This window comes from Varanus komodoensis, unplaced genomic scaffold (genome assembly GCF_004798865.1).
Source record: "Varanus komodoensis strain SLA01 unplaced genomic scaffold, ASM479886v1 scaffold9, whole genome shotgun sequence".
NCBI classification, from domain to species: domain Eukaryota; kingdom Metazoa; phylum Chordata; class Lepidosauria; order Squamata; family Varanidae; genus Varanus; species Varanus komodoensis.
The window spans coordinates 19,268,090-19,340,178 of record NW_025336598.1 but is presented as its reverse complement, the minus strand read 5'-3'; the positions used below and the strand labels follow the sequence as shown (position 1 = coordinate 19,340,178).

The following is a 72,089-nucleotide window of genomic DNA, read 5'->3' as shown; positions in this document are numbered from 1 at the left end:
TAAGGAAACACACAGGAAAAATAAAATTTCTGTGTATTTCTCTGCCAAAAGAAATTTTGTAGCCCCTTCTAAATCCCTTTTTACAAATAGGGTTCAGCAAATGTGGTGGCATTTCAAACATCTAGGGAATATTTCACGTACCTGCACTCTTTGTCAGAATTTGGCATGCACTCTGTGAGAGCCAGCTTTCACCACTGGAATAAAGACATTCTTTAAAAGGGAAGCATGAACAGCAGCAAGGCTGAAGTAATTTCTGGTCACGCTGTGGTGGGGGGAACTCCAGCGATCTTGGAGTGGACTGAGAAGAAAGGAGTGGGAAAAGGGTGTTCGCTACTCACAATGTGCCTGGTTGGATGCTTCAGGGTTAAGGTGACTTATTATGCAGTGTGACTTTTTGTGTCATGTGAATGTAAGTTGTTAAAACACCCAAAAGAAAAATTAAATACATTATAAAAAATGAGAATGGGGAAGAGAATGAGAGAAGAAAACTTTCAGAAAATTGGGAAACAGATTTTGGCACAGCCCTAGCTTCCCCTTTTTTCCAAAGCTAAACATTGCAAAACTGTTGCACACTTTTTAGGGGAATCAGTGGTAGTAAAAGAATCTGAACTAGAGACAAGATACAAACACAAATGCAGTGGAAATGTAGCATTTGGAATGGTATGGGGAAGGTGCTGAACCCTGAAAAATGACAACCAAAAGTGTTGAGCCAAATTTCTCAGAAGACCTTTTTCTCGGAAAAGTGTTGAGTCCCTGCCATACCCTAGAAATAAAAGGCCATTTGGCAGAATTTTTCTACACCATTTCTTGTGTGTGCAGTGGCAGCTGCCTTTGTCTGCCAATAGTGAATGGCTTGCAAGTTTCTCAATTTGGTGAAAGGTGCATTCAAATTACAAATTTGAAAATATACAAATTACAAAATATGGAATGAATTGTCTGTACTCTCTCAATTCTACAAAGGCACAGATGTATGTTAACTGAGTTCCTATTACATTACTCACTTAATAATGTAGAGGCTAACATATTGAAATGAGTGAACATAGATATTTCCCCATATTTGGAAAATTATATGCCTATACAAAGCACTAAGAAAGCCATATTTTTAAAGATTCTTTAGTAGTAGTAAGCAGAGGGATATAATAAGTGCAGCTCTCAAATACTATAGGTTTAGATCTACTATGTTTTGTATAAGAAGGAACTAGGTCTTCTTTAAACTGTGATTGCCCAAACCCAACAGAAAATCCCAGCCTTAAGATCCTTCTCTCTCTCATTCTCTCATTCCCCAACTAATAAAAGAGCATGAGGGCAATTAATATAACTGGATGTAGCTGTAGAAAAGGGCCTATGTTGCCTCCTCAAGAGACACTCATGTGAGTGAGTCAATGGGTTAGGCACAAATTAGTTATTTAGAACATTCTAGAGCAGAACAAAGCTTTAGGCAGGAGTCCCACCTGCATCTTCTGTGCACACTCCAGGCCTAGTTCCTGCTTGTCTCTCAGTATTGGTTTCCTGGCAGCAGTTAGGGGACTTTGAAACATCATTCCTGTTATAGGTAATATTTAAAAAAAAATCACCCCTTCTGTGATGTTGCACAGAGTTCTCCTCCTCTCTTTTCCTTCCTTCCTGCCTATCTGCCTCCCTCCTTTTCTTTCTTACTCTCTTTGAGTTCCTGTCTTCTACTTCGTCCCCACAGAGCACATACCCTTATAGGCCTTTTTCAAAATTTTGGCAGACAGTCCATTGACTGATGGATGAATGGGCTTCCATTTCTGCCTCAGAGAGGAACACAGGATAGACTCCTATACCTACTTGACAGGTATTTACCAAACAGGCCAGAAGAAACATGGCATCCCAATCTAAAATGAAGCAAACCCCCCACTCTGCTCCTGTTGACTCCAAAGGAAGAAAAGTAGACTTGATGGGTCCTGAATTCTGATCCTCTGTAGCTCTAGGCCTTTGGGTGGTAGGCATGGCACCTTAGAGACAATTTCTGTGGAAAGTGGTTGCAACCTTTTTGGCTCATCTCCTGAAAGACATCAAAAACCTAGCAATGATATTCGAGGCTGAAGCACACAGGCTAGCTGGCTAGTAAATGTACCCACCATAGGGCCGACAGCACCTCCAAGGCCATGGCAGCTGCCATCTCTCTGAGGCATCACATGTGCCTCAATCCTGTAAGTCTTCACCAGGAAGCTAGATCAAGCCCACAGGATTCAGCAGTGAAGATCTACTGAGCATGTCCATAGATAATGCTCTGGATCTACAAAATGAGGACAATTAGCTGCGAATAAGATTCTAGTCCTCATAGGCCTAGGCTAATGTATTATATCCCTACAGGAAATGCCAGTGGCCACCTTGGGACCAATTTACCTTGGAACCAGATTAACCTTTAAACTAAAATCACAGTCCTTCCTTTATCCCAGGAAATCATTCTGACGTAAACACAACCATCCCACAAGAGGCAAAAATTCCTGACCAATCCAAAAGGCATATTTGACTCCTACATCAGGATCCAACCACTTGCTTTCTCTCAGACTTGGACTATTTCCTGCTACTTGGAAGTCGGTTACCATGCACAAGTGCATACTTTCTGTCATGGCTCAAAGTTACACCTTTGAGGATAATAATCCATCTGCACCACTCGGTCCACTCATGTTCTACTGGAAGAAGTCACCACCCTGTTAATCAAGAGAGTGGTAGAAAAAATTCTCCTGCTGAAAGAAACACCAGCTTCTTCTTCAGGTATTTCAGATTCTTTGATTCCTCTGAGGAAGAGGACCAAGAAGAGCCTGGGACTAAGAGGGAGAACCTGACATGTCCATCCTGGGTTGAGGCTGAGCAGTCCCCAAACAGCAGGTCAGTAGTTTCCATGAGATAATACATGGTGGTAGAATTGTGCCATGCATGGATTTTGGTGGCGGAAGACCTGTATTCCAGGTCACCGTACTCATGTTTAAGTCCTACTGAAATGGGTGGAATAAATTATTTTCCCCTGTATTTCACAGATGTGTAAAGCTTGATGTTCAGCATGCTGACTCAGAATAAACCCTACTCGGTTTAATGGCCCTTGCTCTTTAGTTACTGGGCTGGATCCAGAATTATTTATACTTTGAATGGGTCTATTGAAATCCATAGGGTTTAAGCTTGCCACGCCAAGCTTAATTTCAGTGGGGCTTCTAAATCGGGATACAACCCATAGGATTGCAATTTTGGTCGTGATTACAAGCTTTTTTTTTTTTGCGATATCTGAATTGTGTGGTCAAAGTGAAACGACAAACTAGTTTTGTGAATTGCTAAGAATCGTACAGAGAAGTAGTTGTAGCCTATCAGAGCTACCTTTTCCAGGTGCCTTTTCGTTGCCTTGCCCAATTCGTCAAGTCAGTAATCCTAAAATGCCAATTAAACAGAAAGTCTCAGAGGCAGAGAGTGCAGTTTGCAGGAAAAAGTAGGCGTCGCTAATCGCAACAAATGCAGCCGTCTCGGAGGCGGGTTAGCGGCGCGAGGAAGTACTTTTTGAGTTTAGCTTTTCTTTTTATTCGAGCCGGAAAGGCTGCCTAGAATAGCTTTTTACACAGTTCTGACGGCGGGGCTTGTTTTCTCCGGCTGCTCAAGTCAGAGACACGCGATCCAGGTAAAAAAAAAAAAAAAAAAAAAGCAAGACAAAAACGCGGCAAATTGGTAGACGCTTCTGCATTGCTAACTTTTCGCATGCTGGCGCCTTGTGGCTAAGCTTTCATCCCCCGCCCCTTCCCCTCTCCATCTTCTTATTAACTGTGGCATGAGAATAACTTTCTAAATAATTGGGCATTTGGGGCACAATCCTATGCGTGTTTAGGCAGCTCGGGAATGCTGGGAATTGTAGAATTTTCTTTGGCCTAAATATGAATAGGGTTGTGCTTTTGAGGCGCAGGAATTCTCAGGCTTTGCAGCTGCTTCTCAAGAAGCAGCTGCATAGTGGTCGTAACAGCCCCTCTTAAGCAGGCGCAATATTAGTACTCATCTCGCCTCAAGCATACTGACTGGCGTTCATCTGGTAACAGGGCACTTGTGGATCTCCAGGATAGCAAAATTTTCCATCCATTGGCCAGAGTACTGATGTGGGACTGATGGGAATTAGAGTCCAACAATATCTGAAGGGCCACGGATTCTCCACGCCTGCATTGATTTATAAATAGACAGCGAAAGTCGTTTATTGTCAATAAACAGCTCTTTTAGCATAGTGTGCTATTGTGGAGAACGTTCCTGAGACGATGTAGTGCCAGCAGGCACAGGACGTTTCTTACCACGTGGTTACAAAAAAGTCCCATTATTTAATGAAAGTGGCTGGACTTTCTTCACATATAATCTTTCCATTTTTTCCCCAACTGTTTTCTCCATAGAAACTAGAGTTGCTTTAGCAAATGATGAAACACACACAAACATATGTAAGCACAGTGACCACATCAGTAACCTGAAGCAACAGTAAGAAAAGAATGTTAAAGATCACTGAATTTAAATCAGAATCCAGGCAAGAAAAGACTTGGCTGGGTAGTCTCTTGCTTTCTTGGTCCGTAGGGTAATGTGTAGCAGCTCTAAGGTGTAACCTGGCTTTTTAAAAACAAAGCTCTCAGAGGTGCTAGTGCCAATCACCCGAGTAGCTGTAGGAATCTACTTGGTGTTTACATGGCAGTTTTTTTTAAGGATCTTAGGTTGTATAAAGAAAACACTGGCCAATCAAAGGAAGGAAGACAGAATACTTTTGCTAGAAGTCGCAACTCACTCCAAATGTCTCCCTAAAGCAAGGGTGTCGCATGTTTCTCCAGTTGCTTTGTTTTTTGACTGCCAGCATTCCTGGACATGGCCAGGGGTTCTGTGAGCTGGAAGGTTAAAGCTTCTGGAAAATGTCTTCTGCCCATCTAGCCTTAAAGTACTGGTCTCTGGACAAAATCAGAATGGCAAGAAGTCCTCTAAGCATAGCAGAAAATAAGCCAGCTTAACAAAAAGTAGACTGAGACAAAAAGGGTCCATCTGAAAATTGACAACAACATTGTCTTAATAGGATTGATCAAAAGTATATTCTTGATGTGAGATGAAGATGACCCCCTTAGAGGTTTTCAAGATACATCTCTCAAAATCATAAAGCATAAAACTTGAATTCTACTGGTTAGGTTATAACCAGAGCCATGTGATTGCTGCAATTCTATAGAAACAAAGACACACAAACACATACAGCACAAAAATAGATGCAGACTTCGGTTCCTGAGCATCTTAGCTTTCATTTAAAAATCTGTCAATGAGTAAGTGTGTGATCCTATACGTGTTTTAGAGAATGACCTACAACCACATTCTCCTGGCGATGTGGTTGACTGGGGCTTGCTGGGAGTTGCAGAACATTGGGTTATCCAAACATGTGGAAGATTTCGTGCTAGTTAAAGTTAGTAGTCCTTATGGATGAAGATATAACAATGTGTGCATCATGTCTGTTGAAATCTTAGAAACTGGGGTAGGGGGCTTAGTTCATCACAGAGCATCTTGCTTCTCTGCATGACCAGGAAACCCAAAACCATCTACGCAGAATAAGAGAAAGGAAACCAGTCTTCTCAATTGCAAGGCCATCTAACTCAGATTTCTTAGTGCAGAATTTGAATTGCCACAATGCAGGTTTTGTGTTTTCCCCCACTTTGGTTTCCTTTGGAGCAATTTTGTAACACCAGGCTTGTTTACCGCACGTAGAGCACAAGTGGAGGTGGACAGTAAATATTTTTTATCAGACATCAGAGCTGTTAGGCTGCATCCAGTCTGAAGGGAGAGCTTCTGCTTCATGGTCTGCCTTTTTTCTATTTCAAACTGCCAAATTGCATCTCCACAAACACTGTTCAGTGTGTCGGAAAGTGAAGTGTCTGCTTCTCCAAGTTCTGCTGGACATCTGTTCAGGATATACTGAAACAGTGTGCTAATCATTTTTTGTTAGGAACACTTAAGCCAGACTTCCTCAACCATCTTGCACACCAAGCCAGACTTGCACACCATCCTGCAGTCCTTACAAAAGAACAGATGCATGAGAGCTAATAAACTGATAAGACTGAGGTAGTGATAAAGTTTACAAAGAAACTGGGATTCAACCTGCTCCAGCCTGTGGGTGCGCTTCCACTAAGAACCAGCTTGGGGCTGCTACTGGAATTGGATGCTCAAGTATCCTCTCTGTCCATAGCACTTCTTACCAGTCTAGGCTGACTTGCCAGCCAGTTCCATTCCTGGGCAATGTGACCTGCCCATAGGATTATTAGCTTAATATGAGGAATTAAGTTGCTTAGGAACTGTATTCGTGTTACTAAGATGACATGATGCCACCCAAAACACAATCTGTTTGGTTCAGTCCACATTGCCTTAGAAACAATCAGAGCTAACCCTGTACATTTCTTATCAGTAGTGAAGGTAGTACTGTATGATTCCAACAGCTGAATGCAATGCAATTGTATAAACACAAATAGCTGATATGAACAGTAGCAGGATCATCTTTTTTTACAAGAAAAGCTTGTGTTTCATTCTCCATTTTACCCTGATGGCTACTTTTCTTTGTTTTGATCCAAAGTTATAGCTGCAAGTTTAAATTTAGATATATGTGCTTAGATATATGAGCAAGTATTGGCAGCATGTAGGTCCAGATAAGTCTCATTATGAAGGTTGCAACTGTTTTTTTAAACAAAGTTGAAAAAGAAGAAGTGTTCTCAACAGCATTGATTTCCTGTAAGTTACACTTATTTTTAGATCATGAAAGAGTGGTAGAAGTTTTGCTTCATCTTAATTTGGTCAGGATGAATTTTTGTAATGTTTCAGGAAATACTGCAGGCATTACTACTTTATTTTGTGCTTGCTCTCTTTTAAGTCTAACAGTAAAAATTTACTCAAAATACTAAGTTAGTTTTACTTAGAGTAGACCCAATGAAATGAATAGCTCTTAAGGTAGCTTTCTTTTTGGCATAATCATCAAAGACACTCTTCTTTCTTGTTGCTTTCAGAGTTATAAGGCAGCTGAAATATGCTGTACATGCGGATTAGCTGTGAAATGAGTGTTGTGAGTACTTTTTCCCAAGAGCAGATCTTATGCATATACATCTGCCATAGCTGATTGAGAAAACACTGTACATGCTTTTGCTTCCCTGAGGGCTGAACTGGACAGTTGGACAGAGGCATGTTCCTGGGATTCTGGCACATACTTAGAGTAGGTGCTTACTGTGAAAGTACCAGTATGATCTATTATCCTAACAATTGTGTATGAAAGGCTGACCCTGAGTAGAAGCCTTAGAGCTAAATCAACATACGCTGCAGGCCATTTCCATATTTTATTTTATTTTGTTTGCTATTGCTGAATTGTAATCATAATGCATGCTAATGCAGTCATTGAAGATAAATGGAGGTTACACGGCAAAAAGTTCATAAAAAGTTGAGTTAAGAAAACTTAAAATATAGCAGAAGCAGCTTTTTACATGGTCCTTTTTTCTTATGAGGAGAGAGTACTGGAAACTTATAGAGATCCTGCAAAGGCTGCTCATTAACAAATTGAGATCAGGGGAACAGGCAATTACTTAAAGCAATGATGCCAATCTTTTATGCAGCAAGAATTTTGCAAAGCAAACATTTCCCAACCAGTCAAATGCAAACATTAAAAACCCCCACAGCAAAGATGCACACACATGCATTTCATGTTGTGGACCATCGCCTAGTTCAAAACACTTATGCTACTTACCTTTATTTAAGCAAGTTCTAAGCTGTCTTTTGTTGTGTATCAGTGCCAAATGAAGTGGGCCAGATGCCAAAGAGGGTAGGCCTTGTGTACCTTTAATGGTTTTGTAAAAGAGGCAATTTCAGGAACTGTCCTTTTATGATACCTGTTGAAATTCCCTCTTCACAAGTATGAAAGGTGAATCAGTCTTTTCATCTTTTGCAGCTGACTAAACCAAATGTGATGCAATGACATCTGTAACTGAATCATGTGCACTATTTTAAAGGTGAAAACAGATTTGTTTGTGGGAGTCAATCATACTGAGAAAGGTTCTGCTAATGATCAGGGTTTTCGTATAGTAGTCTGGAATTCATTTGACTGTCAAATACATGCTTATCCATGGTGGAATGCACATACAGTGGTACCTCGGCTCACGAACACCTCAGTTCATGACCAAATCAGGTTGCTAAAAGAAATTTCAGAAAATTTTTGCCTCAGGTTGCAAACTCTGCATTAGGTGACAATCGCGATCGCACCCGTCTTTCCTGCATGATCATGACCGTGCTGGGTGGGGGAGGGAGATGACTGCAGTCGCACCCATCTTCCCTGCCTGAGCATGACTGCGATTGTGCCCATCTATGGCTGCGGTCACGGTTGCGCTCGTGCAGGGAAGACTGGCACAATCACAGTCATGCTTGGGGGAGAGATGGCCACGGTGGTGCTTGGGGTGGGGGAGATGGCTGCGATCGTGCCCGTCTTCCTTTGCTGAATGCGACCGTGATCATACCCGTCTATGGCTGCAGTCGTGCTCATGCATGGAAGACGGGTGCGATCACGGTCGTGCTCGGGGGATGGAGATGGCTGCAATCGTTGTTGTTCTTTGTTACTCTGTTGTTCTTTGTCACTTTGCTTCAAATTTTTGTGATTAAAAAATGGTTACCTTATTTACAACCATTTACATTGAACCTTATGGGGAAATTTGACTTGGCTCACGACCAATTTGGGTCGTGACCAGAGTCATTGAATGGATTAAGTTCATGAGCCAAGGTACCACTGTATGTACTTTATGCTACAGTTACACTTCTAAGTACTGCATGAGAAATAAATCTCCAGGGGTGGATCCCACCAGTTTTTGACCTGCTTAACAAATAAGACTTTCAGACTTCTATCAAACTTAGGACTCTTTTTACTATTGGCTAGAGAAACGGGACTTGGCATAGATTTAAATATGTTTTTTAAGTTATCATAAATGGAAAAAGAAGGGTGTGGGGGCTGACCCAGCGGGCTCGATGTTTTTGATGATGAATGTTGTTTGTAGTTTTCTTTTTGTTTTTAAGGTTTATAATTTCAAATAAAACTTATTTAAAAAACAAATAAGACTTTCAGTATCTTCAACAGCCAGTTCTGGGTGGCTAGCAGGAAATCCTTTCATAAGTATATTCTTAACAGCTGTTTAATTCTGATACACTGCAAAGTGTCTTCTATTGTTACTACAATAATAAAAATAACAGTTTATGGAAGACTAACACTTAACATTTCTATTAGTGTGCTTACCATTTTAATGTGGATTCTTCCTACAGGACAGTGGTCATTACAGAAATACAAGAATTTTGATAAGCCTGTTTAAATAATCCTGAAATATTATGGCAGAAAACAAAAGTTCAGGCACCTGCAGTTTTCTCTGTACTTGTATACTCACAACAGCATTCTGGAGCATTATCTCTACCACAGCAGAAAATGTTTTTAAAGCAAACTATTCAAAGAAACAGCTAGTTACTGTTCCTATGAACCTATCTACACAAACAACAGTGTTGGACTTGTCACACAACAATATCACTGAACTACAGATGTCTGATTTTCATTCACTTTCCAGACTACAGACACTCATTCTGTCGTACAACCGAATCAGAGAGTTTGACTTCAGTGTTTTCCAATACAATACCAATTTAGAACATCTGGACGTATCTCACAACAACTTGCAGATGCTTTCTTGTCATCCTATGCTACGTCTCAGGCATCTAGATCTCTCTTACAATAACTACACAGCCATGCCCATATGCCCCAAGACTGGAAAAACATTGAAGTTGGAATATCTTGGCCTCAGTCTTAAAAGAATTCAAAAATCAGATTTCCATGCTCTAGCTCATTTACAACTAGATACTCTCTTCTTGGGCTTAGAATACCTCTCTGAATATAGCTCTGGAAATCTTCCAGTGTTTAGTGCAAAAAACCTTCAAATTGTACTGCCCCTGAATACAGAATTCCGGATTTTATTGGATTTAGAACTCAATATTACAGAAAATTTACAACTTTCAAAAATTGAACAAAACCAAGTCTCTGATCTTTCAACATTTTTGTTAATGCTCAACAAAAATGGAAGATTGCAGAACTTAACAGTGAGTAATGGACAACTTTCATGGGAATGCTTGCTTGCTGTGTTTAAGATCGTGTGGCAATCCACTGTTGAATATTTCACTGTCGATGATACGACCATTACAGAATTCAGTTCTGAACCATTACATGACATTCCTACTTCAGTAAAAGCTTTAGTTATTAACAATGCTAAATTCAACAATTACTTATTTGATCAGAAAATTGTATACCAGTCCTTTTCAGATATGAACATTGAATTCTTGACAATTGTTAGGACAGGTTTGGTACACATGGTTTGCCCTTCAAAACCAAGTCAATTTACCTACATAAATTTTTCAGATAATGCATTGACTGACTCAGTTTTCCAAGGATGCAATCACTTGACCCTCCTAGAAACACTAGTTTTACAAAGCAATAGTTTGAAAGAGCTTAGAAAAGTGAGTGCAATGGCAGCTCTCATGCAGTCTCTGAAAGATTTGGACCTGAGCAAGAATTTATTACAGTATGAAGACAATAGGGATAAGTGCCTATGGGGAGAAATGCTAGTTAAATTGAACTTGTCATCTAATGTTTTGTCTGAGTCAGTCTTTTGGTGTTTGCCAGTCAATATTCAAATACTGGATTTGCAAGACAACCACATTTCAAGTGTTCCTAAGGAGATGATTGAGCTGAACAATTTAAAAGAACTACATTTGGCTTTTAATAAACTAAGTGCCTTGCCTGGCTGTGGTCATTTTAGAGGTCTCCAGTTACTAAATGTAGAAAGTAATTTAGTTGCCTCGAACTCTTCCGAGTTCCTCCAAAGCTGTCAGAATATCAGGACCTTAAAAGGAGGTCACAACCCATTCATGTGTTCCTGTGAGTTAAGGCCATTCATTAATCTTGAAAAACAAGGATCAGTGGAGTTTGTTGGTTGGCCTGACTTGTACACATGTGACTATCCTCAGCAATTAAAGGGAACACCTTTAACAGATTTTCATGTCTCTGAAGTTGCTTGCAATGTGACTCTTCTGATGGCTGTAGTTCTCATTGTTACAGTGGTGGCCCTGGTTGCCATTTCCGTCCTCTGTATCTGTTTGGATATCCCATGGTATTTGAAGATGACGTGGCACTGGAGTCAAGTGAAACACAGGGGTTGGAAGAGGACACCTGAGCACATCCTCAAGGGCATCGAGTTCCACGCCTTTATCTCCTACAGTGAGCGTGATTCTGACTGGGTGAAAAATGTCCTGATTCCAAATCTGGAGAAGGAGGATTCATCCATACGCATCTGCCAGCATGAGAGGAACTTTGTTGCAGGGAAGAGCATTGTTGAGAACATCATTGACTGTACTGAGAAAAGTTACAAGACCATCTTTGTGTTGTCTCCTAATTTTGTGCAGAGCGACTGGTGTCATTATGAGCTCTATTTTGCCCAGCACAAGGTATTCAGTGAAAATGCAGACAATTTGATCCTTGTTTTATTAGAGCCCATTCCTAAATACGTAATTCCATCCAGGTACCACAAACTCAAAGCCCTCATGGCCAAGAGAACATACTTGGAATGGCCAAAAGAAAAAAGCAAGCACGCACTTTTCTGGGCCAATCTTCGGGCAGCCATTCAGATTACGCTTCCACAGAATGAAGGTGAAATGCAGCAATTATAGATAAAAGTCAGTTTTCGTTGAGACCGATAAACAGGTAAGAAATTTCAGCATATTGGGGAAACAATTGTAGTACTGCTGACAAGTGTAGCATTTGTTACAAAGATTTTCAGTGCAAAGTGTTCGTTATTATTTAGGTATTTTCTAAATACCACGAGAATTCAAAGAAGCTGAAAGACAGTTATGTTAAATGGAAATCAGAATATTTATGAGGTAATTATGCAATAGTTTTTACACAGAGAAAGGACAAATTTAATGGAAACCCATCTTCCCATGCTCCTTTTACATTAGAAACAAAACAAAGATGGATTGTTTTGACTTATTTGATAATATACAAAAATTAGCTGGTGGTAATCTTCAGTCTACAATCCTAAAATGGCATTCTGGACTTTTCTCCTGAGAAAACTTGCCATGAACAGGATACAGCATCATACAGAAGGGGAATGGGGTACTGTTGAAGCCTTCTACTCCTATTTAAACAAGTACTGAGAATGTCTGCTTCAGAGCTCCTTGCTCTGAAGGTAAGGATGTCAGGCCAGGGTTGTTCTGCGTAGAAGTAGAGTGCACCCCCCTGTGCCCCAACAAGTCTTGCTTTATCCTTTTATATCCTGTTTTATCCTATTGTTCTTTCTTGGTCCTAGTGCTTCTTTCTTGAATTATATTGCTCTGTTGCAAACCAGAGCATATCTTGAGACTGTAGCTGTAGGGAAAAGACCAAGGGGAATGAGAGAGACCCCTCCATTTTTTACCCTTTTGCTTGTATGTGCCCTGCACCAGCTATTCAGTTCCTGTATGTACCAGTTTTATATGTCAATACAAACTGCAACGTTCTGGGTCCTAGCTTATGCCCTGCATACCAAGCTATGCCATGATTTCTTCATCCCAACTTTGTTGCCTTGTGCAGCCTTTTGCTTCTTTCATATGCCCTGATGCCTTCTTCTTCTTAGCCATGGAGAACTATAATGGAAAGATGTTCGCCACACTTTTTATTGTAATTTTGGTATGGACCCGAGCTAGTCCTGCATAACCAGGCACATCTTCACAGCTTATTTTATGTGCGATTCACAATCATAGGCATTTTCATTGGGAACCAGGGCCATGATGTGGCTTAACAAGTGACCTTGTGGCTGTCCCATGACCTTTTCCTTTTTTCCCCAGGTTTGGAGGCTAGGAGGAGCAGCGAATACCACCCAGCTCCAGGGCAATCCCTAGCAGTGCCATCCTCTGCAGCTTCAACGTGGCAGACTGGTTGCTCTTCGTACTTACCAGAGGGTTGTTCACTCTTCTCTGTGGTGAGCGGAGTTATGGATGCCTGCTCAAATATTCATCTTTCCTTAAAACTCCTTGGAAACTTTAGCTGTTTATAAAAGTGTAACCTTTTTGAAAATGTCCAAAGCAGAAGGAAGAAGAAAATTTGGGGGAAAATTTAAGTATATGCAATACTTAAATTCTGATCTGTTCCACAGTTACTTCACTGCTTTAAGAACATAATAATGAATTGTGTGTAACTTAGCATATAAAATTGTATTTGTTAGTATAGTGGTTGATTTGGAGAGCAGATGGGATTCCAAATGAGGCCGCTGGGTGAAAAGTAGGTATATCAACGGGACGAGGTCCACTAGGAGAACCATTCACTAGGACAGTGGTGGCGAACCTATGGCATGCGTGCCACAGTGGGCATGCAGAGCCCTCTCTTTCGGCACACAAGCCAAATCACCTCAGCATTGCTCCAGCAGCTGAGCATCGGATAACAGCGCACATAGAGGCCATGCGCATGCTCAGAAAGGAGTAGCAGCACCAGGTGATAATGCCATGAGCTGTGACTCATTAGCCACGACTTGTCCGAGCTTTTGCATGGCTGGTCAGTGCGCTGCCAAGGATATATATGCTTGGACTGGCTGTGCATTTTAATACATTCGTTTTTATTAACACAAGATTTTAGCTTTGAGTTTTCGTATGAAAAATTGAAATTTAATATCTAAGATTTAGCAAAGAGATGTTCTAATTAACGTTGTGCTCTCCCCCTGGCATATTTGAATCTGCAGCATCATATTCAGGTTTTATTGCAGTGTTGGCACTTTGCGATAAATAAGTGGGCTTTGGGTTGCAGTTTGGGCACTCGGTCTCTAAAAGGTTCGCCATCACTGCACTGGGAGATTGTATAATGCAGTTGCACCCGCACAACACAACAAATGATCCTCAGTAGTTACCATGGTTTGCAGGATTTTTTTGTTTTTTTTACCATGATCTATCTGACAGATGTTCAAATGGTTTCTCCTTTCTTGTGGTTTCCATCCTCCCCACTCAGTCTTCTCACTCTTGGTCTCTATCCCTTCAGCCACTGTACCTGAAATCGAATCCTTAGGAGCACAGCTCCCTGCCTATGTCATCTGCCTCTTCCTCATTTATCCATACATACAGGCAGGATAGCTGGAGTGGCTCCTTCAGTTGCCAGTCTTTCTAGAGGGCTCAGTGTTAATTGCATACCATGACCATGGTAACCATGATCCTCAGTTTAGACATCATGACAAGCTATGATGGTACAGAAAAATCATTCCAAAAAATTGTTTCATATGATGCTTTCTAAAGACCAAACTTACCATGGTGAAATAACACGACTGGGTTCAAACAACAAGACAGACCAGCAATTGTAAAAAGCCACCCTGGTTTGTTGTGCTGTCTGAACACATCCTATGTCAGCAACATACTAAAATTCACTGGTTAGGTCATGTCTTCAAGCACATTTTTCATGACTTGATAAGAATCTGTACACTTACCTATGCTTAATCACATGCATGGAAATCAGTTCAGAGAAATATGCATACTGTAAAACTAGGTATAAGGTATAAGGATAGGGTACATCTTCCCAGCATCCCTGTCCATGGAGCAATATGCTGGATCCTTAAATGAATCATGGGTGCCCTCTAGTGGAGCTTTGCAAGAAAGTAGAAGGTCTTTATGCTAACACAGAAATTAACTTTTCTGGGAAAGAAACAGGAAAAGCTAAAGTAACTTCAGTTTAATATAGGAATTATGTTTACTATGAACAGCTGTTTATGCAAAATGAGATGAAAGGGAAAAAAAATGTAAGGCTTGGTTCACAGCACCAGACCCCAACCAAAAGTGTGGTTTCCGGTTGCCATGCATAGTCAATAATTTCAAGAGATTTTACAGCAGTGTGGAGTTGATACACTTTGTTGCACCTGGGTTTCATCAAGGCTATTATGCTAACGATATTGGGTAGATGGGAAAGTTAATGGAAAAACAAACTTGCTGTTTAAAGTCAAAATAGTACCCCACAAAGCTCATTTTTGCTGTTCTTGATGTAAGGTGCATTCCGTCCCTGTGTTCCCTGCCTCCTCCACTGGACTACACATTGGTCCACCTTACTGTTGTGCATGTGTGCTCCGGTGAGATTCCCAGGCGTGCATGAGAGGTGGCCTCTTTTGGTAGGATTGATAGCTCAGGGTCTGAGGATGATGGGGAGTTGGCTGAACTCGATGAGGCTCAGAGCGCAAACACTGATAATGGAATTGTTGTAACGCATCTGCAGACCCAGTCGCTCAGTACCAGTCTGAGCCTGCTCTGGATGAAAGTAGCTCAAGGACACCCATGGGGCCAGTCTCCCTTTCACCTGTGGGAATGGGAATGAAGCAGATGAAGGACGGGAGGGAGGAGATTTGGAACTGGGTAGTCTCTTGGATGGAGAACAACTGTCTCCTGAAGACATGGACCCAAGGACCCACCGGCACAGACACAGGCTGGCCCGATTAGGGGCTCAGAGTGCAGAATGCAGGTGCATTCCTCCTTCCAGAGATGGGCTCTGATGTGCTCACAAGCAAAGCTTTGGGTAAAGGGGGGTAGAGAGGATTCAACTACACTTTGTGTATGCTCAGAGGATTGTGAATGCTTAGAGTCTTCTATGTAGAATAAAGATGCTTACAAGAAGTGCTAGAGAGTCTGTCCTGCTTGGGAGGGAACACTTAGCTCATGACACCTAGTAAGAAAAGCAGAACTTGGCAATGATAGAACCTCAGAAGAGCTGAGGAGCCAGAATTTTATTTTTTAAAGTCTTTTATTTCTTTTAAGACTTTTAAAATGCTGGCTATGCAAAGGAAATGCTGTTCCCGCTCACTGTTTGAGGCACAGTCAAAATATTTTGCAGTTTCCACTGCAATTTCTGCTAATAGAACTAAGTTATTGCATTCACTCATAGGCTATAGATTATTTGTAGAACTGCACCCAGGGCTGGCTGGGGGTTCCAGTGAAGAACCTGCAGTGCCCATATAGGTGTATAGCAGGAGCAATGTGGGATTGTGTTGCTTTTCCACCTGGAAGAGGACTTCTGCTGCTATGGCTGCCCTGTCTCCTCTAGGGGATGCTCTGAAGAGCCCTGCCAGCTCTCTGCAGCTGTGCTGCTTGCTGCAGAGATGAAGCTACCGCTCCGGAGTACTTGCATGATTCTGCTTCCCACACTGGGAGCTGCAGAGGTGGAAGAAACAGTTTCAGCCCTCTCATGAGAATTGTTGAGAGCTCGCGTGGGTGCCATGCATTCGGCTGTGTATTTATTTTATAGTGATACTTCTGTGCTGCTTACTATAATAAAATCCCTAAGTGGTTTCATAAACACACATTACTGACACACTCCAAATGCACAATCAAAAATGATTTTGTGCAGTTTACATAACAGCAGAAAACGATATAAACAGCACTAAGAGCATATGATTAGTTGCAGGCTCCATAAAGCTTGGCTGAACAAATGCATTTTCAGGAAGTGCTTGAAATATGCCTTATTTTCTGGCTTCCAAACGGCATCAGTGAGGGTTTTCCAGAAGGTGGACATGGTCACCAAGAAGATCTACAACAAGGTATCAATGTGCCAACATTCTCTTTGTTGTGGAATGACTGGCAAGGCCTCATCTGAAGCTCTTAAAGGTAAACTGGCTGCATAAAAGAAGGTGGCTTGCTGGAGAACCTTGTCCCAAGAGCTTTCTGTGAACATTGCTAATAAGAAGCTAGTGCAATTTATTTAGTACAGGTCTTATATGAACATAGGTGGGTGACCCAGCAAGTACCCTAGTTGTTATGCAACTTCTAAACCTGGTACAAGGGAAGTTCCACATACAGCAGTATTACTCATCAGATTACCAGTGTATGAACCAGTATAGACAGATTATTCCTATCCAGGAACATGTGCAATTAGTGTATAAACCAAAGTTGGTAATGGATGCTTTGGGACACCAAGATCACTCAGGCCTCCAGTGACATGGCTGCATCCATAGTGCTACCTCATCTAGACCAGGCAAACAGCCCAATTTCCATTGCCCATCCATAGGTTTTCTTACCAGGACTTGGCCCCAATATATTGTATTAGCTCTCATCCAAGCCAAAACTGCTGGACCCTAGCTCAAAGCATGCACAACCTCCCAATTCAGATTTCACAGAGAAATAGAACCAAGTGTTAGGGGCTTCATGTGAAAGAGCTTTAACACATATACCTAAATAGGGTCAGCATCAACACCTGCCAAGGTCCTGTATCTCAGCAACTGGTAAGAGACCTCTGGAATCATTCCTCTTTGCCAGTGCAACCTGGTTGTGGCTTTCTCTGGTCCCAATAGTAGTGGTAAGGAGGAGAAGTTGATGCCATGGTTTATCTTCTCAAAAGTTCACTGTCAAGTAATCAGTGATGAGAAAGAGGATGAGGAACTATAGCAGCTGGTGATCATGCTGGTGAGAAGTTAGACTCACTGAGGCAAGGGGCCTGTTGAGAAGGTCTTGCCAAAGGGCCCTCTAAAACCTGGGTCTGACATACCTAAATGGCACTTGGCTTTCAATACTTGGCATGGTGCTGAAGACTCTCATTTTGCATTTCCCCCACCCCCTGCCAAAAAAAAAAAAAATCCCTTTGGGAAATGGTTCTCAATTTAGAATACAGCAAAACATTACAAATGGGATGAATTAGTATCTTGATCAGAACCAGGAATTACCAAAATTGCCTTGCGACTCCACTTTTAAGTGCTCATTCATCTTACTAGAAACGGTATATTCCTTGGTCTCGAAATGTAGTTAAGTAAACCTACAAAAAGTATCTAATACCTTTATGCTCTTAAGCTAGGAAAATATCCAGACCCTACATGGGTGTGGGGCTTGGTTTACTTGTTTGTTTTGCGTAGGAAAAAATATTGGATTAAATTAAAATTTAGATAGTCTCTCTTGTGGCCTAATATAACCCTGCTGAGCACAGAGTACAGCAGCATTCTTTGGGGCTCAAATTAAGGAGATTATAGTTACCAGCACAAATAATAGTTTATTACTGGGTGATGTTGCATAACAATATTCTTCATAAGCTTTAAAAACTTTGTGCATTGATCAATGGCTTCATAGTCAGTCTACAGCCTTCTTTAGGAATGTAATCGGTCAATGCAGCAAATTTGTTTAACATCGATTGAAATTATTGATTACTATTTAAATAGTACTTAGATATACCTCTTGGATGCACACCTTAATGTGGTGAGGGGATTTGAAGCCAGATAAGCTGAGAGCAACTCTGCCAGGAGGCTAGACTCTCTCATTAGGCTGGTCTCTTAGCAGGGTCACCCAAGGTGGAATGGTCAAGATGGAGGAGCTAGACTAAGATGCATCCAACCTCTTCACCCTGACTAAAAGACACCAGCTTTGCAGAGGAAATACCTAGAGAAAAGAAGATGGGACTTTAAATCGAAGTCTTGCAAAAAGGAGTGTGGTCCAATGCTGAGGAGCGGAAAGATGCTTTTTGGAAAGCACTTAGTGCCTTCCATCATTAAAATAAATAAAATAAACAGTGGACTGCTGCATGGGCACAGTGTACATGTCATATTGCAATTTTGTGGTCCACTGCTATTTTTTAAACTTTTTAAAAATGATGAGTATGTGGAAAAGCGCCCTTTGAAGAAGAACCCTCAGGACTTCTGGGGAGGGTGTTCTTGTGGATCTGAGTTGCTCATAATTGCCTCATACCTTCAAGGACCTGTTGAAAGGTGTATTGGGGACACCTCCTCAATTCTCTCTTCCAAGCAGGATTCTCGGAGTTTTCTGGTCGATGCTAGGAAGCTCCAACAGTATCCTCAGTTTTGTAATTTACCTTGCTTGCAGAGAATGGAAGTATTTTCCAGTCATCCCAAAGTGCTGCTTTGGAATTTAAGGGTGCTTAGGAAAGGCAGTTATGCTGACTTTCAGTTGCTCTGACCAAGAGGTTCTCTGACTTTTTGACTTGACCATGGCTTATTTTGTTGTCTTGGTTTGGAGAAGTAACCTTCCACAAGCCATGGCTACTTGGGGTGGTCTATAAACCACACTGTGGGAAGAGTGCTGGGTTCAGGCAACATACTATATAACCACAGCTTATAAACCACTGTGGCTTGACATGTTGAATGAACCCAGCCACTGGCTGGGTTCAGACAGCTCAATTAACTGACACTCGGGTTGAATAGAAGTTGAACATGGGTTGTTGTTGAACCATACATTCTTATTGGAACATGGGTTATTGTGTTGCCAAAATCCTGCTAAAACCTGGGCTATTTACCTAAGATCTTGCCAGATTAAGATTATTCATATAGGCAGCAAACCCCCAGATAACTGTTTAAGCAGTGAGCAATACACTAGGAGTTTGGATGTCAGAAGACTTTACTCAGAAGCTGAATCTAGGGGCATTAGTATATGGCTGGAAACTATAAAGATGAATAAAGTCTAAACACTGATATTGTTCCCTGTAATTTTTAACCTGTTCTACCTGTTTTAATCCAACTTTAAAAATGGAAGATGTCAAAATTAACTACAGTAGTCAAAAGCAAATACTTATGTAAATGGATGACTCACACTTTTGCATGTCCCTGAACTGCAGAATCTCAGGGATACAAGTACAAACTGCAGGGATACAAGTACCTTAGGGTATAAATTACTCAGAAAAGCAAGACATAAGGATCTTGCCACCAAGGGGGTGAATAAGCCATCATCCCAGTTTTGCAAAGAAAGATCACTCATATATTTGGTTACATTTGGCAGCTTAACTTTTGACAGCTGTCAGATGCAAGCAATGGAGAAAATCAATTTACTTGCAGGTTCTGTGGGACAATTCCTGGGTGGGCAGAACCTGATGATCCTACCTAGACCAACTCTCAATGAACCTTTTCAAAAGAGCTGGTTTCTTTCTTGTGGAAAAACAGATCATGATTTCCAATCCGGAAAGCGATGAGTCATCATCTTGGTTTGTATTCAAGCACATGAGAAGGAACATACTGAATAAGATGATCTGCTCTGATATTTGCAATTAGTGATATTCCTAGGGTGAGCAATTAGATAGATAAACAGCAACCAAAGCTTCTCCTACACTGCTTTGAACAATCTAAAAAATTACTGTAGTTTCAGTCAAGGCTGTTCAGCTGACCTTACAGTCACTGACTGTTCAGCTGACCTTACCTGCAACAACTGATTTCCAGCAATGAATTTTAGTACAATATTATCTTCATTAAAAATAAAAATTGCCAATTTTAAAGTATAGTTTTAACTACATATTGGCATTTAATATTTGTTGTTTTATTAACAAGTGTAACACATATAGCATACTATATATAACATATGAGGACTGTACAGTACAAATTTATATTCACAGTTCAACATGACAAAATGTCATTACTGAATTCCCATTGGACTACCAAAAGTAGAAACAGTGAAGGTACATTAAAACATTCACATCTTTAGTGAGAAAGATTATCAAAATGTTTCAGTATCTGCAAATGATAGGAATGCATGCTAGAAACCTTTAATTACCCAATTATTAGCTTATAAAATATATTACATTTTATTAAAAATTCTGCATAGATTTATACAAGTATTAAAGTAAATGTAATATCCCTGCTACATTTGCAGGTAAAGTTTTAAGAGATGCTAAGCAGAAGATTATTTTGACCATATAACTTTTAAAATACATAAATAGCAAAAAGTGCTAATATCTGTAAAACATAATGGGAAATATTATAGCCCTTTTCAGATAATACACGTAAAATACTTTCTGCAATCGTGTTTAAAAGGAAAAGATTTGCATTTATCTCTACACTTTGCTAAGCTTGAGGGCAAAATACTAACTTTTTTTTCCATTATAAGATTTGGTTTGGTTCTCTTTTCTCTCTCTCTGGATATGTGCTAACAGAACTACAGTGCATACTTAAAATGGCATTACAGAAATACAGTTTTAACTTCAAACAATCCAAACTGCAAAGACAGATTTCCTAATAATGCTGTTTAATGGGATGTTCATTAAAACAGTAGCCTAAAAGCGGCATCCTGTACAGTGCAATATCATTAGTGCACACATTTAGAAACATGTTTTGTTTGTAATCTTTGGACTGCATACTGCTTTCCCAATCGCAAGAGGGCTTTTCTCACTTGCAAACTTCTCCCCAACACACACGTCCCATAGTCCAAGTCTCCTGTCTTACAATTACATATCCTTCTTGCATTTTAATTAATATGTAATTACAATTACATATCCTCTTCCAATTGTAAAAGACAAGAAGCAGAATGCATTATCCCAAAAGCCACACTATGGAGTCATTAAAGCTTCCTGTGTTGTGCAGTGGGTTTGTCTACATTTCCTGGTATATTCAGGACATATGCTAGAATCCATGTTAGATTTCAGGAAGACCCTGCACCTGTGAAGCTGTTTTCTATCCTTACCTAAGCAGATTTGTCTTCAGCCTTGAGATATATAGTATGTATACTATACTATAGTATAAAATGACAGCAGAACCTTACCTCATCGTTGGGAGCAGCAACTACCTACTGCCAGACCCATTTCCCAATATTTTTTCTATGGAACTCACTAGCAGGCATTATTTGGAGAGTTACACTCCAGTGTAAGGGCTTTTAGGACTGCAGCTGACCATCTTAGATACATGGAAATGTATCATTGGATCTAAAGGATTTATTTCTGATTTGGAGAAAGACCCTTTGATAAGTAGGAGGAAACCTTCAAAGTCAACCCAAAGTTCATGGTCAAGGTTCAAAGTATGTCACTAGTTTCTGGTTTTTCTAAACAGTAGCTCTTTTCTGTCTCCAACTACACAGGAATCCATTTTTTTGAAACAGGGAGGTTAGAAAAATAGCCTGGGCTTCAACAGAGCAGTTATTCCTCATTTAAATTAGTGCTAGCAAAATGATAATGTAAAATTTAAAATCTCACCACCTGTACTAGCCCTTGACCCTATTAAAGTAGCTCACCAAAATCCAGCCTCAGTTCTTTTAACATAATTATTTACAATTTACATCCACATTTTAAAGCAATTTGCTCCTTTAACACATGATGCCAAATTTATGGACACATTAAATATATAGACAGAACCACGTAACAGCATTTGACTTAATTAGCCAGCTATATAATTAACATTTGATGTGGCATTAATAGGCCACTCTAAAAGGTATTTCATTATCATAGGACAAGTATACCCTTTACCTCTTACACTGCTGAGAATAAAAAATAAATAGACTGCTTCATAGTGGAGCGTTGCTAATAATTTAGAATTTTGGAACTGAGTTTTCTTTTGGTATTTTATGGTATAAACACAAATGATGTTCTACTATTAAACCATTTAAGCTCAGATGTACTATTAAAACCCTTAAACACACTTCAAAAATATTTTAATGAATGATCAAGTGTGACAGAACTACAAATGAATTTCTCTTTAAACACGTTCAAGAACTCATAAAGTGGTTGCTCTCAGTGCATGGATTTACAATCAAGGCACTGTGAGCCAAGTGCAGCTAAACTTCTGGAATGGAATAACATTCATTCAGCTCTACTTTAGACATCGCTGATACCCAGGATTGGTGGCCTGTGTTCACGGGGCTTCATCTTCAGTCACTCAATACATGCCAGCAACTTGTATCTCAGTCAAACTCTTGTTTATTTTTAGAAAGATTCAAAACAATCAGTTTAAAGAATGGTTGTGGTTGAATAAGGTATGATTCTCTTCCCTCTCCACTTCCCAGTCCTGAGTTCCAGACACTTAGAAACCTCATCAAGTCTCCTCCATTTTTTCCATGTTAGCAACAGAGCAGTTCAAGTGTATCCACACAATATAAAATAATGTATTTTCCAGATTTGCTTGGCACTACCACAGAAACTAAAACAGACTTTTGTTCCATTTACAGAATGGGCTGCAAATGCTTCAGTAAAATTAATCCTGGTTTAAACTGCTTTTAGAAAAGCAAAATGTGGCACAATTTTGATGGAATTGTTCTTAGGAGTCTCAGGCTGGTTTTGAAAATTTCTGTTTCTGTTAATGTTTTGACTGTGAAACAAGCAAACATACATACAGACAAAACATAGGTAGCCACATTGGTCCATGAATAACATGTTCAAAATCCAAAGGTGGCCAGTACCTTTATTAGGACTAACTAAAATGCTACTCAAGACTGCATTAACAGTTCTTTATGGATTTTTTGTTGGTTCTAATGAAAGGACTGTTCAGCTGTAGATTTTTGGTTCCTCTTTGCTCCACTCCCCAGCTGGATTATATATACAGATTACAGATTTCACTGAACTAGGCAACATACTCATTTGTATACCAGTTCACTTTCTGGAGCAGAGAGAATAAATTTTATCAGAAGCACTTCCAGATAGCTAACCAGGTTAAATTTCAAGTAACTCTGGCTTTGGCTTTAAAGTTCAGTAAACTGAAAAAAAAAACACCCCTACTCATTTCTTCTCATTTTTTTCACTAGAAATACATCAAGTTATCACTACACTGCTTCATCTCTCTGCATGTTTTATAACTGCAGTGTGCAACAAAAATATTTTGGGGACTCAACAGCCTGCTCCACAAGTGCTTCATATTTGTGAAATTAAGTGGCAACAGTTCCATATCAATCTTTTGATATTTTCTGTGATTATTTTCCTTTCAGTAACAATAATGTAGGAACTTTCAAGAAGTGAAGTCATTTCAATCAACTCATATTTGTATAATAATTATGCAATGAACTTATTTTTTTCAAAATAATACAAGGCATAGACTAGGAAAAAGCAGCATTTGGCAGCAAAAACAATAGGTATGATGCAGCTAAAGTGAACAAGTTACCTTGGTTTCAGTGGGGAGAGGTAAAGAGAACCTTTGCTGTAAAATTATTTTTAAAACGCAGAAGAAAAGACAGGACTACACAAAGTGCTAGAAAATAGTTTATAGACATGAACTATTGAAGACCAACACAGTCTATGGGAAAATATAACAAACACTACTTTGTAGTCTTGAATAAGCCAAGTTGCCCCTGAAACATTATTTACCTGAAATGTATTTGATTACAGTAGTTAATTTCCATAAAGTATTTCCTAGCACATTCTGAGGTCTTGTTCCTTTCTGTTATTGCTGCTGCTGTTCTATTAACCTTCCCTTTACACTGTAGAGCTGGAAAACAGTGGAAAAGGGCAACTAAAATGATAAAGGGTCTGGAGCAATTTCCCTATGAGTAAAGACTACAATGTCTGAGGCTTTTTCACTTAGAAAAAAGGCAAGTGGAGTGGGAGGCATGATAGAGGTGCATAAAATTATGCATCTTGTGAAGAAAGTGAATATGGGTAAGTTTTTCTATTTCATAATATTAGAACCAGGAGCATGTGAACAGTGAGAGATTCAGGACAGAAAAAAGGAAGCTCTTCTTTACACAATGTTAGATTCACTACCTCAGGATGTAACGATGGCCATTGATTTAGTTGGGGACAAAATCATGAAAGATAAGGCCATCAATGGTTCCTAGCCTTGTTGGCTATTTATTACTTCAATACTAGTTGGGTAATATGGTGGGAAGTTGTTATTGCACTCATGACCCACTTGTAGACTTCTTACAGGTATCTGATCAGCCACTATCAATGGGGACAGAATGGAGAACTGAGAATTCTTTGCCTAATTCAGACCAGCTATTCCTATGCTGTTAATATGAAAGCTGAATTCTAATATGAGCCTGGAGACTACAAAGAAACACATGGGGGGCCAGTGTCAAAGCAAAGGTCTTCTTTCTTTCTTTGTACATAAATAGCACCTCTAGAGAATACTGAATGCTGGATTTTTAAAAAGCACATCTTTTATGTGTATTTAATCACTTATTCTATGAAGGTGGACTCTTACAAAATAGTTCCTGAAGAACTTCATGAAGCTCTCCCGCTGAACTTGGCTTATAAGGCCAACACGACCCATGAGAGAGAGATCAAAGTGTATCTTTTCCATTTGTGAATTTTTTTTTTGATCAATGTTGAGCTGTATAGAATTGTTTAAGATTTTTCTCTTCCATGAATATCTGTTATTCTAAATATAGTAGTGTCTGTGATGGAATTAACTTCTAATAGTGAGCTGACTGGGTTCATTTTACTAAAATACTTGATTAAATTTTTGCCAAGCAAAGGCTAGAGGCCTTCTACACAACTGGAAATACAGAGGAGTGATGAGAGAAGACTATACCTACCACACCTCCTCAGTGAGGTAGATCTTTGCATGTATCATTGAATCCCACATCATAGGAGTACCATGTGTGTTCCATTCATACAGTTGCACATAAAACATAGATAATGACATCACATGAAGGTGTTTGCTTAATGAATCTACTGAGGCACTATCTCCAGGCAAACACAAGCTAGCATTCTACACAACAACGATCAAAAGAGAGGCAATGTTGGTAAGTATGTACAACGTTATGCATTGACAAAATTTCTGATAACAGCCACTCGTCAATTTTTCATTCACTCCTAGCTTGATTTTTTTTTTTAATATCCAAAAAGTGTCTTGTGGAACATGCTTCGACAACCAACCACACTGGAAAGGATCCATTCATTGCATTGCTGAGCATAAAAAGGAGACACACATCCTTTACAGGACACACAGCGTCTCTGGCAAGGATTAGCAGGCTGGATTTCCAACAGTAACTATATGATCAACATACGCTAGCTGATTAAATGGCAAAACTAACCAGCTTGATTTTAGTCTCAAAAATTTAATCTAGTTGCTGGCAAGTAGGGTTTGCTTAGCATCCCCTGGAAAAAAAAATATTCACATTTCTTAGGACTGACCCGTGGCAAGGGCAAAGAAGGGTCAAGCAAACATCTTTTACTGACCATAGGGAAGGTTTTGAGGCTATAAATCCAGAGATTCAGGCCAGCTGAATCCAAATTAAAATGCACAGGTTAAAAATAAAAAGAAAGGAAATAATGAAGAAAATTGAATGAAAAGATTTTCAGACTAGCATGTGGCGTTTCCTGTGAAGAGCAAGATGGTCAGAGCGAGAGAAGCTACGATCACAGTCTGGGCACTGGAATGGTTTGACTCCAGTATGTTTTCGGAAATGCCGTGTCAGTTCATCAGATCGAGCAAATTTCCATGTGCAACCTTCCCAAGTGCATTTGTAAGGCTTTTCACCTGAGGACAAAGAAAGACTATTTTTAGAGCACTGCTTTTATTATATATTACAAACCCTTGTATCTTCTTTACAACACACAGGATACTTTATAAAAGAAAAGATGCTACAATGCTGAGAATTAAATAAAATATGCTCCCCTGGATTTAAAATATGCCTTAGAAAATATTGGGAGCATATTTCCTGCCAATTAGTCTGCCACACCTGTCTTCTATTTATAATCCAGAAAATAATACAAACAGTGGTCCAGTCGTGTGCAAAGATAACCTTTTGAGTTGAAGAAGCATGGGAGAGCCAAATCTTACTGGATATTTTATTTATAGCTTTCTAAAATACCACACTTCATTATATACTCCTGCAATGCTGTGGGAGCCATGTTCCCTATGGTACAATCCCACACAATGAGTACATTCACTACTAGAGCTCAGCTGGATGTATGTATCTTTTCCACCCAAAGACATGTTTTCTATTAGGAGCTGGAGATCTGGTAAGAAGTATTCATGTCCTTTCAGGTCCTCTGAAGGTTGGTGTGTTTGACACAGGTAGAAAAAGTGAATTTCTAATCTAGATAGTGGTAGAACCCTTTAGTAATTCTCTATTTTGCTAAATATCAATTTATTTAATGAAAAGAGAGCTAACCTGCCTTTCAGGGGACACCACCTTACTAAAATGGGATATGAGTTATTTAGAAATAATGCAGTTTATCTGGACAAATTCAGTGATGATGTAGAAGAGTGTGGTAGTGCAAATTCCATGGACTCACCATTTGGTAAGTAGCAAAATAAGCCAGCTACTACTTTGAGAAGCAGAAGAAAATAAATTGGCTACACTCCTATGCATCCCAACTAGGAAACAATGAACATAATGACACTTGCTCCCAAAGAAACCTAGATAGGCCTGCACTGTAAACAAAGATGGGGAGGTACCTACACCAAGATATTTTACCTACACCAAGAAACAACTCCTTGGCACAAATAAGAGTGGTAGGCTGGACTCAATCTGAGCTACCCTTGTAGCAAAAGCAAATACAACCACTGATCACATCACTGCTCATTTCCCACACCACTTCCACACTACCATTGGGACCAAGCTGTGTTGCCATGACATGCAGCCACATAAGCTGGGCAGCCACATGATAAAGTGTGTGGTGTGACAATAGTGCAGCAGCTTGTGTTCACTTTGTTTCTGCAGCACTAGCCTTACCTAGTTAAAAGGTAGACAGGGCCACAATCATGTTGCTTTGTGATCTCAATGGCTTGAACAAACCCATTTCAGCTCAATGAAATTATATAGGTTCCTCAAGTCTATTCTACAGACTGATTTAAGCTGTAGCTGCTCAAGTAGCAATTTGGACAGGCTCAGTTATCCTACAACCCAGAAGATCCTGAATCCTTTTAATTAAAGTGGCCCACACATATTTATGTTGACCTTTGCAGCATACCGTAAGCAGAGCTGGGGCACTTATTCTTTCCCTTCTCTTGCTCAGTACAAGGACCCTTGTCCAGAACTATGGTGTCATAAATTAGTATAAGGCAACATAATACCACTAGCACTCAAGTGGGGTTAGGGTGCAACATAATTCTGTTTCATTTCATACCTGTGTGTGTTCTTCTGTGAGCTTTTAGATGGGAGCTTTTAGTGTAAACCTTGTTGCAGCCTTCATAATCGCATCGGTGTATTCTACGCTTCCTTTGTGTGTCAGGAGATTCCACAGGTAAAGGCCTCTTTCCAGGCTGAACTATAACTGAAGGGTGATTCCTGCATAAAGTCAAATCACAGGTCGAAAATAAAATTTTCTGAGCTAAATCTTTCTTTATGGTATACCACAGAGCTCCTTTATTCAATACCCCTCTGTCTTTTGGCAGCACGAACAACATTACATACATGTGGAAAAATTTGAGCAAGCTTAGCAAATTTCATGGACTTTAGTGGTAATAGTTTGGCTCTTTTCCCTGTTGAGGTTTTTATTCATTCTGTGGAATGAACAAAACCAAAAAAATCATAACTTGTTAAATACATTTTTCATTATTTTTTAGAGTCAACTCTTGTTTCCGAGACAAGCAGACTCAGTTTTTCCAAAGTCTCATTTGTGCTTCCAATGAACTTCTATTGCTTTTATTTACATACTTACCTACTGTTCAGAAAATAAAAAATGAATTCAAATTATTAAATACATCACTTCTTTTGCCTTACAAAGTGGAACTCAAGAGGCTTTACTGTTCATCCACTCCTTTAGAGACCAATTAAGAATGTCCTGTTTGGGACTGGCAAAAGGGTGTGCCTTCCCTTTACACTGATGTCAATTCCTAAAAGAGGTGTTTAGACTGCATGTACATGTGTCACACCCGCAGGATGTCTGAAATTATCTCTCTGGTTTCCCTAAATAAAGTTTCCTTGCCTGGATCCTGGAAGGTACTATGCAGGTGAGATGAACAAATTAGTAAGTGCAAAGATCACACAGCCCACAGTTGTAAACACAAATTTTGGATTAGTTCCTATTAAATAAGATACTGAGAATGGATGAAAATAAGCCCATTCATGTGCAGTAATTGCAACAAAATGTAATTTGCTTTTTCAACATTTTGTATGTTATGTGAAGCTCAATGTCCCACATATAGATTCTTAAATAATACTGAGCATTTTCAAAATACCTAACACTTGTAAGTATATTTAAAATACAGAGATACAAATTTATCAGCATCCAATTTAGAAGTAGGTTAGGGCACAAGCCAGTGAGGATGCTTGTAATCACCCAAAGGTCATCTCTGAGTTGCTCCTATTCAGTGAAGCAGGTATGGTGATTTCTCTGAAATGTCCACTAAACCACTGAGGTTTGCCAGTCTCAGAGAAGTACCTGGCACAGCAGTGCTACTTTCTGTGCTAGCTGTGAGCAGGGAGAAGGAACTGAGCATGGATCCCCAGCTCTGAGGTCAGAGCAGTTTTCCGATCTTGGAACTGGGGATCTGAAAAACTCATGGCCATAGGATTGCTCTGCCTGTGTCCCACTGGCACAAGTGCTTACAACAAAAATCGCTCAACCTAATGTGTAACAACTGAAATTTGGAAACTTTCAGCCCTTGGAAAACTGGAGGAGGCAGACTCAGCTGTAAATGACAATGACCCGAAGAGTTCCAATCCTCTTTCTTCAGACCTTGTTATCACCAAGGGTCAATAACACTAAAAGTATGCTTTTTTCCATTGGTTATGTTTTTAGAGAGGTAAATGATTGCAAGTATAACTTCTCCTAACAATAATAAGACTACAGTTACTGTTTTTTGATTGATTGATTGATTTATAGACTACAGCTGTTGTTTCTGCTGTTATTAATGACATTTACTTATACTGACAACAACTATAATTAATGGTGTTACCAGTAAACTCCACCCCCCTCCCAAAGTTACCAGTAAACTCCCCCCTCCCCCCCTTTCAATGCAAACATTCCTCACGGTAGACAAAAAGCACTGGCAATGTGTATATATTTGGTTAGGTTAGAGTCATACAATACAAAATGTGTAATTAAAGGTTTACTATTTTACTATTCATAATTCCACTAAATGCAATCTGTTGTAGTTTGCTATAGTTTTCATAGGTATTTATGAATATAAGTGTTCTCTAAACAATGTATGGGTTTTCTGAAATGTGTAACATTATCTTCCATAAAATCATTTTGTTGTGGTTTGTTTAACCACACTGTCATGCTCCCACTTTCAAAGCCTATGCTGTGTCGGTTGCCTGTGTAAAACTGTGTTTCCTGTAAAGCAAGATTTTAGTCTGTGTTGCATATGACTGGATATTATTTGAAGTTGCCTTCAAATGTTTTGCAGGCTTGAAAGGAATCAAATTCAAGGTGTAAACTACACAATCAACAACAGGTCTGGTCCAGTACATTTTGTTGCTTGAGGAACAGGACAAAATGGTGTCCCTTCCATTTCATGAAGCAACTAGACTGGTAGTTGAATCTTATGTCATCATTGGCAATGAGGTAGTGTAGCACACACAGCTTTGTTTTCCAAGAAAAAGGAATGGCAGTGGGGGGCATTCAGGTGCCACTGCTGTCCCCACATCTACCACCTAAAGCAGCTGCATCACTATGTCTTATGGTAGCACTTGCCCTGCTGAACAGCTTTCAATTTTTGAGACTCCTTAAATGCAGGCAATAGCAGTGGGACAACTCTGAATAACTGTTCAGGGAAAGGCAGACAGTTGCCCCTCACTGCTCCTAAGTAGTTAGTAAGCAGAAAGTCCCACCTCTGTTTTCTGCTTTTAGAACTACAATTCTTTTTTTTAAGAGGAACTAAAGCATTGCAGGAAGTGACTGTGTAGTATCTGCAAATGGAAAAAATTTAAAACATAGGATAGCATGCGGCTGCAAGCACCAATGTGGGAAGGAAATGGGCATGACTTATCCACATGTCAAAGGTTCCACTGGTGATTGCCGTAACACTGAGCCCAATCAGCAATGGATGCTTTTGGTACTTAATAACACTAAATAGTAGAATTGAGCAGAGCATGTGAGCAGTATGGTTAATTTCATACAAACTTTAACCAGAATCAAAAGCCACCTTGGGCAAACCTCTGCTAAAAGGAGAAACCACCCATCAAAACAAGTAATGTCAGATTATCTAACAAAGATAATCAAGGCACACAATAGAGGCAAACAGGGTAAGGCCCCAGGATCTACACCCAATTTGATAAAATTTTAAAAGTCTCTATGACCCCACATGCAAAAAATCCCAACAAAAACAACGCCCCGCAAAGTTTAATTAAAAACACTTTGTTGAAATGAAATAGAGTGAAACCTTGTAGCACCCAACACATTTCCCGCAAAGGAAGGTGCTACATCTGTCTGCTTTCTGAATATTTTATTATTATTATTACTTTGCATTTATATTTCACCATTCTTCATTTTGTGAAAAGCCCAAGATGACTTACATAATCTCCCTCCTCTCCATTTATCTTTACAATAAAAATCCTGTGCAGTAAGTTAAGCTAAGAGTTTGTGACTGGCCTAAAGTCACCCACTGTGCTTTATGGCTGAAGGGGGTTCCCAGTCCAACACTAAGCTTCACAGTGCACTTTCTCCACACCACCACCCTGCAATTTTCTTGCATTAATGAAACATCAGAGGGGAATGAAGAAAATCGGACTAGATTCAGGATGGTTCTGTGTATTCTTCTAACAACTGTAACATGTTTTCTTTTTTCCAGGTACCAAAGGATATTTTTAAAGTCTCTGGAGGTGCAATCTTATGCATGTTTAGAGTGAAAAAGGTCCTACAACTCTCAGCATGTCTTAATCAGCTTGTAGAAGATGCAGGACTTTTTACTGTCTAAATATGCATAGGACTGTGCCTTAAGATATTGAGAAATTTTAGGGTTCCATTAGCTACTTACTCTTGAAGCATTGCTTGAGGGGGTGACAATGAGGTCATCAGCGGAGGGGAGATTTGTTCAGGATAGTAGTCATTTCTAGGTGATTCCAAGCCTGGCTCTACCTTGATAGATTTCTTTAGTGCTTGCTTCTCATAAGATTCGATAACCGGTACTACAAGCAAACCACCCCCGCAAAGCAGAAAAAGACATAGTAAGTTTCCAGACTTGTTTTTCATTTTGTTTTTCCATTTTCTTCTATAAAATTTATCTGCAAAAATAATTATATTTTTACATTTGTGTAAAACTCTATCATTGTACTATGACGCTGTGCTATAGAGAACTATGTAAACAGCCATTCACTTTGTTTTACCTCTGTTAATAAAGAATTTTCCCCTGGCAAGCAAACACAGAAGTTTTATAAATTTAAAGAGGGTTGGATCTTTCTTTCTCCCTTTACTTAGAGCTTTAATATACAAGCAATAACTAGTATTAATCAGTTAATCCGTTCTGTGGACTTATTTGTAATACTGTCCTTTATTACATTTTTTAATCACACTTCCTCCAAAGCAATCAGGGCTACATATATGTTTTTCTTTTTCTTCCCTCCCTTTATCATAACAACAACTGTGAAGTAAGTAAAGCAGAGTCAAAGGAATTAGCCTAAAGATCTTTTATAATCATTAGACTGCTTTGTTTCACTGGGAGTTGAACCCCCTTTTCATTCCATCACTTTGTAAAAGCATAAATTGCACCGAATTTTGTCCTGCATTTATGGTAATTGGAAGAACACTGGATTTCTATTTATTTTCCAATCATGAGAAACGTGAAGGCAAATTTCACAAGAAAAAGCCTTTACCTGGCATGCTACTTGGGTTTTCCAGCTCATCTGAAAGAACTGTAGACACCATAATAGGCTGTTGAAGGTGAGGGGCATACATAAAGGGGACTGGTTGTACTACAACTGGCTGTATTACTGGAAGTATCCCCGGGCTTCTAAGTCCATGGCGTGAAAGAGCTGCCATTACTGGAGGAATAGCTAATGGCATACTGAAAGGCTGTATTCCTGGGGGAGTCAATTTCTTCATTGGAGGACTGGTAGAGGGAAGATTTAATACAGGTGAGTGTCTCCTATGTACAGTCTGAAATTTCAGAGGAGAAGGAGAACTTCCAGCTGAAGGCAGCTTGTTCACTGTGAGATCGACAGGCTCCATTTGGACTTCATTGCACAGTCCTTCTGGAATCTGGTAGAATTTACTGGGCATCATATTTGGTGTTGAATAAATGACACTGTATTTGTTGGGCTTCAGGTGGTCCATGTAACTAGAGTTGAATGACTGTATGAAAAGAGAAGGAAAGGAGAAGAAAAAGATTAAATGGAAGCCAAGGAGACAAATGTGCAAAAATATGTTTTACAAAATATTATTTATGGATCATCTTAAACCTGAATTCTACCGGGACCTAAATTAAAATCTGTTTGGGTATTTTTTAAAATGAACTGAACCAAACAAACAAATAATTGCAATTATGTGAAAGCATGCTGCACTACAGTGGATGGCCTATAGATATCTCCGGAATGGTTCCTCAAGTTCATTGCCTGTGCTGCAACACAGAATTGATTTTACTGTAAACCAGAAACTAGGATTTGTCCAGTATCTTTTGATGAATATCACAACTTATTATTTATTTATAACATTTTTATGCCGCACCCATTGCCGAAGCCTCGGGGCGGCTTACAACTTAGACCTGACTATGAAATTTTGAACTAAGTAAACTCCACTTCTAATTCTAATGTGAAGCAGTCTTGTTTGTGGGGTAGCTAATGTTAAGACCCAAGGCACTGTGCTCAGACTGATAAGGTTTTGCCCTCAGAAAGCTTCTCCGTCTTTTCCTGGAACAACTAAACAGGAAAGTTTTTGTGGCACAATATTGAGGAGTTATAACAGTCTGGAGAAAAACTGACTGGATGTAATCCTTGTGCTGCTGTTCTCTGGATCACTCAATGTAAAAAGAAAATTTCATCATCACCATCACCATCATAATTTTTAATTGCATAACCATTATTAAGAATAAATGTTACACAAAACCATGACCCCTCTGTGAAAGTAACTTTTACTTGAGGCTTACCTTTTGACATCCAAGTATGCAGTTTATGTAAATTCTAACCGCCATTTGTCCAATAAATTCTAGAACTCAACATTTCAGTGCTTTTGTTTTTTCCAACAAATTATCCCTTATTCACTTATCTTCACCATATGCCTGTTAAAGCCTACTGTACTGTGAGGCAAGGACATTAAGATTATTTTTTTAAAATTCTGAGTGCTCTGAGGCTAATGATTAAGGAAAATTAGCTATTAAGGGTACCAAGCATTGACCAATCACCAGGTTGGGTCAAGCCACTCCATGAGACTGTGCAATTCAAGTGGTGCACTGTAGAATTCTCTACAACAATCCTCTCCTGAGAAGCATCTCTTGGATTGCACACTGGTTCTCTGTTGCTTGTGCTATCAGGTGAGCTTTGCCAATTAAAGCATAGCTGTGTGCACCAAACACAATATTAAGCTGTAGCAATACGCACTGAATTAATTCTTGTATTACCATCTTACAGAACATGGCCTACAGAGCTTTCCAGTGCCCTAGCATTAAGTATTCATAATTAGGTATATACATTTTGATAGGTAATATTGTACAATTCTCTTAATTAGGTGCAGTTCAAAATTAGGGGGATTCCTAGAATACTTTTTTACTCAGCTTAAATACAATAGAATTTCTTATGGCCCGGCACTATGAGCTACTGAAAGGTAAGTAAACACTAAAGGTAATGGCACAAGTATGACAAACTAATCCTGAATGTCATCACAACACCATACAATTGAATGCCAGTGTTGCAGTGACAAAATGGCACTATATGAAGCATAATTACATGGCTCAGAACTAAGCAGGGATGAGTTGTGGCAACTCTGAGTAAGAAGAGACAAATCCCATTCGAACTGTCACAGGAGCCGGAAATGTTGAATCCAAATTTTGAATCTAATGCTACATTTAAACTAATCTTTCATTTACAACACAATGTAACAACAACAAACAACCCCCCAGAATTGAAGAGGGTCTTTCATATTATGAAAATGTCAATTTAACCTACAAGCTATTGGGTTATTTTTTTTTAAAGGAATACAACTTGGAACATAATAGCAAGGTAAATTTACCCTACCAGTAATATATAAAATGTAACTGCAGCTGCATCAGTACAAGCCACTCAAATACTGAAGTGTGGATGACTGAAAACTGAAATGTCAGACATTTTCAAATATGCATACAACAAAAAGACATTCATGCGCTAAGTAGCTCAAGGGAGGGGAACAGTGGGAGCCAGTGTTGTTGGTTCATTCATGGAGAGAACTTCCATTGATGGAAGCTCAGTTTCAATTGCAGAAGGGTTCCTTCTAAAAGCACAACTTGTATCTCAGCAGTGATAATTTTCACCAGTTTTGAAGTTTGAAATCATACTGCCTCCTAGAAATATAAGAATGGACTTACAAGCAAACGAAAACTATGCTCATTAAGTATCTTGTATCAAGTTAGCCCTTTTCTCCATTTTAATTGAGGTTATGATCCTAATCATATGTACTTGAAATCAGTGGAAGCTACTTCTAATTAAACATGCTTAGGGTGAAACTACATACATAGCCATGCAGTTTTAGCTTTCACTGCATTTATGACTATAAGATGGAATTTCCACTGATTTTTAGTAAAATATACCTTATAGGCATTTTTAGGGCCACTGTCTGCTATGTTCAAAACAATTTACAAAACTATAGTCAGACACATCTCTGAGCTATAATTTAACACATCACAACATTTTTCTAAAGGTTGCAGTTTAGATGAAATGTGCAAGCTAAATAAGAAACCTTATTTACTCCAGATGCTATGATAGCTATTGAGTATTTAAGTGAATCCCAAGACTGACTTTGGGTGGAAATTATTAAATCTTAAGCATAAAAAGTACACAAAATTAAATATGCCAGGGATTTGTTCAGTGACTCAAGCAGCTTGAAAGAAAAGATTTTCATTGTGTGCAGCTATGCTGGCACACAACTGGCCTAAGTCAGCTGCTTTTGTGCCAGTCTGAAGAGACTGCATATTTTGACAAGGTTTCTTTCTCATATTTCTACTGAACTGCACATTTCCAGGAGAAAATCATGAACAGAAAAGGGTAATGAGAAAAGGGTAACATGAAAAGGATGCCATGTAACTCATAAATAAAAAGGAGAGATAAATTTGCACTTCTAGCAAGTTAAACTATTAACATAAAAGCACATGTAATTTGCAACCCTATGAGCATCAGTCAGTAACTGGACAAAATTATAGCACTACAAGCAAAAGCATTAAACTGGAATGCATTCCAAAGGAATGATTATCTACAATTACAGATAAAGAGAGTGAGAGCAAGCACAAAAGCTACTCTGATATCTGAGTTTAACTGTTTCTGTTTGCTCTGGTTTAACTATGCTGTTTATTTGAAAAAAATGCAGTACAATAGCATTTAAGCAATAATTAATTTAAGTCTTCAGGTATTTTAAATATATATGTATTTTTGCAGCAGAACCATTTATAGATTGGAGTCCATTTTGCAGATGCATGCAGTTGTCTCTGAGGTTGACGAATTCTATGAATGTTTACACAGTCTATAGGAAAAAAACCCTTCTATGCAGGATTCAGCATAAGACTAGAATGACACATTCACAACAGCAGTCCTTATAAGAATGCCAACTTTATAGCTATGCTCTGCTACCTGAAAAATTTAATTTTAATTTAGCATAGTATAGTTAGAAAAACAGTACAATCTTAAGGTCTAATAGGGTAAATGAATTGCAGTTCTCATCTGGTACACATTTGAACTGTGCTTAGAAATTCTATATCTACCATTTGCCTTTCATGGCTTTTTGGCTCCCCGGTTCCCATGTTTCTCAGCCTTACATTTAACAATCCATAGATATGCAGGTCGGTAACCAGGTTGGCAGTTTCACTTAGATGGATCCCATTTGACAGAAGACTAATCTTTAACAATGCCACAAAACGTCGCTGCTGACTTTTGCTACAGCCAAGAGAGAAACCCCCTAAGAGAGTCTTCAGTGTTCAGTACCAAATTCACGGTGTTCAGCATGAAGAGGTCATCCCTTTGACATGATGGTATTGCATAAATTCAATGGCAAAAACATTGCTATTTAAAGAAACATGTAGCTGTTCAAGGCTGGTGGTAGGAGAACAATCTCTTTTGGTCCAAGGGCTGGACTGTCCCTAGACCAATCCTGGTAGGCTTCCCCACCCTCTCCTTGTGACATCAGCACTGCTGCCTTGCCCACTTTTTCCCCGGGTAGTGAGATGCAAGGAGCTAGTAACTAGGGTAAAGCCAACTAGTGTTGACTCTCATACTGTTGGCCACTTGTACACTCCAGTGCTGTGTTTTGCATTTTGCTCTGGGAGAGGAATGGAGAGAGACAGAGAGATCCAGCTTAAACTAGCAAACTGTTTAATGCCAAAATAACAGTAATGCAGCAGGGTACTCCCCCCCACCCCCCCGTATCCTGGTTCAGTTACTGAGCTTTCACTTAACGTGACTGACCTCAGTTTGAAATAGCCCTAAGTCTTTCATAAGAGTTTCTTAAGAATTTGAAAGTTGTAAAGTGCTTCCTTTAAACAGGAAAAGAAAAAAAAGTATGCTGAAGTTGCTAGATGCATAGTAAGGACAAATCTTTTATCAGTGGAATTGTGAAATTGTGACACTGCTGCAGTGTCTTTTGGGATACCTGTGGGAAGACTGTGGAAGCCAGCAACCTTATCATCTGTTGGGCATACCATGGGCTATTTGGCCATCAACCAACCCAACATGGCTTATTCCAAGGAACAAATATACCTTCTGCCTACTTCTCCGTGAACACAGTATATTATAGAAATACAGAAAGTGTATTCTTTAGGGAAGCTGTTAAAAAAAATATAATGGCTGTTGTGAACATCTGAGTTATGAGAAATGTGTACTTACAAACTGCCACAAAGCCTATTAATTTTAAAAAATTACTGGGGAAAATTGCCATCACCACAGAGAGGGAGCAAAACGGGAGCGAGGGAGGCCTTCAAACATGCCTTCCTGCCTTGCCCATCCAGAGAGGGGAATCTCTGGCATTTCCTTGGTGCATAGAGCAGGCACTCAGGTGGCAGTGAGGCGGGGCTAGAATTATTCACTTTTTTTTCACTTTCATGTGGTTCCTGTGCCCCTAATCCCCACAAATGTGGAGGGACGGTTATATGTGATCTAAGATAGATATGCATTCAACTTAAATTTCCATTTTCTCAGGAACAGAATTCGTTTGCAACCCAGGGACTGTGTGTGTGTGTGTGTGTGTGTGTGTGTGTGTCAGGCTTGTGCTGATTAAGATTGCTTTCCAAAGATATGTAAGTGGGAAAGCAATACAGTCAACCTGAACTGGAGTCATTATATTTCTCTCCTTGTCACATCTAGGACAAAGTCTAGCCAAGCAGGTGACATTTGTGATCTTCACCCAGAAATGGATGCTCTGTTAATCCAACATAACTTGCTCTATATCATAAATCCAGTGATGATGAAAGAGGTTCTTAATCACTAAGAACTCATGAATTTTGAAGGCACTACAGATAAAACTTCAATTTATAAGTAAGACTCATGCAGTCTCTCTTCAATCAAAGTAATCTCTGTTTCTTTGTAAAAACTTCTATTTTTATTTTATTTAAAGCATGTCCTTTATCCTACCTTTCAAGTACATGTAGGTCTCTAAAGTGGACATTCATAGCAAAGGCACCTGGCTTTTACTATTTGTGTTGCAAACTGATTTTGTGGCAACTTTAGTAGTATCAAAAAATTGTTTAGTCCAACGTAAGAGTACAACATTAACAGTCTGACATTGCATACAGTGAAAAGGGTGGAGTTCAGGTGACACAGTAATTGGATCATCTAATTCGTTTTCACTCATTTGTGTAGCAACATAGTTCCATAACTGCCTAGTCTGAGATGAGATGAGAAAATGTCTGGGTGTGTTGTGCTACTTTGTGTACACCCTTTAAAACTGTATCTCTAGGGTGAAACTCAACCTTCTCCAACATAGCACCCTCAAAGTGTGCTTCACTACAATTCACATAATCCCCAGCCACCATGGCCATAGGAAGGTATCAAGTTGGGGAAACCTGCTGTAGCTAAACTAACTCCTCATTATTATGCTCTAGTGGCATTTTGCTTGTACTGCACCCTAAACATACTTACCAGGAATCAGGTTCTACTAAATCAATGGGATGAACTTGCAACTATACATGTTTAAGAAAAAACCATTTTGCATGGCTTGCCTTTGTATGGGGCTTGCCTACCAATTCCTTCTCCTTACCATTCCTCCCTTAACTTTGATGTACTTTCCCTATACCCTGAAGCTGGCAGCAAAAACAACCTATTTCTCATGCTCCTCTAACCCATGATATTCATAATGAAACTAGCAAGAGGGAAGGGAAATTCTCAGTATTCAGTTTCCATAAAGGCTGTAAAGAATAATAAAACACACTACAGTTAGAAACAAACTTTTTATTTTTATGTATTTTATGTTATGGACAAAGCGGCTTTGTTCTTACTCTCGTACCTCAGAGAGAGTCTCTACACTCAGGTAATCTAACAAGGACTTGCTTGGAGTTCCATAATGATGGAATTAAGTTGTCAGTACCAGGGGCAAGTCCTTTCAGGTGTGAGCTCCTATGTTGTGGAATGTTCTCACTTGAAAAGCATGCTACACGCATATCATCTCTATATGAATGTCACATTAACATTTTCAAAAGCAGTCTAAAAAACCTTTATATGAATTTTTAAAACTGATCTTAGAATGTTGTCCTATCCAGCCCACGGACCACATAAAATGATATAAGTAAATGCACAAACTCTATCACAAATATGAATGCACTCATGTAGTCTGATCAAGAATTTTACACATAATATACGCAGTTCCTTCCTGTCCTGTTTTCATTTGACATTCACGAAGTTACTCTCTCTTATTTCCGTATTTCTTGCTTACTGAATTCAGACACACTAAACAAATGCAAACTGGCCACAGTCACCTCAGTGTGCAAAAGCTACACTGTGATACTGATGTAAACAATGATCTTTGGTAACAGAAAGCAGGTTTCTTATGGCAGAAGGTGGACTGTTGCAAAGGAAGTATTCTTGTAGCACTGCTCTTTATCTTCTTGATCCGACATTTATGAAGCGCTAAATAAGTGTGTAGAACAAGCTTATTCCCCTTTTTGTTACTCACCAACCCTTCATGCAATCTGTCCTGCTCTGTTACTCAAATTAAGCAATATAAAGATGCTATAGATGGCCAGCCAAAGAACTAGAAAAAACTTGCTCACGTGTTACATTTCCCCAGCACTTACTCAAATGCTTTATGTATATATGCAATGTTAGGGACAGGCAACAATAATGACCTGCAGGTAGGTTCTCAATTGCTTCTAGGAAAATGCTTCAAGAAAATTTGGCCTTTTTGTAGAAATAAGCCTGCAGAAAACTTGAAGTAAACATGGCAGTTGCCTCTTGGCATAGAAATCAAGAAGTGCTTTGGTTCATAATGACCTACACTGGTCACTTAAGGAAACATCTATATTCATTAACTATAGTTAGTTTTTTTGATAGATAAATGTGAAATAATGGAAGTATGTGTTTCAAGCCAACTTCAAAAAGGATTTCCATTAAATTTTATAAAGAATAAAGAAACAACTTTATTGGTTTCTTGCAAATATTTTTACAGCAAAGTAAAAATAAAAACAACAACATATCCTTTGAACACTATTTGGATACTTTCTAACAAATATTACAGATATCCATGACAACTGTTTCAAAATGGCCCTTACATCTTACATAACCACTGCTGGCAGAATATCAGTAGCAAAAACACAGAGATGATCTAATTGTATAAGCTTCTCACTACCAGGAAGCTTTAAATACAATCCTTTATTCATTTTTCCTCTTTGCAACTATTTTCCAAGTATCTAGAGGCAAGCATAGCAAACAGATTTACTGCACCAAACTTTCCCTAGAACATCCTAGAGTTAAGTTTATTTCCTTAAACTCTGCCAAGGTGCTCCTTCCTATGCTCCTCTATGTAGATCTGATGGAAATTCTCAAACATCAAAATGAAATGAAAATATGAGTAATCAAGTAAGGCTAATGGCACCAAATGCAGAAAAAGAAATATCTAATATCTAGTCTCAGATGTTATGTATCAAATTACATGGCTTCCACTTTTCTGCCCTCTGTCCTTAACAGCTACATACCAGAAATATTTTTATTTATTTCAATTCCGTGCAGCCAATAGCCAAGAAGAAAACCAAAAAAGAGATTCCTATCACTACTTTTCCAGAATGGGAAACTGGACTAATTCAATTTCTGTTGATTAAGAAGCAAGTAAAAGGAAATGGCCCCAGTCGGGAAACATTGCTATCCTATCTTTGTCTCTAGCTAATATGCCTAGGAATGATGAGTAGCAGTGGTTCTTAGAAGAAATGGCAATCTTATATTGTTCCTCATGAAAAGGAGAGAGTTTTTTCAATAATTACTAAACTATTATAACTAGGGTGGAGATGGGCCCTTTAAGAAAACATCTCTCTAGCATCCATGGCTTTTCTCTAATGCTCTGCCAGGTCCTACAAAGTGATCCAACCCAAAGGAAGTCTATGAATATTCATGGAGCCCTGCTTGTGCAACCAACAATGTTCCCCATCAGGTGCAGCTGCCCAAAGAACACCTGCAGATTGCAGAAGAAGTTCACTATGAGTGACTAACCTTCTTCCCTGCCATTTTGCTTGTGCAGTGCATGGAGCTTGAGTTCTTGAGGGTGTCCCACAAATGCTGACAGTGCTAGCTAGGGATGTGGACTTAGGGCCACTGTAAAGCAGACTGGAGTATGGGGAGCTGAGCCCAAGGGATCCAAGAGATTCCTACCTCCAAAAGGATTCCTTGCATGTCCCTAATTATAACCACACTAGAATACAATCCATGAAAATAAGACAGTTTTATATTTAAAAATACTGACCCCTGGAATTGTTTCTATCGTTTCTTGTTTGACAGGGACAGGATCAAACATTAGCATCTTCTTAGTCAACTCTACTTGTAGTGGTGCTGTCCAGGACTCTAAAATAAAGAGCAAAAAATGAGATATTCAGATAATTAATTAATTAATTAATTAATCAATCAATAGTAAGAAAAGGCAATATAATAATACCTTTTTAAAAACACTTTCAAGTCAAACTTATGTAAGTGCAGAGATGGACACTTGTACACATCAAAATGTAATAAAAGGAAATTTGTTCCCAGTCTTACCATACTGAAACCTTTATTAAATATAAGATGTTATAAACAATAAAGATCTTGTTTTTCTGTATGAATATCCCCTCCAAAAGACCTTAATCCTCCAAAGTTTATATCCATAACTAATTCAGACATAATAAATGAGCATGATTCCTTCTTGCTTCCCTTTCTTACAATTAATGTATTTTAGATGTTATCCATATGTTTGGTGCCCACAGATGGTCTTGTATCAATGCATCTCAATCATGGGAAAAATCTTGTGGCTGCTATATTATTGGCTAGAAAGCCTGTACCTGTACCACTTGGTCAACAATGCCTGAAATGAATTCATATTCAGCATCCTTATGGGAATATAATAGAGAAGCAGAAAGAAATACATTAGATAGCTTTCCTCCTGGAATTGGTAAGTTTTCAATTCTAAGGTCTGCTTAAGACAGACTTCTCCAATGTAGTACCCTTCAGCTGGTTTGGACTTCTTTTCTCATCAGCCACAGACACTGCAGCCATTGGTCAGGAATGCTGGAATATATAGCCCAAAATATCTGAAGTTCACTAGGCTGAGAAAGGCTGACTTAAGCTACAGACTCACTGATTAAAGGCACAATGAGCACTCAAAGATTTGCATGTGAATGAAATTAGCTGCCACACATTTTAGATGCAAAGACTGAGAACTCTCAGAAGAGTTAGGGCTGAAAACCAGACTAAAAACTCTAGGCAAATACCATATGTTTGGCAGTTCTACTTGATTGCCTTGGGACAGCCTCACCACTGCAGAAGAGGTCTGAGAAAAGCAGTGTAATTTTATGCTTGCAGTGTATCATAAAGTATTGTGTACTTTTCTTGTCCCCACCTCCATTTAAGACTAAGAACTGGTTAGAGTCCATAAATGATAATTCCAATGTAAAAGAGGTCCCTAATTGTTTACATACTGAGCAACAAATCTAGTAAGTACTATGTTATTTACAGCTTACATTTCTGTAAAACAGAGGTAACAAAATATTCAGATGATGATAGAAGCAAAGTAATGACCAGCAACAACTATTTTTAGTCATGGAAAGGAAGAAATTCTATCATATTTTGAAAAGAGGAAAATAAATTAGGAAAGGATCAGCAGAAAGGGAGCTAATCGCACTTTCAAAGTAATGTAGCAATTATGTCACAAAGAAAGTTTTTATTAAGAAGGACAACTCAACCATTATGTTCATAGTGATCACTAAAAATAAGATGATATACATAGCTGTACAATTTAGTTCAAAAAAAAGGATGCCACTTTTACATGTTGCTCTTTCTGGTTATTTGCAATGCAAATTTCTTACTTAGACATGCCAGAATGGTGGCCACACTTGCTAAATCAACTGGGGAGAAAAGAAAGAAAGAAAGAAAGAAAGAAAGAAAGAAAGAAAGAAAGAAAGAAACCAAGAGAGAACAACAAAATACTGTTCTGTGTGACTGTGGTCTTCAAGCAGCAGACCAGAGAAATGTTTTAAGTGTGCAGAGAGTATGCTTGTTTATTTTGTGAGATTGACATTACTTTACAAAAATATTAGAAGTACCAACCACTGAGTGTAATATTCATTCTAATAGACAATGCATGTGTCTTATTAAACATAAAGCAGTAATAAAGTATTATTAAGAAAATCTTATAAAGCATGAACATGTATGGAAGCACAGGGGTATTATCCTAACACTGCATTATGAGAACTGAACACAGAAATATGTGCATGGCATAAATCTGGATGTAGTATAAAGACCTCAGATATAAAAGAGAAATGCCATTACTGGCATGCAAGCATTTCCTCCACTCATACATAAAGCAACTACTGCACAGAGGGTCTATTTTCTGTTTCCACAGGCAGTAAAACTTCAACTAGCTCTCTAGCAAAGACTGAACACTGGGGACTGGGAACTGCTTAACCTGAAATGTGTTTTACTACAAAATTCCTTACTATCATATCTGGATTATAACATTTACTATTCACTTACAATTACTAATTTTAATGTGACTGCACTGCAGGGTAAGATGGAGGGAGGGGAATGAGGGATAAGGAACAGAGAACGTCTCACTTGTACAAAATGAAAAACTTTACACAAAGCTGTTAACCAACCAAGAACTGCTGAGCAACAGACAACAAAGAGGCATGAATGGGAATAGTTCATGAGACACAAGCTCTGCAACAGCTAAGATGAGCTTGGCTAAGGCTGTTTAGGCACAGGAAGAAAAGGAGGACTTGTCATACACGTTTCACTAGTATAAAGACTGTGCAATACAGGTAAGAGTGGGGCCTCTAGGTGCAATGGCTATGTGAAAAGGCAAGGCACTGGCCTTCAGAGACTTAAGCATTCAGTAGCATGAACAGGGATTACTCGCTAGGCCCAAAGGATTCCTCAAGCAGCATGGTGAGCACTGTTCAAGAATTAGTAAGTGATGTAATTTTTTTCTCTTAAATATTATTTTGGCCGTGGAGAGATGTATTAGAAATACTCTCTTACACCTGAAAAGATGTAGCTGTCTGTAATCCATGACAGTAATATCATTATTATTTTTATTTCTGTTCCACCCAATAACTAGGGGGGTGTACTACAATTTGGTAATCAGATGGACAGGGAGCCTGGAGAGTGAGAAATTCTAAATTCTGTAATTCCTATAGACTGCAGCAACCTCCCTCCCTGGTCCTAAAGGCTTAGAAGTAAAGAAACAATTTAAAAAACACCCACAGTCTATGATCTTGAAACCCACATCCTGAATTATGAAAGGCAAAACCAAATTGTTGGGTTTTTTTTTTTAACACTAAAAGTGAGCTCCTCTAAGTAAGCATAAACCAGACTAGGTATAACACAGCTGCAGCTGTCTGCATCTCCTCTTAATGAATATTACATGCATCTTCATGAGTAAATTATCTGCAGCACTCTAGGTCATGATGTGTTTTTGTTAAGGCCCCAAGTGCTGAAAAATATGCCATACCTGAAGCAAGCCAATCCTGTTCCAGACAATGTGCAGCTGTTAAGGATCAGAGTCAATTTGTATCCATAGGTGGCGCTAGAAATATACAAAAAAATAAATCCTATTGTGTAGGTAGATTTCACTTTTAAGGAAGCATAGGATTCTTTAGTGAAGTAAATTACTTTTAAATTCATTGCTGGATGTCATCCAAGAAAGCAAAGAAAATATTTTGATTCTCTTCCAGATTGATAGGCAGGTACCAAAGAAATTCTAAATGTAATAGATTCACACTGCATTATCTAACACTTGCAAGCAAATCTATAATTGAGGTTTGATTTTTTTAAACTAAGCAAGATGGAAGAGTTATAAATATGTAAAATACCTCAAGATTAAAAGGAACAACATGAATGAATTTAAATTCCAGTCACAATAATTATAATCAGATTATTACAAGCTCTTCTTCAAAAGACCCTTTGTTAACTGCTGAAGAAAGGGCAGCATTGAAACTACCAGGTGTACAATGGGGCAAATTTGCTATATTTCTTGGAAAGAAAACTGGAAAAGCTGTTTTTGTCCGCATTCATTTGAAATAAGAGCACTCATATGTCATTCAAAAGAGATAGGTGTTAAGACTGGAACATGTGAAATTAGACATTTTATGAGCACATGCTTGATCAAGATATTTAATGCTCCAGCTGTGGGACACATAACATCTTGTGAACAATCTAAAAAGTGATATCATTACATGCAACTCCATATACTAATTATTTGCAGCATTCTGATGCACAATTTACTTTTGCCATGGGCACACACTTTGTTGAGCCAATCCTTCAATGTTTGGTGACACATTCAGACTGCTAATGATCCACCTAGTCTAGCACTGGGCACAATGACTAGCAGGAGCTAACCAGGGTCTCAAGCAGAGATTTGGCAATCCCATTACCCTGGACAGTTCAGCCAGAAATGCTAGTAATTGAACTTGCAACCTTTTTCATGCAAACAAGTGCTATGTCTCTAAGCCAGGGGTCTCAAACTCAGCTTACCTGGGGGCCACTGGAAGTAGACTCTGGGTGAGGCTGGGCCGCATCAAGTATTCCACCACCGCGGTGGTGGTGGGCCGCTCATCCCGCGGCCGGCCTGGGCGCCGCCGGCACTTTGAAGGCTGCAGGGCCCCTCCCCGATGCCCCGCCTGTCCCGGCAATTGGCCCGTGGGCCGCGAATTTGAGACCCCTGCTCTAAGCCATCCTTCTATATTAAAGAAAAATATTGTGCTTGTTCAATGCATATCTAAAAAAATAATACCTAGTGGCTCACACATAGTGATAGTGTTCTACAAATCTCCAGTATGTTCAAAAGGTGAGCCTGCCAGTAGCTTAGATTTTGGCTTGGTAACAGAGATTCTTTAACGAATAGACTTTCAGCCCCTAAGAGAGGCTTGAACTTTTGCACTTCCGTTTTGTGTTTGAAAGTATAACCACCTGAGTTATACAAGGAATAGAACTCTAACTTAAACTTCTATGTTAGCAATTTAGCAAATTGGGGTTAGCTTCCAAAAGCAAAGCAACTTGAGATCATTCTCTATTTTACCTCTGTACAAGCATTATTTGACAAAACCTATTGGTTGAACTGGTGTTCCATGGATACCCTGTTCCACCAAAAAAAAAAAGTTTGAAAAAGTATCGCTGGAAATAGTAGTGAAAGTATCCCCATGAAACACCAGTACATACATTGTTCTATGTGACTATTAGCAAGAAAAGACAGTCTTACATGCAATGTATTTTGGTTGGAATATAATGTCCTAAAAATAAAAACAACAAAATCCCTATCACAGGAAGATAGGTTGTTGTACTCCTAAGCAGATATTCTTGCATGCACCATATAATAAGAACTCTGACGTCACTGGTAAATAATTATGGCTAACATGGTAAAATATTTTTAAATAAATCTTTGGTGAAGTCAAACAAGTCACCAGCACTCAAAAGAGTCTTTTCAAGTCCTAGATAAGAAGTAAAGGTCCCCTTTCCAAAATCGTATTTACCTGAACCACAGTCTAAAGTTCAAAATCTTATCTCCTTTCTAATAAGCTATTTGAACGAAAAATCATTTATTTGAAAAAGCAAATGAAGCAGCTGTTCAGCCAGGAAGCTGCAAGACAGAGATGAATGAAGAAGCCTTGAATGTGCAATGTTGCAGAACTTTATCTTCTCATTTCTAGATTGCGATCTAAGTAAAACTGGAACATGGTAAGAATATTAACTATAATTTTACAAGGGAGGGTCTTTCCTGCAAATACTTTTGGGGATAGGTAAACCAGTGGGGTCTCTCCACCCCAACTAAAAATAACTTTTTTGCAGATCAAGTAATGAAGCTCTAGCAGATACTGTCAATATGTGAATAAATTTGCTACTCTGTATTCAGGCCACCATTTTATTTTTTTAATTAAACATTCATTTTGGAAAACAAACCAAAAATACCCTTTCAAGTATCTGGGTCATCAGTTTAAAATGATAGATTTTTGTTTTGTTTTTTAAACAAGTAAGATATCTGTTCCGCATCATGATGTTTTATAAAAATAAAAGAACATTGGTTCTATGTAATAGGAGACTAAATAATTAGCTAAGATCCAGTAAGCAAACATTCCACTCTCTGTGTGTGCTAACAAGTCACACAGTTTTTCTCCTGCCTCCTCCCAGCCACTCCACCCTATGGATTTTTGCCAAGGCAATGCAACTTGTCCAAACAGGACACAGTTTTAAGATTTTGTTCACACCCTATACTTTGGCAAGGTAAGTGGAGCAATTGATTTTTTTATGCAAATAAGGACAGGTGCAAAGGTAATGTCCAAGCAAAGTCCTAAGGTTTTTTTGCAACCACAGCCTGATGGAAAAGAGAGGGGCGGGAGAGAGACAGGAGAAGGGAAAATACATTTTCTGCCCTTGATGAAATGAAAGTTTTCTCTACTGAAATAGTCAAAAGACAGCCCAGCCAAAGTAAGCACTTTTGTTGGATCATATTCTGGCTTACAGCATAGAGATCCTACTTATTTAACATGATTTAACATGTGCTTTAAATCCCTATGGTTTCAATAGAAAATTTAAAGTGCTGAAATTTGATCCAGTGAAACTTGATGTTACCTGTACTTTCCCTCATCAAGACTATTTCTTAAAGCAGAGAGTAGCTTCAAACCAGGCTATGCTTCTTCCCATGCCCGCTTATATGCTTTGTAAGATCTTCTGATGACCACTTTTGCATGTCTCTGCCATCTGAAGCAGCTGGTTGCAATACTTTTTCCAGAACAATGGCACCCCACATATGGAATTCCCTGCCCTGAGAGGCCGTCTGCCTGGGCTGCATTCTATGGTGGGTTGTCATGTCATGGCAACCTGGTTCCCACAGAACAGCTTGTGCAAGTTCAACAAGTCACCCCAACAACCCTGGCTTGTTCTTTGGGTTGCTTGTGCAAAGATCTCTGGAACTTGGAGGACAGACTCCATTGTAGGTTGCCAGAAGTGGCTAGCAAGCTGCTCTGCAAGAGCACTAAAGACCCATTTTCACCCTAGCTCAGATAGCCCATCCATCACCACCACCAGCCACTCCACTGATATCCAAGCAGCAGAGTGACCTTTGCTGGTAAATCACCCCCTTTCCAGCAAGATCCTTTGTGGGGGGGGGGGAATTGGGTTGGGGGAAGTATCTTTTCTTAGCTTCCTAGAACTTTTCCACCCTTGGACAGCTCACTGTCAAACCGCTAGTTGCTTCTCAAAGGGTTTATTTTGACAGTCCTCATATTTATTTTGCAGGATTTCTGACAGAGACATACATGGGCATGAATGCTTTCTTGTGTGATCCATTCACTGAAATGTCACATGTAGCTTATATGTAATAGGGAACTGAAATTGACTTCTCACTGTGCTTTGCATGGCTATATCCTACTGTGTTCCATCCACACTACATGTGTCATACCTGTATAGATAAAGAAGGATCAATTCACCTGAATGCAACATTTCAGCAGAATGTTCTTTGAAATTATTGTTTTTTATTTATGTTGAAAGTGTATTGCATCTAAGTAAATAGAGACTTCAGAGACGGTGTTTCATTCATTCAAAAATGAAAAAAAGCTTGAAAAGAGACAGAAGCAGCACAGGAAAAATGATTTAAAAAGTGATCTAAAAGTAAGAGTACTTAGTAAGCACCTGAATCCCATTGAACTCAATGAGACTTATTTGCTAAGTCAGCATTTAAAAAAAATGGTTTCACATTTCTTATGTTCAGAAAAAATTACATATTTCCTCTTATGCTGAAAACTAGTGCCTGTTCCCTCCGTCATCCTATTGGGTGTCAACAGTTGGCCACACAGGTCAATGAGCAAAGAGATCAAGCAATGGGGAAAATCCCAATGAATTCCATCTAGTCCTAGAAAACTTGAGATTATTAGCTGCCTTGAGTGCCTTTTCATGGGCAGGCAGGGGTATAAAGCAAATCGTATCAATGAATTAAGTAACATTACCTACATGGAGTCAGTTGAGAAATTGCAGACATAAATCTGGAACTTCTAGTATGTCTGCAAGATCCCCCCCCTCCACACACACACACTCTCTTCCCCTAACACTGAAGAAGAGCCAGTGTACCCCCAGGAGACAAAATCTATTTTCAGGTACCTTCAGTGAACTATTTTATTCTGATCACAGATTGTGAGTTGCTATAGCCTAAATGTGGCAATGCTAAAATTATAAAGACTCTTGAAGAATAAGAATTATTATAAAGCGTATACTGAAGAAATTCACTGAACGCCCAACACAAAAAGAACATTTGACTGCTCTATTTTAAAAAGGTTTTCACCACATCTATGATTTCCCTGGCTTCATCAAGATCTAATTATCACCATAAGCATTTTACTAAATGAGACTTTACTTTGACATCAGATAGTTACAAAGCCCAGCTAGTACAAGCAAAAAAGATTTACTACTGATAGTGAACAGAAAAACAATACAACCTCTGAAGTATGGTTTTAAGAAAAGTAATGTTGCAATCATCCAAAGATATAGATAGGCAAGTAGATGATATAGATGTATTTAAATAATTTTAATCATTAGACAGAAGAAATTTAAACATATTTGCATATTACAAAAACTTCAGTGCATCTGCAAGTTACTGAAGGAAGTGTAAGATAACTGATAATAAGCAAACAACAAACTAAAATAATAAGAAAAACTACCATTCATTAAGGCCAAAAATGATTAATCTTGGGCCCATTGATTAAATTTTGCTCTCACTGATTAAACAACTAAAGCTTTAATTTATTAATCTAATAATTAGAAATTACAGGCCTAAAGGAATGTTAGAACTAGTGGAAAGCAGGAAACAGTTTTAGTATTATGCATTTGGACAGAGAACCTTGGAATAACTATTCAACCTTGGTCTGATTCTACTATGCAACATGTCTGATGAACACTCAACAAGTCTCCTAGTTTGTTTAATGCAAAACAACTTTTAACCTGAACTGGGATAACAATATTATGAATAAAATGCATACCATATAATTATTGTGGGGTGAAGTGTTCCCCCCATATATATACTAGATACAGTAGCATATTTGATTTCAAAAGGTCTTTGCTGCCACATAATGTCGTGTGCAACTCCTATTACCCTCCAACTTTATCTCTCTTAGATATTTCTGAGAGCCTCAAGCCACCTTCATGAGACAATGTGCTCTATCAAAGCAGAATTTTATCTGGCTTCCTGTCTCAAGCTTCTACTTCCACAGATAATTTGAGCAAAAAGAAAGGGCTGACTTCTAAAAACAAGTGAAATATGCAGAATGGTATGAAACTTTTTCCTTTCCAAGCAGAAGGGAAATAGCGACTTCAATGTATTTTTAAAATGAGTTCACTTTTGAAGAATGTAACAATGTACAGTCCACTTGAGTAAACTCAATGGGGCAGATACATGCTCCTTGCAAGAGTTCCAGTTACCCTGGAACACCAACCATGCATTGTTACTCAGGCTTCAAGATGAAAACAGCCAGTGTGGTAGAGTGGTTAAGATTGCAGGCCTGGAACTCAGGAGATCTGTGTGCTAGTCCTTACTCAGCCATGGAGCTACCTGGGTAACTTTGGGTCATTCACAGACTCTCAGCCCAACCTCCTTCACAGTGTTAAGATTATGATTGAGAGGAGGAAGAGAATTATGTAAGCTACCTTGAGTTCCCTGGAAGGAAAAAAGGTTGGATATAAATACATACACATATACATACATGGGCATGCAGAGAAGGACAGCACCTTTTCCCCATTGACCAGTGGTCCCCTAGGCTTTGCCTCCTGCCATGGCATACACCTAAAGCTGCTAAGGGAGAAGTCTGTCAACTTGCCTCTCCTGGTAGGCGGGAATGAGTGCTTCACAGAAGGTTACAACTGTACAGATCTGTCCCTTGGACTACTTCCCTTGCATTCTGTATTGATTAAAAAGCTATGAACTGGTTAAGAAGGGTTACCACCTTGAGACTGCAGCTAATATGCCACACCTTTAATATTAATTACAATTAATGCATTTTACACACCAAATAATCCTGCTGTGCCTACACCTAGTATGCATGTCTACATTTTATGAGCTTGGTACTATGCTCTTTTATTATTATAGGTAATTTAACCAGGATTTGAGATCAGGATTTAATGTTAAATACAAATCCCAGTTAAACAGAAATCTCAATTAACTGTGATTACTGTAGTTACCAATATGACAAATCAAACAATGGAATAGAAGTTAGAGGATGGGAATGGAAAATGGCTTAAAAAATTGGATATTTTTTTCCTCCAGAAAAGCAATTTGCTCATTCCCCATTGTGTCAAGCCTTTTGAGCTGTACAGAGCTGGTGTGTATCAGACAACACACACCAGTTACCCCATTATGGGTAAGTTCAAATAATTTGTTCTCTTGGAATGCATGGGTATTAGATACCCTGTAAAAAAAGCTTGGTACTATGTGAAGCTGAGGAAAGAATTAAATTTAAGAGCTTAAAATATTATTTAAGCTAAAACAATAACAGTATGGTGCTGCCTTTAGATGTGAAATCCACATCTTCCTGAACTGGTATAGTCCTAGGAGAATAAAGTACATGATGTTTTTTAATTATGAACACCTGACTTGTACTGCCTATGCGGAGAATTTACATTTCAACATTTCAATCTTGAATACGGAGGAAGGAATATCATATTGAAATGACAGCTGCTCAGTGGGATAGTTAGTACAATGAATGCCTATAGATGTCTCTAGGAAGGAAACTGTGGGAAACCTTTGAGCTCAAACTTCTTACAATGGTAGACAATGATCCCTATTTAGAGCTACATGTATCGCTTGATGAATACATGGAGCTTCTATATACATGGATTTCCCTCCATTCACGTTAATGAGTGACAAGAGTATCTGCATGTTCACATTCTCTCTCTCTCTTTCAGGTGGGTGGGAATGGAATGCCTCTGCCACTGAAGTAAATGGGGAACATATTTTTTGTACAGGAATGGCTGTATGTAGTTTAGCAGCAGCTTCAATTCCCAGCATTAACTAGCTGGGCTGGGAAAGCTCATCAGTATTGTACAGTGCTGGCTTAGATGGTCTGATCTGCTATAAGATGCACCAAAGCAGTCTTTTCTTAAAAGGAAAGAGTGGGATATACACCTCTTGCATACGACTATAAACCCAAGAATATGGCTGTGCAGAACAAATGAATCTGAAATTAGTAGGGCTGACATGAAAGTTTGACTTTACAATTCAATTAACATGTAGTAATTCTACATAGGACACTGCCTATTCACTGAGATCATTTGATGCCTGCTTCATCATCAAAGATACAGTAAAAATCAGATCTAGGCTTTTCAGTGGTGGCACCTCCATGGAAGAATGCTGTCCTTAAAAAAGCTTGCGTAGCATCTTTGTTCTCTTTCTGGCACTAGCAAAGTTGTTTAAAAACACTAATCTGATGTTATTTTTTATAAGGCAGTTCTGCCAATAGCCATATTAGCACAGCGCATTAATCGTAGTTTACTATACTATGCATAGGCAAGAAAAGGTTTCAGCAACCCTTAGGCTACATGCTCAGGTCCAATTTTGTCCATGTTTATGCACACTGAGCAAATCTTTAATATTTAGAGAATCAAAACTGTTTAACACTTCCTCAGAAGAGAATTGAATATGTTTGCAAATAAAACTTACCTAAAAGATTAGCTTCTGTTTTACAATTTTTTGAAGTGTCTTTCTAAGGAAAGAAAAAAAGAAAACAGGCAGCATAAGCAGAATAGACATAATAAAAAACCTCCAAAAGCTAAACACTTTTAAGTCTTAAATTTAATGAGAGAAAGCTTTAAACACTTGGTTGAAATCAATACAACTTATAAATCTTTGGTTAGATTGTGCCCTATATGCCCCAATCCAGTTCTTATCATATGTTAATTCACATGATTAGTTGCACCACACTGTAGATGGAGACACTCATCTAAATGAACATCCAACTGGATGTAATGATATGCAGTTAAATGGCATCTATATCCAGATGTGTATCCAATTTAGATCAGCAGCTTCTGGTCCAGCAGCATTAATCATACAGGAGTCTGTTTCTTTTCCCAAATCTCCTTGTCTGGCATGGAGGGGTACACAATAAATATATTAATGTAGTTAAAGTTTGGTATATGGAAGTTATTGTTAGGTACATTTAAGATACTTTTTGTAATAATCCTTAAATGATCGCTAATCTAACAAATCTGGGCAGAAGTTATTGGAGTGGTATGTGTGGGATGATAAAAAAATGTAAACTTTAGAAGCATTCACAATAATTCACCATAACATATGAGAGGATGTCTACCTATTTTCATATATTTTGTGTTTGTCCTGCATTCTATCTAAAGTCAAATGCTTAAATCAATAGTATTCTTTTAAGTGATGTTAGCGGACCCTGCCTCAAGTCTGTAATAGATTTGCTCATAAATAGCCACACCATCTTCAACAAGAATACTTGGTAACTGCAAAATGCATCTTTAACTCAATCACTAATAAAGCAAAGTACAGTGCAGATGTTACAAATTTTCTCTCTGAACTTCCTCTTGAACATTGCTTGCCTACTCATAAACCTGTCCTTGCTTTCCAGTTCAATCAATATACTATTTTATTTCAACAAGTAATGTTTAATGTTTCACACCATATGGAAAAATTTGCATTTCTCTATCCCAAACAAAGGTTAGTAAGCACTTTCACAGAGTGCACAGAGATGGTATTTTATTTAAAAGAAGTGTGGGAATGGAAATTATTTAAGAACATGACTCTACTACCTGGTTTGCAGATGACAGTTCATAGGATAAATAACTCATGGGTTGTCATGCACAAATAGGAGCACTGCTTCTTGTACACTCATTCTTTTTGTTTTTAATTAACAACTATGATTGGCTGGGATGTAGGTTGCTGAGCATCACATGTGAACCCAGCTTGTCAGGTGGTTGTCTAGGGAATAAACAACTCAATGTGTAACTATGGTTTGTTAGGTTAACCCTAACAACCAAGCACTACAGGTTCTCACATAAAGTCTAACCACCTATGAATGAGCCTATCATGGGTGGCTGATTAAACATGGAAGTTGTGCGTGTGCAGCAGCACAGTGGCTCTCTTGGGCTCCCCATTGACCTACGGATTGTTGCTACATGTAAACTAGATCACTGTCTTAAGGCATCTGGTGATCTCAGTGAAATGAAGAGTATCTTCCAATTCCGACATGCTTCATTTTCAATTTTGTACAAAGGTTTCTCATTTGGGTGGTCATTAAAATGAAGAATGTACATGGCATGCTTTGATAAAGTGAAATGTGCTTCATACTGGCATTATTATCACCATCGCCGCTGCCACCACAGGCAGGTAAAGCTAAACAAAACTACATTAGGAAGTGATTTTTGTAAAACCATTAAGAACCAATACTGAATACTGAATATAGTTTAACAAACTACTGAATAGTCTATTTTTTCTTTATTTGTAGATGCAAGTACTTCAGTTGAATTATTTCAGATTTATACCCCTGAATGCTATTTTTTCAAACGAGCAATCAAACCTCTATCTTGTCCTTTAAAAAATCATATTAATAAGAATCCTTAATTACCAAAGCAAACCAGAGCTCAGAGTGTGTGAGTTAAAAGGTTAACACAGGCTACATACGGTGACATAACACAGGCAACTTAGGCAATCATGAGTGTGTAGAGACATGATAATACACTGGGTGGGGATTGGGAGTTGTAGGGCAGTGACAAGGGGCCGGGTTTGGGCTACTGATCTACCAGAAACAGCCTGAAACAGGAAAGAGCACACATATGCTACTTGGAATGTATGACGCAAACCTCAGCCTTGAAACAAAGAACAGGAAACTGCTCTGCTGGCTGGGCTGGAAAGAAAGCTAAGAGAAACATTTAGGTGGCCCTTCCTGACCTCTATATTCATGTATAGCTGGACTTTTTAAAAAGAACAAACAAACAAACAAACAAACAAAGTGGGAGTGTTTGGTCAGTGGGTGTACATAAAAATTGCTGTGTCTATATAAGAGATCTGCCTTTAACAAACACTGCTAATATCTATGCTGGACAACATAATCATAACATGTGATTTTTCCCGTACCAAACAGCTTAAATTAGTTAACCCTAGACTCCCTGTAGATTTATCTTTTAAAAAAACATTCTGAAATTATGAAGAAGATGAACAAACTTTTGTTATCAAGACACAAAGCAGACTCATGGGTCCCAATAAATACATTCTTTCAAAAGGAAAAAAATGAACAGCCAATTATCAGAGCCTTGATTTATGGCACTTTCTAGTCTGCCTGCTCTCTTTATAACAAATCTTTCAACAACTTAGTATCTAATGATAGTACTGGAATATCGGACATTGCATGCAGAAATATATCATTGAAAACAAAAGTTAATATAATACTAAGACACATTTTAATATGAAAGTATCAAGACAGACACTGAAAGAGTTCAGATGTCATAAATAAGCAAGATTTATTGCAATGTAAACAAGCAACAATGAATCTCAGGCCCACATATTACCTCCCTTTTTCTCCTCTACATTGGCCACAAATGGAACATTGGCTTCCATATGCCTTCATCACAGCTTCTCTGTTTCTCTAAACCCAACAAGCAGTAGTTAATATTAACTGTGTTTGTTTGCAACAGGTCACGTTTGAATCATGGGCCATAAATCTAGTATGCTGCAAGCAACCATAGTTAAGATTAACCATAGTTTATGGTTTGGATGTCATGCTAAACTGTGATTAATTGAAAATGGAAGCAAAAGTTTCTCGTGCCTGCACCAAAACACTTGCACCTGCAAGTGAGCCTTAGGCTCACTGATATTCATTCACATTCCAGATAAACTGCTGCTTATTGGGATATCTGAACTGCTCCACAAATAGACCACAATATTGTCTACAAAGAAGACCAGGTTTATTTCTGTCTTCTGCACTTTATGGTATTAATTTTTAACTAAAACATAAGATAGAACAGTAACATAGGCCCACTGTAACAGCTGTTCTCCTGTAACTAATGAGAGGAGTATAGAGATGTGCTATATTGCATAGCAACCATTGTAAATTTTATTACAGGCACTTGGATATGGTTTTCAATCAGTAATCTTCAACAGGCTACTGTAGTTTCCTACTTGTATTAATCTAGTCTTAGCAATTTAACTCTTTCTCAACTAAACCAGTTAGGCTTAAACTATTTAAGCTAAGCTGTATCCACTCCATTAACTGATATGCATTGTTGACTAGAGTTCTCTTATTTTCTTTGTTTTCAGCATTCAGAAACATAGCAACTAAATCTATTTAGCATGCAACTATATATATTTATTCAGTATTATTTTCCAATGGAGATTAATGCAAAGTATCTGTGGATGTTCAATCTAACTTTTCCCTAATCCAGTACCCTCTAGATGTATTTTACTACAATCCTCATAACACCCTGCCAGCAAGGTCAACGGATGATGGAAACTGTAACTCAACACATCTTGGATATCCAATTGAGTATGGCTAATGTATCTTCTTTGTCACTAGATTGTAACTTTACTTCTGGTATATTACTTTGATAACCATAAAAATCAAGGCAGAACACTAAATCTGGAGATTGCTCTAACAATCAGGTTTCATTGTTATTAGACACTGTTATTCTCAATGTTGTTTGATATTTCATATCTATATTTGCCAGTATAAAATTCAGTCAAAGTAAAACCTAAAAGTCTATTCAGATTTTTTAAAAATCTATATTTTGCTTTCAGGAGATGGGAAGGCAAATACAGAAGGAAAAAAGACAATCTGAATGCATTTGTGCTGTAGGAAAAATAAGTTTTAATGGGACGTTAATTTGATAAACACTACTCTTAAGTCAAAATGTTGATCTATTCTAGATTTGAGCCCTATCATATAGCAACTAATAAGGAAAACTATAAAGAAAGTTTGTAACACTATTCTATGGAAGGAAATAGTTACAGTGCACTTTTTGGCTTTCAGTAAAAGTTAACAGATTTAAAACTGTCATTTAGACCACTAAAGGCCCCAACATCAATGAAAGGTTTAGATTCCCAGAAACTGGAAAAAAAGTGAGTTTTGTGAACTGTGGCACTTCCTGCTTTTGCAAAAGGCCATACACATGGTGTAAGAAGTACTGTTGCACTTGCAGTGTGTGTACAGATCACTCAGCAGAAGAATGAAAGGTGTGAAGGTGAACAATTTCATCTACCAATTTCTGTATTGAGTAGAAAATGAAACATTCATCTAAATGCATGTTTGAGGACCCTAGCTTAATTTCCCTAGGTAGACCTAGCATTCTTACTATATATTTATCACTGAAGACATTTAAATATGGAAGCTGGATCTGACAAACATTCATGTAGCATTGAACTGTCTTTAACCACAAGGAAAACAACTTTCAGAAAGGAAGGAAGCCAAGTATTGATACTTTCCAATTATGCATTTTTATAGACATGGGGAAGAGAGAGTCTACCATTTGCCCTAACATAATTTAATGCAAATGGTTTTGGTGCATATTTATTCCAGGTGTGTGTACACTTAAAATATGGAAACACACTAATTTCTGTTGAAGAGTCTATTTGGCTAATGAGGATAAAACATAGGCAAACAACTCTTCTGCAGTGCTTTCATTCTTATCCTAATTTCTACTGAAATCATCATACATAACTTCTCCACTCAAGACAAATGTGTACTTCAACAGGGACAAAGCAACCAGCTTCATGTTCAAATTAGTTTTGTTCTTTAAGGGTTAGGGTTTCCTCAAACAACAGCTCAACTGGTTAAATAGTAATAGATGTACCTTTTTAAAAAAACCACTTCAAAGAGAAGAATGTCTATCATTATGTACAGAGATATTAATTTACTTTAGGAACAAAACCCTAAGGCTACACAAATCATCTTTCTCATCACAGAAACTCTGTTTTCCCTAACCCTTGCTGAGAAGCCCTGGATTCCCCTGCAATACACTACACAGCAGTTCTACTGACACTGAATGATTTAAATGGGGCTTCTCCAAGGAGGTAATGATGTAGGCAGTTCGAGGGTCACTGTTGGGAAAAAAAAAAAAAATCTAGCAGGGAACATTGTGATGAGCACAGGGAACCCAAACGCGCATACAGCTTTTTCCCCCCACTTGAAGTATCCCAAGAAAGTGGCTGCAAAATCTGTCAAAAGTCTCTATTCCAGTATCTTCAGGTGTTCCTTTAAAAAGAAATAAAAAAGAAGCCCTTCAAGAAAGAGATGGCACCGCAGGCTTTTGTTAGATGCCTCTCATTCCATATCACCACCGGTCCAAATGGCAGGATGAATGGATCATATTTCAGAAGAACAGGAATATGAACACAAAGGATGCCCACTCGCAACCGAGAGACCCTCAAGTCAACTGCAGACCAATGGATACGCGCGAACGCGAAAGTGCAGAGTCGTGAAAACAGCACCTGGTAATCCAAGAGGCAGGTCTCGAACCCCCTGCCCAATGCACGTCGGGGTGCTGGAGAGAGATTGCACCGCCCACCCGCAACTTTTGCAGCTGCAACGCCGTTCACGCCGAAGTGGCAAACGCCACTTTGCCCAGAAGCGGATGGCGCGAGCGTCGCACGTCTTCCGAGCAGCGCTCCCTTCCCACGATTCTGAATGTCCGTGCGCGGCGTGTGCTCGCGGGTGCGCGGTCTCCCCCCGTGCTGTGCCTCCCACGGTGCGCCCCCCGCGTGTCTGTCCCTCCCCCCACTCCTCCCCGCGCTAGACACGTCGCTTTCCCTGGAATCGCCACCGCCACCTTGTCCTCCTCCCCTCTCTCCGCGCCGCTTACTTTTTACTTGCCAAGCCAAGCGAGGCGATCAACGCGACTGCCCCAGCTCGCCGCACCGGGGCACAGAAGTTGCTGCTTAAGTTACTGAGGAGCGGGGGGCGGGGGACACGGTGCTGCTTTTCTCTCGAGGAGACCAAAGAGCGGCTCTCTTCGCCGCTTAGGTCCTTGCGAAGGCAGGAAGGGGCGGGAGGAGGTCTTCGCGGGGCGCCTCCGCCGGAGCCTGTGTATCCTTTGCCTCTTCCCCAGCAGCAGCCGCGCGTCCGCCCGAGCGCCTCGTCTTCCTTGCTTGCTTCTCTTCCCCCACTCGGGCAGGCTCCTGGCACTAGGCAGCGCTGTCACATGACGCCGGCGCCGCTCGCTCTGCCAGGCTCCCTTGGCCGGCGGGGTAACTAAGAGGGCGGGAAGGAAGAAGGGAGGGAGGAAGGGTCGGGTCAGGGAGGGGCGCTCGAATCACTCAGCCAGTCGGGCGGGCGGGGAGGCAGGGCGGCTCCTCGCAGCCTCGCTTGGGCGGAGGCCTCCGCACACCACAATCCAAGCCAGGGGTCGGGGCGAGGCGAGGCACTCTTTGGCTCCCTCCCTTTCGCACTCGCACACAAACAAGTCGGGCACGCACTGACTCTTCCCTTCCCTTCCCTTCCCTTCCCTTCCCCCGGGAGGCAGACAGACGACGGCTCCTCCTCGTGCAAGTTAGCTACTAATTACGCCTCCCCTCCCGCCAGCAGCAGCCGAGAAGCTGGGTGGAGCCGCCGCGCTGACAAACTTGCCCTTCCAGCTGCGGCGCGCTTCAGCCTCCCTTCTCTTCGCTCGTCAGGCAGAGAGGCGTGTGCACCTGGCAGCCGGCTCGGAATGGCACACGCCCTCCCTGCAAGCAAAGCTGCAGCGGCGAAAAACAACAACACCCCCACCCCCCCAAAAAGCCCAAAGGGAAGGAAGGGAGGTGCTCGCTGACAGAGGCGGGAGGAGGCTCCTGCCGCCGCCGCTCAATTAGCTGGGTCACCGCCAAGGCACAAAAAGGCGACGCGTCGCCCATAGCCTCGCGCATCGCATCCTAGGTAGTTCTTGCATCGGGGGATGTACCAGCCGTGGCTTCCTTCAGAGCGATGTTGCTGTGAAAAGACACCTCCGAGCAGCTGAAAGGTTGTTTCAGAAGTTTAGAACATAATGCAACATCTTAAGTGACATCTACTGGAACCCCCTCAGTCACCCTTCACTCCTATAGATCTGTAAGAGGTAGGACCAAGACAGGCTCAGCTGGAGGTTTTGGGACCTGAGATGGAAAATCCATGAGGCACCTTCCCTAATTTAATATACAAGAAGTGAACGGCAGCTGAAAATCAGCACTGGCACCCATAGTGGACCCACCCTCGTCACAGGTTCTTCATTTTGGATATACAGCTGCTTGGAAAGTCTACATAACATAACCCCAGAAGTGGGGACATCATCATGCTCCCAACTGTCTCACTAGGGCTAGACCTCAGTCCATTCAACTGGCTCTATGAAGCAGCTTTTAAAAGCTGCAGAACAGCCTGATCCTTCTAATCACACAAGCAATTGAACCAGGGCTTTCTACTCCACATGGTAAATGGCAGTCTCAAGGTCATGATTTATGAGGAGTCTCATGCAGGGTAAAGACACAAAGTGTGGCAGAAATGACCCTAAAACACTCCAAAACATTCCTCAGGCAAAGAATGTGTACTGAAATCATTCTAGCAGACTTTCCTCTAGAGGTTTTCCACCTACTTGTTCCAGGTGGTCTTCTACCTTTTAAACTCCATGACAGATAGTTATACAACAGATGAATATTCATAACAAGGAGTTGCTTAGAGCTATAAGAGTTTTGAAGGTCTGGTCTGCTGACAATACCACATGACTTTCTTCAGCATCTCTCCCACTCCAGGAGCTGGCCAGCATCAGTGTCAACTTTGTGGTCATGAAACTGACCAGAGATGAGATTGCAGAGGACCTAGTATGAGATGTAAATGCTGAATCATTCAAAAACTGACCACAGAGTTATCCAATGTAATATATATTTACATGACAGATTGCCAGAGAGATCCAACAAGTTACAATTGACCTAAAACTAATATGTTGCCCCTAAAATAAGGGAACTGGTGAAAAGGGGAGTAAAGAGGGTTAGATTGCTTCAAAATGCTTGGAAATTATTCCAAAGCACAGTAACAGAAGCTCAGGTAGTATGTATTCTACAAATTAGAAAAGGTAGCACAAAGTTCAAGAGTTAAGTCTCCAGCATGTTTAATAAGCCATGCCAATGAAACTATTAGAGAAAAAAGAAGTCTTCCCCAAGAAAATGGAAATCTTGCCCAAATGAGGAAAACGAGCAAAAGCTTGTGCTGGGGAACTTGGACAGAAGAATGCTGTTTGCATTCATACATATACTGTCTGTGGGCAGCTGGTTTGCCAGTTTTGTGAACAGAATGCTAGACTAGATGGTCCCTTGGTGTGATCCAGCATGACATTTCTTTGGTTCTTATGTTCTGCACTGAACACAAGATTTGGTTCAAATGACAATTTGATTATTTGGAAAACAATCCTAGTCATCTCAGGGTTTTTGTTTTTTGTTTTTTGTTTTTTTGAAGAGGGCCAGGAAATCTAAATCTTCATGACAGCCATCGACTGTCATCACTGGAAAATAAAAGCAAATACACAACATTATCTTGTTATTCCTATTTGTCAGGCTCGGATGAAACTTGGAGGAGTGCAAGCCATTTATATATTTATAGACTGCCCTTTCCCCCGCCCCAAGAAATCCAGAGTGGTTTACATGATCTTCCTCTTCATTTTATACGCACAACAGCACTGTGAAGTACGTTAGCCTGAAAGTCATGGGCTGGCCCAAAGTAACTTGGTGTGCTTCACAGCAGAGTAGGAATGGCAACTTTCTATCTCCCAAGTTGCAGTCTAATACTTTTTATACAGTGGGGGACAAGATGGAACTCTCAAGTTGGAGAAAGACCATAAGCCAATGACCATGATATCAAATAGGACTCCTTAAACAGCACGTTCTGAAATCATTCCTCTAGGAAGGATGAGTGTCATAAAATGGTGCCTCCAAGTCCCGTCCCTTCCCATTCTGTCCAGCAAGATACCATGCTCAGTGAAAAGCTGGTGAGAGGTCCCACAGAATCAAGAGAAACACATTTCCTAGAACTAGTCTGTCACAATTAGATTATCCGCCCTGTCAACCAAAGTAGTCTCTGATATGTAATAAGGCATAAAGCTAGACTGAAATGGACTGAGATAATCTATCCATAAAATACCTGAAGCTGAGATGTCATCTCTCTAGTACCTGCTCCAAAATATTGAAAATTTGCCAGAAATTCATCAGTGTCATGGTTAATTTAAGGAAGAGTTACAAAAAGTTATTACCACCAGCACTTCAGACACAATGGAATCACATGTTGATGTAAAGAAGCATTCACCATTATCCTGACCCATGTAGCCAGCTCCTACCCTGGGCCACTTTTTACTTTTACCCGTTCAGCTGGGCATCCTTGAGGCAGACATATTCTTAGCCTGATCTACCTAACAGAGTTGTTGTGAGAATGAAAAGTTGGAGACACTATATATACCTCTTGGAGTAAAGGTAGGACATAAATGTAATAAAGCATAAATAGTAATATTGTGAATTTTGTAGACCAAAAAGTTATCCAATGAAGAAAAGATGAATTTGCTTGATTTGTAAATAGGGGCTGACTATTCCTAGAGTCCCTGGAGCAAAGAAGCTAAAATAAATAACTGGAGTGATTTAGGTAATGGAGGATATGAATCTATTGCAAATATTTTGGAGATAGGGTTCAGGACCATGGTCAGCTCCTTTAAACTTCCGAGTAATATCTGGTGTAGTTACACAGCCCCACCAATACCAGAGCCTCTAACCTGCACTGGGTTTAGGGTGCAATTCTAGGCATGTTCAGGCAGGAAAAAACATAGCTGGCTTGAAAATGCTACAAGTTGCAGAGCTTTTTTCTGTCTGAACATACGTAGAAGTGCAGCCTGTTTTAGTAGTGAGTCTACATTTTACACTGTTTTCTAAAGCCCAAAGGAAATGGTATAAAGTCAAACATATAATCCTATGTTTTCTGATTGAAGATGATTCTTAAGGTCTAGACCTGGGGTGATGAATCTATGTCAGCCCCAAGGTTTGAAATCAATTTTGGAGAAACTCTTAGAGGGTTCATTTCACTGATGGTCATAAGCAAAAGGGGTAGGGCCAAACTATGAACATACTGGGGTGTGGCCATCTAGGAAATCCTGGAGGGCTTGGCTGGGACCCCAGTGGTGCAGGTTGGCTCTGCCTTGCCTAGAGCTGAGAACTGTCCTCAGACAGGAACCAGGGTTAATGACACCATATAATATTGCAGGTTATTCCTTACTTTGGATAATTTGTGCATGAGGGACATTCCAAGAAGAGCAAGGCTGTTGGAATCTACAACATATTTTGGTGTATCAGTCAAGCCACTGTTGCAGTGGTTTGATTCATGCAATGATTGCTGTTACACAGTATAGGAGGTGTGGTAAGTCATCTAATAATCTGGTTTCACTGCACGTGACACAGAAATCACAACACACATCAGATGAGCTTCTCAGTTTGGTCAGTTCCTGGATAACTAGATCTCATCTATATTTCTTTTTGATGTGAACATGGTAACCATATGGGCAGATCATCTTCAGCCAAAACTGCTATTACTTTACTAATGTTTTTCCTGCAATAACTGGTGTGTGGCATATTATGAGGGAGAAATTAACTGTTAAAATTTTTGTTTAATTTTAACTAATTTTTGTTTAATTGTTAACCGCCCAGAAAGCCTCAGCTATTGGGCGATCTAAAAATAAAATAAATAAATAAATACCTTGTTCCTAAATCCTCGCAAGCTTATACCGAAAAGCATACGTTTCACACCCCAGTTGTTCTGTATTTTAATGTGTGCATACATCATGGGGACGCAGCAACACCTCCTAATTTCACTCAGTAGGATGTAGACTCAGGACTGCAGACTCAAAGCAGAGACATGGGCCACTTGCTGCTTTCAACCATGCATCATCCCTCATATCCAAACAATACTAATGCCTCTCACAAAGCTGTAAAGAAGATGAATGCAATAAGGACAGCAAAGAGTGACGCAAAATGAAAGTATGGGAGCAGCAAAGGGCTGCCTGGGCAATGGTGGCTTGGCTGTGGAATGTCCTCCCTAAAGAGGCTCATCTAAGCACCCACATTGCAGTCCATTTGGCACCTGTCATTTTATTCCTCCAAGCATTTTAATGGCTTGTAAACATTTTAATGATTAAGGGTTTTACTTGCTGTTTTAATGCTTTGTGATATAATTACTTACAAACACTGAAATTCTGATAGAATGCTGGGTGGTGTATACATGAGTTAAATAAACAAATGGGGCAATGTCTCTACCTGCAGATCACAGTATGGAAGTTCCCCCTGTGTGAACAGCATGTCTCCCTTGTGGAGGATTGTGTGGATCTTTGCCTAATGGGAATGCCAGCAAAATATCATGTTGAAGTTTTGTTTTTTGCCTCTTTTCTACTCCAGCCTCTTTAAGTCTTTACTAGCTTCTTAGCTGTACACAAGTCCAGGAATTCTTGGGCCAATTACTATCCTTCCTGAGAAGATGCTATCAGAAGAAACTATTTCCCCACCAAATGCCTTATCCATGGAAACCTGAAATCAGTGGGTTCCTGCTACTGCAAGTTTTGAACCATAAGAAGAGCTCCAGAATAGACCACATTTAGGTTCCTATTCCAGTAGGACGTCTATAAATAAGGCATGAATACCAGATACCTCATCACTGGTCTCCAGTATCTGGTGTTCATAGATATAATGGACATTCAATTTAGCTATCATGGCCACATGGTCTTATGAGAGAATCCCTTAGCATCAGATAGTTGGGGCTGGCCAGCTCTATGAAGAGCTATGGCAGCTGCTTTTCTAGGTAATGCAACTCTTCAGAGATTTTGTCCATCCATTTCTCACTCTGAGAGGATCCAGAGAGTGGTTGGTAGCAGCAGTGGAGCAGCAAGGAAGGAGATAGGAGACCTGGTGGCAAAGGAAGGGTGGATGGGGGGTGATATGTAGTGGTAGCAGCAATAGTAGACTCCCTTGTGGTGAAGGAGTGCATAATTTAGTACTCTTTCTATTCCATTGCTTGAGGTAGGAGATTCACCCAACCTCATGAGACAGATGACCATGGCCACTGACAGACCATGCCATGAACTTTAACTTTTCCCTCACCCTTGAAAATCATCTGAGTGAGTCTGTAGCTCTGAATTCCTATATTAACTAGTGGTTTTGTGAAACAGTACTTGTTCTGTCTACTGCCTACTAATTTCATTGGATGAGCCTTGGATCTAGTATTATGAAAGGAAGGGGGGAACCTCACACAATGGTGTAAGAGCTCATTCATTTTATTGTCAATCAGTTTGAATGTATTCTGCCTCATTCATTTTAATGCATCCATTATTTTGGTTTATTTCAAGCTAGTCTTGCAGATGTCTGACCCACAGCCTTGAACAATATTGCTCAAACATGCTGGAATTTGTAAAAAACAATTGTAATACAAGATGCTGATCCACAGATCTCAACAGTTTTAGGTCAGTAGGTACATTTGGAATGTTGAGTGTGTGAATAACTCACAAAATGGCTGCCGTGACATAGTGGTCACAAAACATTTCTGAAGGCAAACTCAACAAAAGGCAAACTATTGAGATCAAAAGAAATATAACTTGCCAAAAAAAAAACAAAAAAAAAAAAAAAAACACCAAATACAAAGCAGATATGGGGGATGAGCTCCAGAAAACAAAATGAAACAAAACAAAAAACACCTTTGAGTAGCTTTCTGCTCTAGCAGCCATTGCATAGAAAGCAAACTGCAGAGAGAAGCACCTAATGACATACCACATATTTTTCCCTACAGAGCACAACAGAATGCCCATTTCACAGAAAGCAAACTGTGAAGAGAAGAGACACACACACACCACACCCACACAAATCCCTGACAAAACACACCCACTTGTAACACACGCACAATGCCAAAATAAACATACAAACCAGCTAACACACACGCATGCGCATACACTGCCACGGGACATTTCCTATGATCCACCAATGTTTTTATTTTCTCTGCAGTAGCTTTGGATTTCAAAATGAATCATTACAATATAGCCAACCGCCATTTTTATTTTCTAAGTCTGCTTCTGAGGTTCACATAGGGCCCAGCATTCTTGGAAATAAAGATGGAGCTTTGCACTTTTCATTGCAACATGCCTGCTTCCCAATTATTTTTTCAAAATTGTGTGTGTGTTTAAAAATTGGGAAGCCAGATGAGCATCAAGAGAGAGGTCTGTAGTCTTAAGGGCACTCATGGGCACCATGTTGAATGAACCAGTGTTCATACATGGAACCCATTAAGAGGCATTATTAAAATAGGATCATGCAACTCTTATCAAAGCAGTATTTTACATTACAATACTATTAATACATTTCAAAATATAAAAATGAAGTAACCTTTGCATTTGATAGAAATCAAATTGTTATCAATATTATGATTGACAATATATATGCACTCAGATATAAAATGCAACAAATATAATACCAGTAATTATAGCTCTGGTTCTGTCTTCCTTTGACACGTGTGTATGTGTGTGTACACACACACACGTATATAACATGTATAGTTATGTATCCATAACTTTGACAGTTATGCCATGGAGTTCTGCAGGGGTCCATTTTGTTCCCTTTGCTATTTAAATCTACATGAAACCGCTGGGAGAGGTCATCAGGAGGTGTGGGCTGCGGAATCATTAGTACGCTGATGATACCCAGCTCTACCTCTCGTTTTCCACCAATCCAGGTGAGGCAGTGGCCGTGCTGAACCGGTGCCTGGCCGAGGTAATGGGCTGGATGAGGGCCAATAAACTGAAGCTCAATCCAGACAAGACGGAGGTCCTGTTGGTGGGTGGCTCGGGCCTCGGGATGGGGGACTTGGGCCTCGTCCTAATGGGGTTGCACTCCCTTTGAGGGACAGGGTTTGCAGCTTAGGAGTACTCCTTGACCCTGAGCTGTCTCTAGAAGCTCAGGTGACAGCGGTGGCGAGGAGCGCCTTCCTTCATCTTCAGCTGATACATCAGCTGCGTCCCTTCTTGGAGAATGACTGCCTGGTGACAGAGTCACACGCGTTGGTGACTTTTGTAATTAGATTTCTGTAACGCGCTCTACATGGAGCTACCCTTGAAGATGGTCCGGATACTTCAGTTGGTGCAGAATAGAGCTGCCAGGTTGTTGATGGGGACTGGGCGTTGTTCTCATATAACCCCAGTTCTCTGTCAGCTCCAGTGGCTCCCGATTGAAGTCCGGGCCCAATTCAAGGTGTTGGTTATAACCTATAAAGCCCTAAATGGCTTGAAACCTGGATATCTAAAGGAACACTTGCGTCCATATATGCCCTCCTGCCCCTTGAGATCAGCAATAGATGCCCTTCTCCGGGAACCCTCTGTGAATGATATTAGGAGGATGAGTACCCAGAGGAGGGCTTTCTCTGCGGTGGTGCCCCATCTATGGAATGCGCTCCCCAGAGAGGTCCGCCTGGTGCCGTCATTTGTTTTTCAGTGCCAGGCTAAGACATTTATTTAAAACTTATTTTAATTGTTAAATTATTTGTATTTATAGGATTTTAATTTTTTAGCCGAGATGCACCGGGGGTTTTTAAATATTTTTTTTATTGTTATATTGTTATTATTTATGTATTTATGTATTTTGTTTCTGTTGTGAGCCGCCCCGAGGCTTTGTTGCGATGGGGGAGGCATAAAAATGTTTAAATAAATAAATAAATAAATAAATGTAACCTCCCATTGGTTGCACTGATAATTAAACCAGTGAAACTGAGGACAAGATTATTCATGAAAAATTAACAAGAAATGTGTCAAATACTCCTCCTGAAAGTAATGGGAGTTTCTTGTTTCAAGGGCCGATTACTATTTCACACATTTTATTATAATTTCATAATTTAACTAGGCTAAACAAGATTTACATCAATCTAAACAGAGGGAGAACCATGGCCTTGCACATTTCATTTAAAGAAATCCTGTCATGTTAAAAAGCTGTCATGTTTGAAAACCCACCCATTGTTACAGATGTTACACAGATGGACATCTCCTGTGTTGTCATTGCTGCATGCAGCAGGCTCAAAGTAATACTGAGAACCATTGTGGCACAGTGGGTGCAGCATAGACTTCTAGCCCAGCTCTCTCAGTATTCACAGTGGTAAGCTAAACTTCAATAGTAACAGAGTTCTGCACAAGCCTTTGTCCATTCAGTGTGCACATCCAATCTCACAATGGATCTAGTTCTGAATAATCAGCCTGGTTTGTCCCAGTTGCCTAGAAATACTACCAGAATTTCAAAAGTTTTTTTTTTTTTTTTGCTTTTCAATGGAAATGTTACAGATTACTAATCAAGGTAAATTATGTGCCACATAATTATGGGGATTGTGTTTTTTAATCTGTGTTTGTACTATTAGAACCAATGTTGGCTTTGGCATGCTCTCTTATGTCTTTACCCACTACTTGCATGCAGCCTCAGAGAACTTTCTAGAATTGAATTTGTATTAAAGTTCAACACTGATATAGATCAATAGGATTGATTTTATTTAACTGGGTCTATTTCTTAAAGAAATAGTAATTCCCTCAGAATTACAAAGGAGACTCATGCTGCTATTGGTATCAATGCAACTTTTATTTGACTAATAAAGATAACTGAAGAAAGGTCTTGAAACATATTCTAATACATCTTCACATAAGGATTAGAAATGAAAAGATTTACAAATCATTACAGTATTTACAGTTTTTGTTTTAAGTGAATCTTCAGCCTGTGCGAGTTGGCTGTGTACAGAGATTGGGGTGGGGGTGGAGGGTTAGGATTACCCCTGCAATCTCAGCCCTTTAACACAGACTGCTCCCATTTAACTGAACTGAATTTTGCATTGGGACCTTCCCAAGCACATGTAAACTTCAAAGATACACATGTTTAGATCTGTCTATCACCCTGAATGTGTGCAGGTCAGCTCAATGTTGATGTGAGATGTGGTCCTGGGTTCCCTCTGCACACGTGCATCTCTGTATGTATAGGAAATCTGCATAGGGCTATGATGCATCTAACAGCATGTTTTAGGCGTTTTCCTATGAGACTTTTTGTTTTGGGTGTGAATACTGAAGTAAATTACATGAGTGATGTGTCAAATGAGAATTGCACCTGCATATATTATTATCCCCGTTCCTCCGTAAAACACTGTATGTGGAGCACAATCATAGGAACCACGCCTTGTTGCTTTATATATATATGGAACTGAGAACATCAGGCAAAATTGCTTAAAAGGTTCTGTGAAATTAAAGAGTTTCTCAGAATCCTATATATGGCATTAATAATATTGAACCATAGTGTTTATAATATTCTTTGAAGTAAAACACACACACACACACACACACACACACACACACACACACACACACACACCTACCTATCTATCTATCTATTTAAAAAGTTAATGCTAATGGCTTGCAATGGGAGTGCTTATTGAACTGAGACTAGTGCTTTTGTTTTGGTCAGACTTACCTGGTTTTCATCTACTGTGTGGGTTACCAAGTTTAGCCATTTGAACAGGAAGGAGTTTGACTCACACTATTCTGTAACAAAGAGTTCATGAATTGGTCCTGCTAACTACAGGCAATGAATTGTAGCCCATAAGGACTGTTGTTATATGATATTTTACATTACAGACCTCTTCCAGACAAACCAGGAGCTTGTATTTCAGCAGCAACCACCAGTAATAAATAATAGCAATAAAACTATAAAAGCTACAAAAGGGGCCAGATTCCAAGCCTGAGTGGTGTAAATTCAAACAAATGCCAAGAACTATTATCTTAACAAGGACACTTCCTCATTTTGTATTTTATAAGTTTATGTTTTCTTTGTCTTTCTAAAAATAATTTGAATGCATTGTCCTAATTTTTGCAAGATAGGTGTATACAATGGTAGCTGCACATTGAACAAATTAGAGTAGTCAGTAATTACAGCAATTACAGTAGTCAATGTGGTGTAGTGGTTTGAACCAGTGTGGTGATGTGGTTAGAGTGCTGGATTGGGGCTCGGGAGATTTGTGTTCTAGTCCCTACTTGGCAATGAAGTTGGGCAATGAATGGACTAGGTGGCTTGCCAGTCACTAGCTTTCAGGGTAAAAGGGAGAACTGTGTAACGCCCCTTGGGTTCCTCAAAAGAGAAAAAAGGCAGGATATAAATATAATTAACAATATAATCAAGCCAATAGTAGATTAGTAACAAAGGTACAGAATAACACCTACTTTCCATTCTGACCCCTGCATAATCCACAGCTTCTTCCACCTTTTAGGAAGATAGGAAGCTGCCTTATATTGAGTCAGACCATTGGCCCATCTAGCCTGGTATTGCCAGCACAGACTGGCAGCAACCCTGCCTGGTGATTCTAGTGCTCAAACCTGGGATCTTGTACATGCCAAGCAGGTGTTCTGTCTCACTGAGCTATTGTTCCTTTTTGCTTTCCACAAAAATGATTAAAAACCCAACAGATTGTGTAGGAAATGACCAAACAGCTGCCAATATAGGAAGCAACCTGTCTTATCAACAGGAGTGAGTGATCCAGAATAAATAAAATATGGTGATCAGGATAGCAAGAATTCAATGTAAAATAAATCAAATCAATATTTGGCATATGTTTGTACACTTCCATTTCTGCTTGTCATGAACTACAAGCAATGTAGCTCTGAAAATACTGGAAATCACACCATTCTTGAATAGTGTTACATGGCTAATAGACGTCAAAGTTTAATCACTTAAGGGAGCAATCTTAAACTCCTGGAGAAGACAGGTGGTTTGTGGATTTCTCTCTCTCTCTCTCTCTCTCTCTCTGTCTCTGTCTGTCAGCAGCATCTCCTCAGGATCCAAAGTTCTGCCATCACCTCCCCTGGCAAAGATGCTGGAATACTGAAATCAATAGGAGGGAAAAAATGGGTGAACAAAGATAAGTGGGAAGCGAGAAAAACCACACCTTTCTGGCCTGGCTGGTAGAGGCCAAACATAGAAAGGGCCAAGGACTCTCCCATTCTGCCAGCCAATTTTTCTGCTGAACAACTTTTTATTTGCTCACATGGCCCCAGCTGACCAGGCAGCCCTTAATAAGTATTATCATTGAGTTGCACACTAATAAAAATGCAAATAGCAAAAAACATACTAACACTTTTTTATCTCACACGGGAAAGGATGACTCTGGCTATCTTAAGATTAAGAGAAATCAACTAAAATTCACAGATGAAAAGTTTCCCACCCCTTCTTTTTTTCTTACAGACATCTATTGCCCCAATTTCTTTCCCTCCACAGATCCTCCTGAGCGCCATCTAATATTTTTAAGAGGCTACCACTCTTAGCCCTGCAGAGAGACATTTTTGGGGAGGGTACAGGGAAGAGAAAGAGACAAAGACTTCTGTGGAGTCTTGTAGGGTCCAAAAAACAAAGAATGCTTCTTGTTTCAGAACTGTTGTTTAATCTATGTGCTAATTTATACAAATCAAATCCCTAGATTGGTTAATTAATCAACTAAAATTCATATGATTAAACTATTAGTGTGTAATCAGTCAGACAACCCTAATGTCTACAAACTTAAATGTAGGAAATTTATTAAAGAAGTGAGAGGGAAAATTGTTGTTTAAAAATGAAAATACTGTATTTGCACTTGTATTTAGTATGAAAGTTAATGTTGATGTTTTATGTGCATATTGATAAATCTAGACCCATTTTGTGAATGCCCAAAACTCAAAGAAATATCAATCCCATTCACAATACACTAAAT

General features: G+C 39.4%; 3 protein-coding genes across 7 annotated transcripts in view; 2 read left to right on the top strand and 1 right to left on the bottom strand.

Moving 5' to 3' along the window:
* Window positions 1-4,397, top strand: part of LOC123017130 (toll-like receptor 6) — an 8,718-nt gene extending 4,321 nt beyond the window's left edge. The window contains exon 4 of the mRNA XM_044418267.1: window positions 4,380-4,397. Within this exon, the coding sequence (XP_044274202.1) occupies window positions 4,380-4,397 (18 nt within the window). The remainder of the gene's footprint in view (window positions 1-4,379) is intronic.
* Window positions 3,574-13,745, top strand: LOC123016903 (toll-like receptor 6). 2 transcript variants are annotated; one of them, XR_006413492.1, is made up of 4 exons: window positions 3,574-3,631; window positions 9,283-11,755; window positions 12,877-13,363; window positions 13,715-13,745. XR_006413492.1 is itself a non-coding variant. In XM_044417619.1 (4 exons), exon 3 carries the CDS (start codon window positions 9,346-9,348, stop codon window positions 11,719-11,721), a length of 2,376 nt encoding a protein of 791 aa, XP_044273554.1. In that variant the 5' UTR covers window positions 3,607-3,631; window positions 6,999-7,054; window positions 9,283-9,345; the 3' UTR covers window positions 11,722-11,755; window positions 12,877-13,490. The 2 variants fall into 2 exon arrangements, 1 of the variants encoding a protein (XP_044273554.1); XM_044417619.1 differs by lacking the exon at window positions 13,715-13,745 and adding an exon at window positions 6,999-7,054 and having other exon boundaries at window positions 3,607-3,631; window positions 12,877-13,490.
* A 6,522-nt stretch (window positions 13,746-20,267) lies between these two features.
* Window positions 20,268-59,602, bottom strand: KLF3 (Kruppel like factor 3). 4 transcript variants are annotated; one of them, XM_044417621.1, is made up of 8 exons: window positions 59,185-59,602; window positions 53,036-53,078; window positions 44,852-44,926; window positions 41,615-41,712; window positions 32,377-32,854; window positions 31,542-31,692; window positions 27,746-27,906; window positions 20,268-26,150 (listed from the first exon to the last, which is right to left on the bottom strand). In XM_044417621.1, the coding sequence occupies exons 4-8, from the start codon at window positions 41,669-41,671 to the stop codon at window positions 25,969-25,971; spliced, it is 1,029 nt and encodes a 342-aa protein (XP_044273556.1). In that variant the 5' UTR covers window positions 41,672-41,712; window positions 44,852-44,926; window positions 53,036-53,078; window positions 59,185-59,602; the 3' UTR covers window positions 20,268-25,968. The 4 variants fall into 4 exon arrangements, with proteins under 4 accessions (XP_044273556.1, XP_044273557.1, XP_044273555.1 ...); XM_044417622.1 differs by lacking the exon at window positions 44,852-44,926 and having other exon boundaries at window positions 59,196-59,602; XM_044417620.1 differs by lacking the exon at window positions 44,852-44,926 and having other exon boundaries at window positions 59,185-59,601.
* Between the last annotated feature and the right edge of the window lie 12,487 nt (window positions 59,603-72,089).

Coding starts and splice junctions, on each gene's coding strand:
- KLF3 (XM_044417621.1), bottom strand. CDS start 41,671: ATGCTAATGTTTGATCCTGTCCCTGTCAAACAAGAAACGATAGAAACA. Junction 27,907..31,541: donor CCTCAAGCAATGCTTCAAGA/GTAAGTAGCTAA, acceptor GACTTTATGCAG/GAATCACCCTTCAGTTATAG. Junction 26,151..27,745: donor TCACAGAAGAACACACACAG/GTATGAAATGAA, acceptor CTTTGTCCTCAG/GTGAAAAGCCTTACAAATGC.
- LOC123016903 (XM_044417619.1), top strand. CDS start 9,346: ATGGCAGAAAACAAAAGTTCAGGCACCTGCAGTTTTCTCTGTACTTGT.